At 48.1% G+C, this 72,089-nt stretch overlaps 1 pseudogene across 1 annotated transcript; it reads left to right on the top strand.

Moving 5' to 3' along the window:
• Nucleotides 1–30,204: 30,204 nt before the first annotated feature.
• Nucleotides 30,205–68,398, top strand: LOC146830596 (E3 ubiquitin-protein ligase TRIM39 pseudogene; annotated as a pseudogene). The gene is made up of 3 exons (XR_014961449.1): nt 30,205–30,308; nt 60,191–60,240; nt 67,710–68,398. The product of XR_014961449.1 is annotated as an E3 ubiquitin-protein ligase TRIM39 pseudogene (transcript).
• The last annotated feature ends 3,691 nt before the right edge of the window (nt 68,399–72,089 follow it).

Below are 72,089 nucleotides of genomic sequence, written 5' to 3'. Positions count from 1 at the left end.
TGCAGCTGATGCACTTCTGTTTCTAGAGAAAGATTCACATCCACAGGCGCCGCACTACCAAAGCAGCTGATGCACTTCTGTTTCTAGAGAAAGATTCACATCCACAGGCGCCGCACTAACAAAGCAGCTGATGCACTTCTGTTTTTAGAGAAAGCTTCACATCCACAGGTACTTCACTAGCAAAGCAGCTGATGTACTTCTGTTTCTAGAGAAAGCTTCATATCCACAGGTGCTGCTCTAACAAAGCAGCTGATGCACTTCTGTTTCTAGAGAAAGCTTCACTTCCACAGGTACTGCATTAGCAAAGCAGCTGATGTACTTCTGTTTCTAGAGAAAGCTTCACATCCACAGGCGCCGCACTAGCAATGCAGCTGATGCACTTCTGTTACCAGAAAAAGCTTCACATCCACAGGCGCCGCACTAGCAAAGCAGCTGATGCACTTCTGTTTCTAGAGAAAGCTTCACATCCACAGGCGCCGCACTAGCAAAGCAGCTGATGCACTTCTGTTTCTAGAGAAAGCTTCACATCCACAGGCGCAGCACTAGCAAAGCAGCTGATGCACTTCTGTTTCCAGAAAAAGCTTCGCATCCACAGGTGCCGCACTTGCAAAGCGGCTGATGCACTTCTGTTTTTAGAGAAAGATTCACATCCACAGGCACTGCACTAGCAAAGCAGCTGATGCACTTCTGTTTCTAGAGAAAGCTTCACATCCACAGGCGCCGCACTAGCAAAGCAGCTGATGCACTTCTGTTTCCAGAAAAAGCTTCACATCCACAGGCGCCGCACTAGCAAAGCGGCTGATGCACTTCTGTTTCTAGAGAAAGCTTCACATCCACAGGCACTGCACTAGCAAAGCAGCTGATGCACTTCTGTTTCTAGAGAAAGCTTCACATCCACAGGCGCCGCACTAGTAAAGCAGCTGATGCACTTCTGTTTCTAGAGAAAGTTTCAAATCCACAGGCGCCGCACTAGCAAAGCAGCTGATTCACTTCTGTTTCTAGAGAAAGCTTCACATCCACAGGCGCAGCACTAGAAAGCAGCTGATGCACTTCTGTTTCCAGAGAAAGCTTCACATCCACAGGCGTCGCACTAGCAAAGCAGCGGGTGCACTTCTGTTTCTAGAGAAAGCTTCACATCCACACGCGCCGCACTAACAAAGCAGCTGATGCACTTCTGTTTCTAGAGAAAGCTTCACATCCACATGTACTGCACTAGCAAAGCAGCTGATGTACTTCTGTTTCTAGAGATATCTAAACATCCACAAGCGCCGCACTAACAAAGCAGCTGATGCACTTCTGTTTCTAGAGAAAGCTTCGCATCCACAGGCGCCGCACTAACAAAGCAACTGATGCACTTCTGTTTCCAGAGAAAGCTTCACATCCACAGGCGTCGCACTAGCAAAGCAGCGGGTGCACTTCTGTTTCTAGAGAAAGGTTCACATCCACAGGCGCCGCACTAACAAAGCAGCTGATGCACTTCTGTTTCTAGAGAAAGCTTCACATCCACAGGTACTGCACTAGCAAAGCAGCTGATGTTCTTCTGTTTCTAGAGACAGCTTCACATCCACAGGCGCCGCACTAACAAAGCAGCTGATGCACTTTTTTTCTAGAGAAAGCTTCACATCCACAGGTACTGCACTAGCAAAGCAGCTGATGTACTTCTGTTTCTAGAGAAAGCTTCACATCCACAGGCGCCGCACTAGCAATGCAGCTGATGCACTTCTGTTTCCAGAAAAAGCTTCACATCCAGAGGCGCTGCACTAGCAAAGCAGCTGATGCACTTCTGTTTCTAGAAAAAGCTTCACATCCACAGGCGCCGCACTAGCAAAGCAGCTGATGCACTTCTGTTTCCAGAGAAAGCTTCGCATCCACAGGCGCCGCACTGGCAAAGCAGCGGGTGCACTTCTGTTTCTAGAGAAAGCTTCACATCCACAGGCGGCGCACTAGCAAAGCAGCGGGTGCACTTCTGTTTCTAGAGAAAGCTTCACATCCACAGGCGCCGCACTAACAAAGCAGCTGATTCAATTCTGTTTCTAAAGAAAGCTTCACATCCACAGGTACTGCACTAGCAAAGCAGCTGATGTACTTCTGTTTCTAGAGAAAGCTTCACATCCACAGGCGCCGCACTAGTAAAGCAGCTGATGCACATTCTGTTTCTAGAGAAAGTTTCAAATCCACAGGCGCCGCACTAGCAAAGCAGCTGATTCACTTCTGTTTCTAGAGAAAGCTTCACATCCACAGGCGCAGCACTAGAAAGCAGCTGATGCACTTCTGTTTCCAGAGAAAGCTTCACATCGACAGGCGTCGCACTAGCAAAGCAGCGGGTGCACTTATGTTTCTAGAGAAAGCTTCACATCCACACGCGCCGCACTAACAAAGCAGCTGATGCACTTCTGTTTCTAGAGAAAGCTTCACATCCACATGTACTGCACTAGCAAAGCAGCTGATGTACTTCTGTTTCTAGAGAAATCTAAACATCCACAAGCGCCGCACTAACAAAGCAGCTGATGCACTTCTGTTTCTAGAGAAAGCTTCGCATCCACAGGCGCCGCACTAACAAAGCAACTGATGCACTTCTGTTTCCAGAGAAAGCTTCACATCCACAGGCGTCGCACTAGCAAAGCATCGGGTGCACTTCTGATTCTAGAGAAAGGTTCACATCCACAGGCGCTGCACTAACAAAGCAGCTGATGCACTTCTGTTTCTAGAGAAAGCTTCACATCCACAGGTACTGCACTAACAAAGCAGCTGATGCACTTCTTTTTCTAGAGAAAGCTTCACATCCACAGGTACTGCACTAGTAAAGCAGCTGATGCACTTCTGTTTCTAGAGAAAGTTTCAAATCCACAGGCGCCGCACTAGCAAAGCAGCTGATTCACTTCTGTTTCTAGAGAAAGCTTCACATCCACAGGCGCAGCACTAGAAAGCAGCTGATGCACTTCTGTTTCCAGAGAAAGCTTCACATCCACAGGCGTCGCACTAGCAAAGCAGCGGGTGCACTTCTGTTTCTAGAGAAAGCTTCACATCCACACGCGCCGCACTAACAAAGCAGCTGATGCACTTCTGTTTCTAGAAAAAGCTTCACATCCACAGGCGCCGCACTAGCAAAGCAGCTGATGCACTTCTGTTTCTAGAGAAAGCTTCGCATCCACAAGCGCTGCACTGGCAAAGCAGCGGGTGCACTTCTGTTTCTAGAGAAAGCTTCACATCCACAGGCGGCGCACTAGCAAAGCAACGGGTGCATTTCTGTTTCTAGAGAAAGCTTCACATCCACAGGCGCCGCACTAACAAAGCAGCTGATTCACTTCTGTTTCTAAAGAAAGCTTCACATCCACAGGTACTGCACTAGCAAAGCAGCTGATGTACTTCTGTTTCTAGATAAAGCTTCACATCCACAGGCGCCGCACTAACAAAGCAGCTGATGCACTTCTGTTTCTAGAGAAAGCTTCACATCCACAGGCGCCGCACTAACAAAGCAGCTGATTCACTTCTGTTTCTAAAGAAAGCTTCACATCCACAGGTACTGCACTAGCAAAGCAGCTGATGTACTTCTGTTTCTAGATAAAGCTTCACATCCACAGGCGCCGCACTAACAAAGCAGCTGATGCACATTCTGTTTCTAGAGAAAGTTTCAAATCCACAGGCGCCGCACTAGCAAACCAGCTGATTCACTTCTGTTTCTAGAGAAAGCTTCACATCCACAGGCGCAGCACTAGAAAGCAGCTGATGCACTTCTGTTTCCAGAGAAAGCTTCACATCGACAGGCGTCGCACTAGCAAAGCAGCGGGTGCACTTATGTTTCTAGAGAAAGCTTCACATCCACACGCGCCGCACTAACAAAGCAGCTGATGCACTTCTGTTTCTAGAGAAAGCTTCACATCCACATGTACTGCACTAGCAAAGCAGCTGATGTACTTCTGTTTCTAGAGAAATCTAAACATCCACAAGCGCCGCACTAACAAAGCAGCTGATGCACTTCTGTTTCTAGAGAAAGCTTCGCATCCACAGGCGCCGCACTAACAAAGCAACTGATGCACTTCTGTTTCCAGAGAAAGCTTCACATCCACAGGCGTCGCACTAGCAAAGCATCGGGTGCACTTCTGTTTCTAGAGAAAGGTTCACATCCACAGGCGCTGCACTAACAAAGCAGCTGATGCACTTCTGTTTCTAGAGAAAGCTTCACATCCACAGGTACTGCACTAACAAAGCAGCTGATGCACTTCTTTTTCTAGAGAAAGCTTCACATCCACAGGTACTGCACTAGTAAAGCAGCTGATGCACTTCTGTTTCTAGAGAAAGTTTCAAATCCACAGGCGCCGCACTAGCAAAGCAGCTGATTCACTTCTGTTTCTAGAGAAAGCTTCACATCCACAGGCGGCGCACTAGCAAAGCAACGGGTGCACTTCTGTTTCTAGAGAAAGCTTCACATCCACAGGCGCCGCACTAACAAAGCAGCTGATTCACTTCTGTTTCTAAAGAAAGCTTCACATCCACAGGTACTGCACTAGCAAAGCAGCTGATGTACTTCTGTTTCTAGATAAAGCTTCACATCCACAGGCGCCGCACTAACAAAGCAGCTGATGCACTTCTGTTTCTAGAGAAAGCTTCACATCCACAGGTACTGCACTAGTAAAGCAGCTGATGTACTTCTGTTTCTAGAGAAAGCTTCACATCCACAGGCGCCGCACTAGCAATGCAGCTGATGCACTTCTGTTTCCAGAAAAAGCTTAACATCCACAGGCGCCGCACTAGCAAAGCAGCTGATGCACTTCTGTTTCTACAGAAAGCTTCCCATCCACAGGCACTGCACTAGCAAAGAGAAAGCTTCACATCCACAGGCGCCGCACTAGCAAAGCAGCTGATGTACTTCTGTTTCTAGAGAAAGCTTCACATCCACAGGCGCCGCACTAGCAAAGCAGCTGATGCACTTCTGTTTCCAGAAAAAGCTTCACATCCACAGGCGCCGCACTTGCAAAGCGGCTGATGCACTTCTGTTTCTAGAAAAAGCTTCACATCCACAGGCGCCGCACTAGCAAAGCAGCTGATGCACTTCGGTTTCTAGAGAAAGCTTCACATCCACAGGTACTGCACTAGCAAAGCAGCTGATGTACTTCTGTTTCTAGAGAAAGCTTCACATCCACAGGCGCCGCACTAGCAAAGCAGCTGATGCACTTCTGTTTCCAGAAAAAGCTTCACATCCACATGCGCCGCACTTGCAAAGCGGCTGATGCACTTCTGTTTCTATAAAAAGCTTCACATCCACAGGCGCCGCACTAACACAGCAGCTGATGCACTTCTGTTTCTAGAGAAAGATTCACATCCACAGGAACTGCACTAGCAAAGCAGCTGATGCACTTCTGTTTCTAGAGAAAGCTTCACATCCACAGGCGCCGCACTAACAAAGCAGCTGATGCACTTCTGTTTCTAGAGAAAGATTCACATCCACAGCCACTGCACTAGCAAAGCAGCTGATGCACTTCTGTTTCTAGAGAAAGCTTCACATCCACAGGCGCCGCACTAACAAAGCAGCTGATGCACTTCGGTTTCTAGAGAAAGCTTCACATCCACTGGCACCGCACTAGCAAAGCAGCTGATGCACTTCTGTTTCTAGAGAAAGCTTCACATCCACATGCGCCGCACTAACAAAGCAGCTGATGCACTTCTGTTTCTAGAGAAAGATTCACATCCACAGGCGCCGCACTAGCAATGCAGCTGATGCACTTCTGTTTCTAGAGAAAGATTCACATCCACAGGCGCCGCACTACCAAAGCAGCTGATGCACTTCTGTTTCTAGAGAAAGATTCACATCCACAGGCGCCGCACTAACAAAGCAGCTGATGCACTTCTGTTTTTAGAGAAAGCTTCACATCCACAGGTACTTCACTAGCAAAGCAGCTGATGTACTTCTGTTTCTAGAGAAAGCTTCATATCCACAGGTGCTGCTCTAACAAAGCAGCTGATGCACTTCTGTTTCTAGAGAAAGCTTCACTTCCACAGGTACTGCATTAGCAAAGCAGCTGATGTACTTCTGTTTCTAGAGAAAGCTTCACATCCACAGGCGCCGCACTAGCAATGCAGCTGATGCACTTCTGTTTCCAGAAAAAGCTTCACATCCACAGGCGCCGCACTAGCAAAGCAGCTGATGCACTTCTGTTTCTAGAGAAAGCTTCACATCCACAGGCGCCGCACTAGCAAAGCAGCTGATGCACTTCTGTTTCTAGAGAAAGCTTCACATCCACAGGCGCAGCACTAGCAAAGCAGCTGATGCACTTCTGTTTCCAGAAAAAGCTTCGCATCCACAGGTGCCGCACTTGCAAAGCGGCTGATGCACTTCTGTTTTTAGAGAAAGATTCACATCCACAGGCACTGCACTAGCAAAGCAGCTGATGCACTTCTGTTTCTAGAGAAAGCTTCGCATCCACAGGCGCCGCACTAACAAAGCAACTGATGCACTTCTGTTTCCAGAGAAAGCTTCACATCCACAGGCGTCGCACTAGCAAAGCATCGGGTGCACTTCTGTTTCTAGAGAAAGGTTCACATCCACAGGCGCTGCACTAACAAAGCAGCTGATGCACTTCTGTTTCTAGAGAAAGCTTCACATCCACAGGTACTGCACTAACAAAGCAGCTGATGCACTTCTTTTTCTAGAGAAAGCTTCACATCCACAGGTACTGCACTAGTAAAGCAGCTGATGCACTTCTGTTTCTAGAGAAAGTTTCAAATCCACAGGCGCCGCACTAGCAAAGCAGCTGATTCACTTCTGTTTCTAGAGAAAGCTTCACATCCACAGGCGCAGCACTAGAAAGCAGCTGATGCACTTCTGTTTCCAGAGAAAGCTTCACATCCACAGGCGTCGCACTAGCAAAGCAGCGGGTGCACTTCTGTTTCTAGAGAAAGCTTCACATCCACACGCGCCGCACTAACAAAGCAGCTGATGCACTTCTGTTTCTAGAAAAAGCTTCACATCCACAGGCGCCGCACTAGCAAAGCAGCTGATGCACTTCTGTTTCTAGAGAAAGCTTCGCATCCACAAGCGCTGCACTGGCAAAGCAGCGGGTGCACTTCTGTTTCTAGAGAAAGCTTCACATCCACAGGCGGCGCACTAGCAAAGCAACGGGTGCACTTCTGTTTCTAGAGAAAGCTTCACATCCACAGGCGCCGCACTAACAAAGCAGCTGATTCACTTCTGTTTCTAAAGAAAGCTTCACATCCACAGGTACTGCACTAGCAAAGCAGCTGATGTACTTCTGTTTCTAGATAAAGCTTCACATCCACAGGCGCCGCACTAACAAAGCAGCTGATGCACTTCTGTTTCTAGAGAAAGCTTCACATCCACAGGTACTGCACTAGTAAAGCAGCTGATGTACTTCTGTTTCTAGAGAAAGCTTCACATCCACAGGCGCCGCACTAGCAATGCAGCTGATGCACTTCTGTTTCCAGAAAAAGCTTAACATCCACAGGCGCCGCACTAGCAAAGCAGCTGATGCACTTCTGTTTCTACAGAAAGCTTCCCATCCACAGGCACTGCACTAGCAAAGAGAAAGCTTCACATCCACAGGCGCCGCACTAGCAAAGCAGCTGATGTACTTCTGTTTCTAGAGAAAGCTTCAAATCCACAGGCGCCGCACTAGCAAAGCAGCTGATGCACTTCTGTTTCCAGAAAAAGCTTCACATCCACAGGCGCCGCACTTGCAAAGCGGCTGATGCACTTCTGTTTCTAGAAAAAGCTTCACATCCACAGGCGCCGCACTAGCAAAGCAGCTGATGCACTTCGGTTTCTAGAGAAAGCTTCACATCCACAGGTACTGCACTAGCAAAGCAGCTGATGTACTTCTGTTTCTAGAGAAAGCTTCACATCCACAGGCGCCGCACTAGCAAAGCAGCTGATGCACTTCTGTTTCCAGAAAAAGCTTCACATCCACAGGCGCCGCACTTGCAAAGCGGCTGATGCACTTCTGTTTCTATAAAAAGCTTCACATCCACAGGCGCCGCACTAACACAGCAGCTGATGCACTTCTGTTTCTAGAGAAAGATTCACATCCACAGGAACTGCACTAGCAAAGCAGCTGATGCACTTCTGTTTCTAGAGAAAGCTTCACATCCACAGGCGCCGCACTAACAAAGCAGCTGATGCACTTCTGTTTCTAGAGAAAGATTCACATCCACAGCCACTGCACTAGCAAAGCAGCTGATGCACTTCTGTTTCTAGAGAAAGCTTCACATCCACAGGCGCCGCACTAACAAAGCAGCTGATGCACTTCGGTTTCTAGAGAAAGCTTCACATCCACTGGCACCGCACTAGCAAAGCAGCTGATGCACTTCTGTTTCTAGAGAAAGCTTCACATCCACATGCGCCGCACTAACAAAGCAGCTGATGCACTTCTGTTTCTAGAGAAAGATTCACATCCACAGGCGCCGCACTAGCAATGCAGCTGATGCACTTCTGTTTCTAGAGAAAGATTCACATCCACAGGCGCCGCACTACCAAAGCAGCTGATGCACTTCTGTTTCTAGAGAAAGATTCACATCCACAGGCGCCGCACTAACAAAGCAGCTGATGCACTTCTGTTTTTAGAGAAAGCTTCACATCCACAGGTACTTCACTAGCAAAGCAGCTGATGTACTTCTGTTTCTAGAGAAAGCTTCATATCCACAGGTGCTGCTCTAACAAAGCAGCTGATGCACTTCTGTTTCTAGAGAAAGCTTCACTTCCACAGGTACTGCATTAGCAAAGCAGCTGATGTACTTCTGTTTCTAGAGAAAGCTTCACATCCACAGGCGCCGCACTAGCAATGCAGCTGATGCACTTCTGTTACCAGAAAAAGCTTCACATCCACAGGCGCCGCACTAGCAAAGCAGCTGATGCACTTCTGTTTCTAGAGAAAGCTTCACATCCACAGGCGCCGCACTAGCAAAGCAGCTGATGCACTTCTGTTTCTAGAGAAAGCTTCACATCCACAGGCGCAGCACTAGCAAAGCAGCTGATGCACTTCTGTTTCCAGAAAAAGCTTCGCATCCACAGGTGCCGCACTTGCAAAGCGGCTGATGCACTTCTGTTTTTAGAGAAAGATTCACATCCACAGGCACTGCACTAGCAAAGCAGCTGATGCACTTCTGTTTCTAGAGAAAGCTTCACATCCACAGGCGCCGCACTAGCAAAGCAGCTGATGCACTTCTGTTTCCAGAAAAAGCTTCACATCCACAGGCGCCGCACTAGCAAAGCGGCTGATGCACTTCTGTTTCTAGAGAAAGCTTCACATCCACAGGCACTGCACTAGCAAAGCAGCTGATGCACTTCTGTTTCTAGAGAAAGCTTCACATCCACAGGCGCCGCACTAGTAAAGCAGCTGATGCACTTCTGTTTCTAGAGAAAGTTTCAAATCCACAGGCGCCGCACTAGCAAAGCAGCTGATTCACTTCTGTTTCTAGAGAAAGCTTCACATCCACAGGCGCAGCACTAGAAAGCAGCTGATGCACTTCTGTTTCCAGAGAAAGCTTCACATCCACAGGCGTCGCACTAGCAAAGCAGCGGGTGCACTTCTGTTTCTAGAGAAAGCTTCACATCCACACGCGCCGCACTAACAAAGCAGCTGATGCACTTCTGTTTCTAGAGAAAGCTTCACATCCACATGTACTGCACTAGCAAAGCAGCTGATGTACTTCTGTTTCTAGAGATATCTAAACATCCACAAGCGCCGCACTAACAAAGCAGCTGATGCACTTCTGTTTCTAGAGAAAGCTTCGCATCCACAGGCGCCGCACTAACAAAGCAACTGATGCACTTCTGTTTCCAGAGAAAGCTTCACATCCACAGGCGTCGCACTAGCAAAGCAGCGGGTGCACTTCTGTTTCTAGAGAAAGGTTCACATCCACAGGCGCCGCACTAACAAAGCAGCTGATGCACTTCTGTTTCTAGAGAAAGCTTCACATCCACAGGTACTGCACTAGCAAAGCAGCTGATGTTCTTCTGTTTCTAGAGACAGCTTCACATCCACAGGCGCCGCACTAACAAAGCAGCTGATGCACTTTTTTTCTAGAGAAAGCTTCACATCCACAGGTACTGCACTAGCAAAGCAGCTGATGTACTTCTGTTTCTAGAGAAAGCTTCACATCCACAGGCGCCGCACTAGCAATGCAGCTGATGCACTTCTGTTTCCAGAAAAAGCTTCACATCCAGAGGCGCTGCACTAGCAAAGCAGCTGATGCACTTCTGTTTCTAGAAAAAGCTTCACATCCACAGGCGCCGCACTAGCAAAGCAGCTGATGCACTTCTGTTTCCAGAGAAAGCTTCGCATCCACAGGCGCCGCACTGGCAAAGCAGCGGGTGCACTTCTGTTTCTAGAGAAAGCTTCACATCCACAGGCGGCGCACTAGCAAAGCAGCGGGTGCACTTCTGTTTCTAGAGAAAGCTTCACATCCACAGGCGCCGCACTAACAAAGCAGCTGATTCAATTCTGTTTCTAAAGAAAGCTTCACATCCACAGGTACTGCACTAGCAAACCAGCTGATGTACTTCTGTTTCTAGAGAAAGCTTCACATCCACAGGCGCCGCACTAGCAATGCAGCTGATGCACTTCTGTTTCCAGAGAAAGCTTCACATCCACAGGCGTCGCACTAGCAAAGCAGTGGGTGCACTTCTGTTTCTAGAGAAAGCTTCACATCCACAGGCGCCGCACTAACAAAGGAGCTGATGCACTTCTGTTTCTAGAGAAAGCTTCACATCCACAGGTACTGCACTAGCAAAGCAGCTGATTTACTTCTGTTTCTAGAGAAAGCTTCACATCCACAGGCGCCGCACTAACAAAGCAGCTGATGCACTTCTGTTTCTAGAGAAAGCTTCACATCCACAGGTACTGCACTAGCAAAGCAGATGATGTAATTCTGTTTCTAGAGAAAGCTTCGCATCCACAGGCGCCGCACTAGCAATGCAGCTGATGCACTTCTGTTTCCAGAAAAAGCTTCACATCCACAGGCGCCGCACTAGCAAAGCAGCTGATGCACTTCTGTTTCTAGAAAAAGCTTCACATCCACAGGCGCCGCACTAACAAAGCAGCTGATGCACTTCTGTTGCTAGAGAAAGCTTCACATCCACAGGTGCCGCACTAGCAATGTAGCTGATGCACTTCTGTTTCTAGAGAAAGATTTACATCCACATGCGCTGCACTACCAAAGCAGCTGATGCACTTCTGTTTCTAGAGAAAGATTCACATCCACAGGCGCCGCACTAACAAAGCAGCTGATGCACTTCTGTTTTTAGAGAAAGCTTCACATCCACAGGTACTTCACTAGCAAAGCAGCTGATGTACTTCTGTTTCTAGAGAAAGCTTTACATCCACAGGTGCCGCGCTAACAAAGCAGCTGATGCACTTCTGTTTCTAGAGAAAGCTTCACTTCCACAGGTACTGCACTAGCAAAGCAGCTGATGTACTTCTGTTTCTAGAGAAAGCTTCACATCCACAGGCGTCGCACTAGCATTGCAGCTGATGCACTTCTGTTTCCAGAAAAAGCTTCACATCCACAGACGCCGCACTAGCAAAGCAGCTGATGCACTTCTGTTTCCAGAAAAAGCTTCACATCCACAGGCGCCGCACTAGCAAAGCAGCTGATGCACTTCTGTTCCTAGAGAAATCTTCACATCCACAGGCGCCGCACTAGCAAAGCAGCTGATGCACTTCTGTTTCCAGAAAAAGATTCACATCCACAGGCGCCGCACTTGCAAAGCGGCTGATGCACTTCTGTTTCCAGAGAAAGCTTCACATCCACAGGCACTGCACTAGCAAAGCAGCTGATGCACTTCTGTTTCTAGAGAAAGCTTCACATCCACAGGCGCCGCACTAGTAAAGCAGCTGATGCACTTGTTTCTAGAGAAAGTTTCAAATCCACAGGCGCCACACTAGCAAAGCAGCTGATTCACTTCTGTTTCTAGAGAAAGCTTCACATCCACAGGCGCAGCACTAGCAAAGCAGCTGATGCACTTCTGTTTCTAGAGAAAGCTTCACATCCACAGGCACTGCACTAGCAAAGCAACTGATGCACTTCTGTTTCCAGATAAAGCTTCACATCCACAGGCGTCGCACTAGCAAAGCAGCGGGTGCACTTCTGTTTCTAGAGAAAGCTTCACATCCACAGGCGCCGCACTAACAAAGCAGCTGATGCACTTCTGTTTCTAGAGAAAGCTTCACACCCACATGTACTGCACTAGCAAAGCAGCTGATGTACCTCTGTTTCTAGAGAAATCTAAACATCCACAAGCGCCGCACTAACAAAGCAGCTGATGCACTTCTGTTTCTAGAGAAAGCTTTGCATCCACAGGCGCCGCACTAACAAAGCAACTGATGCACTTCTGTTTCCAGAGAAAGCTTCACATCCACAGGCGTCGCACTAGCAAAGCAGCGGGTGCACTTCTGTTTCTAGAGAAAGGTTCACATCCACAGGCGCCGCACTAACAAAGCAGCTGATGCACTTCTGTTTCTAGAGAAAGCTTCACATCCACAGGTATTGCACTAGCAAAGCAGCTGATGTTCTTCTGTTTCTAGAGAAAGCTTCACATCCACAGCCGCCGCACTAACAAAGCAGCTGATGCACTTCTGTTTCTAGAGAAAGCTTCACATCCACAGGTACTGCACTAGCAAAGCAGCTGATGTTCTTCTGTTTCTAGAGAAAGGTTCACATCCACAGGCACTGCACTAGCAAAGAGAAAGCTTCACATCCACAGGCGCCGCACTAGCAAAGCAGCTGATGCACTTCTGTTTCTAGAGAAAGCTTCACATCCACAGGCGCCGCACTAGCAAAGCAGCCGATGCACTTCTGTTTCCAGAAAAAGCTTCACATCCACAGGCGCCGCACTTGCAAAGTGGCTGATGCACTTCTGTTTCTAGAGAAAGCTTCACATCCACAGGCGCCGCACTAGCAAAGCAGCTGATGCACTTCTGTTTCTAGAGAAAGCTTCACATCCACAGGTACTGCACTAGCAAAGCAGCTGATGTACTTCTGTTTCTAGAGAAAGCTTCACATCCACAGGCGCCGCACTAATAAAGCAGCTGATGCACTTCTGTTTCCAGAGAAAGCTTCACTTCCACAGGTACTGCACTAGCAAAGCAGCTGATGTACTTCTGTTTCTAGAGAAAGCTTCACATCCACAGGCGCCGCACTAGCAAAGCAGCTGATGCACTTTTGTTTCCAGAAAAAGCTTCACATCCACAGGCGCCGCACTAGCAAAGCAGCTGATGCACTTCTGTTTCTAGAGAAAGCTTCACATCCACAGGCACCGCACTAGAAAAGCAGCTGATGCACTTCTGTTTCCAGAAAAAGCTTCACATCCACAGGCGCCGCACTAGCAAAGCAGCTGATGCACTTCTGTTTCCAGAGAAAGCTTCACATCCACAGGCGCCGCACTAGCAAAGCAGCTGATGCACTTCTGTTTCTAGAGAAAGCTTCACAGGCACCGCACTAGCAAAGCAGCAGATGCACTTCTGTTTCCAGAGAAAGCTTCACATCCACAGGCGCCGCACTAGCAAAGCAGCTGATGCACTTCTATTTCTAGAGAAAGCTTCACATCCACAGGCGCCGCACTAGCAAAGCAGCTGATGCACTTCTGTTTCCAGAGAAAGCTTCACATCCACAGGCGCTGCACTAGCAAAGCAGCTAATGCACTTCTGTTTCTAGAGAAAGCTTCAAATCCACAGACGCCACACTAGCAAAGCAGCTGATTCACTTCTGTTTCTAGAGAAAGCTTCACATCCACAGGCGTCGCACTAGCAAAGCAGCTGATGCACTGCTGTTTCTAGAGAAAGCTTCACATCCACAGGCGCCGCACTAACAAAGCAACTGATGCACTTCTGTTTCCAGAAAAAGCTTCACATCAACAGGCGCCGCACTAGCAAAGCAGCTGATGCACTTCTGTTTCTAGAGAAAGCTTCACATCCACAGGCACCGCACTAGCAAAGCAGCTGATGCACTTCTGTTTCTAGAGAAAGCTTCACATCCACAGGCGCCACACCAGCAAAGCGAAAGCTTCACATCCACAGGCGCCGCACTAGCAATGCAGTTGATGCACTTCTGTTTCTAGAGAAAGCTTCACACCCACAGGCGCCGCACTAGCAAAGCAGCTGATGCACTTCTGTTTCTAGAGAAAGCTTCACATCCACTGGCGCCGCACTTGCAAAACAGCTGATGCACTTCTGTTTCTAGAGAAAGCTTCACATCCACAGGCACCGCACTAGAAAAGCAGCTGATGCACTTCTGTTTCCAGAAAAAGCTTCACATCCACAGGCGCCGCACTAGCAAAGCAGCTGATGCACTTCTGTTTCCAGAGAAAGTTTCATATCCACAGGCGCCGCACTAGCAAAGCAGCTGATGCACTTCTGTTTCTAGAGAAAGCTTCACAGGCGCCGCACTAGCAAAGCAGCAGATGCACTTCTGTTTCCAGAGAAAGCTTCACATCCACAGGCGCCGCACTAGCAAAGCAGCTGATGCACTTCTATTTCTAGAGAAAGCTTCACATCCACAGGCGCCGCACTAGCAAAGCAGCTGATGCACTTCTGTTTCCAGAGAAAGCTTCACATCCACAGGCGCTGCACTAGCAAAGCAGCTAATGCACTTCTGTTTCTAGAGAAAGCTTCAAATCCAGAGACGCCACACTAGCAAAGCAGCTGATTCACTTCTGTTTCTAGAGAAAGCTTCACATCCACAGGCGTCGCACTAGCAAAGCAGCTGATGCACTGCTGTTTCTAGAGAAAGCTTCACATCCACAGGCGCCGCACTAACAAAGCAACTGATGCACTTCTGTTTCCAGAAAAAGCTTCACATCAACAGGCGCCGCACTAGCAAAGCAGCTGATGCACTTCTGTTTCTAGAGAAAGCTTCACATCCACAGGCACCGCACTAGCAAAGCAGCTGATGCACTTCTGTTTCTAGAGAAAGCTTCACATCCACAGGCGCCACACCAGCAAAGCGAAAGCTTCACATCCACAGGCGCCGCACTAGCAATGCAGCTGATGCACTTCTGTTTCTAGAGAAAGCTTCACACCCACAGGCGCCGCACTAGCAAACCAGCTGATGCACTTCTGTTTCTAGAGAAAGCTTCACATCCACTGGCGCCGCACTTGCAAAACAGCTGATGCACTTCTGTTTCTAGAGAAAGCTTCACATCCACAGGCGCCAAACTAGCTAAGCAGCTGATGCACTCCTGTTTCTAGGGAAAGCTTCTCATCCACAGGCGCCGCACTAGCAAAGCAGCTGATGCACCTCTGTTTCTAGAGAAAGCTTCACATCCACAGGCGCCGCACTAGCAAAGCAGCTGATGCACTTCTGTTTCTAGAGAAAGCTTCACATCCACAGGCACCTCACTAGCAAAACAACATTATTCAAGTGCTGCAGACAGAGTCACTACAGGCGAGGGATGGCAGAGGCAGTGTACGCACATCCCGCGTTGTATATCAGCCAATGGGAAGCAGCCAACATGGACTGGAAGCGCACCAGTTACTGACGGTGGGCAGTCTAACACTGCTCATGCAGGACTGACGCCACTCGCTTTGCCCCACCACTCCCCGGTGAAGCTTAGTAGCCAATGGGAGCAGTTGGTGTGTGCGAAAGCGGGCAGGAATGGATAAGAGGCCAAAAAGGTCTGAAAATAAACAAAATTGCTATGACAGAATACAAAAGTGGGGGTCAGGCTGCGAGGTACTGACAAGTTGTCGGAGAGCTACCAGTAGCTCGTAATCGACTGGTTGCAGATCCCTGCTTCAAATGTTTCTGGATTTTCTCCCCATAATTCTAGACAGTAATTTCATTGAAAAATAGCCAATGTACGACCACAGGACGCTTGCTTATTATTAAACATTTATCATCCTGAAGTCCTACTGTAATGAACCAACATACGCCTATGGGACGCATTGTTATTATTCTGAAATGTTATCATCCTGAAGTCGTACTGTATTTCCGTTTTAGTGCCGCTTAGCCTTCTTAGATCGTCTCCGAGGTAGCATGGTAACACTTAAATGATAAAGTCTACATTTTACCAATCAGAAAATGTATATTTTTGTGCCTCACTCATCTGGCTTCCCCATGTGATTTTATTTTTCACTCCTCTGTTTAGCTCTCTACACCCTTCAATTTCATGGTCTGTTTTCATGATGTTTTTTACCATATTCTGATAATTTTCTCAGGCATCTCTTATGTCTGTTTACCAGGTTAATTTGCTGTCTTGTAAAACATTTTAAGAAGACATTAATCCTGTAAAATAGTTTATTACCATATCTGTTACTTACTCGCAGCGCTTCTCACCCTTGTCTTTGCTACTCCCTGGGCTGGGCATGATGATGAGGCGGAAACAGTAGAGCGACTGAAGGAAAGGCAGCAAGGGATAGAAAATGACCCATCACTGCGTGGCTTAATAAAGGCATACTGTAATTGGCCATGTCCTTCTGTAAAGCCAAACCTGCTGCCTCGGAGACTAGGCCTACTCTTCGCCTCTTGAGCCAATCCAGAAGCTGTTTCCCATAAGGTTGAGCTGCCACTGTGTTCTTGGTACTCATTTTGCTAACTCTGAAGCCAGAGGTCACACAAGCAGTGCCAGGGGTCACAAGGGGCAAGCTTGGAGTCACAGCTGCGACCCCTGACAATCCCGAAATGATGCCCAGGCATGTGACCCTGTTGCAAACATCATACAATGTGCCAAGTGACCTCATTCAGAATATCAGAATGTGCTGTGTTTTGTGACTCCATTCAGAATGACACTGTGCTATGTCATTACCATTCCGAATATCAGTTTCTGTTATATCTTGTGACCTCATTCAAATCAGAATTTCACATTTTGTGCTTAGTCATGCGATACCCCAGAATGTGCAGTGTAATGTGATCCCAGTCACTGTTTTATAACCATAGATACTTAAGTGTTTCACTCCTAAAAATACTGCCATAACTTTAACATCTCCTCTGGAAGCTGATTTCACTGTGTTTGTTTCTCTGTTTTGCAGGATGTCAGAAGCACCCTAAGCAGGTAAGGTTGGTTTATTACCCTCCTGTCATTGTGTAAGGAGCAGGTTTCAATGCTGCTGTGTGTAAATGCCACTACTGAGCTCACACAAAGTGTTAGGAAACTTTCAGATCCTCGTAAAATCAATTTACAGTCTCAAAAAAAATCTTACGTCGTCAGAACCCTCTCCTGCGTCATCAGGAAACTCTCTTAAATTTTCATAAATCTCTGCAAGTTTTCAGCAAACTCTTTTGAGTCTTGAAATAATTGCCACAGAAATGAGCTGCTGTCCTCACAAAACATATTTGTATCTTTAAAGCCTAACTGAAGTCGTACGAAAAGTACCCTGAACATACAGAAAAAGCATGCCCATTCTGGAAAAGTTGCCCCAGGTTTTCCTCAATTCAGAGTTGTGCAAAAACTAAGTCAAAATTTCCTAACTATACAAACACAAATGGTGGCTATGCTCACAACAATTGCAGATCCAATTTTCAGCACTATTGTTAAGGATGTTGGATCATACACATATATCTTCTTGTGGGGTAGAGGTGGTACCATGGTACTGCAGACACCCTGCCACCTAGGGTGTTCACCTGCTTAGGACAATGTCCTTGGCAAGAAGTATACAAAATAATAAGTACTAGAGCACACATAGAAAGTCCATTTAATAAATAAAGTAGTCCTAATATGAAGTCCATCAAATTTTGTGTTCTTTTTTGTGAAATTATCTTATTCCATTTGTAGTTTCCACAATGTTCAGTTTATATATCAGTAGGAACGGCCAATATCTGGTCTATACGAGCATAAGCATCTGACACGTGTTTCGTCCATTGGGCTTTGTCAAGGCTGCAGAAAAAATACATACATTGGAATGGAACATCATCTCTCATGAAATCTTTTTCGTAAAATTCTTACGTGTCAACCTCATCTAGGAGTGATGAGGCGAAGGCAAATAGTGACATGAAATTATATATGCCGGTCACAACTCACTGAGGATATTGTGTAAAAATGCATTGTAGCGTCAGCTCACCCAAAGCCATAAAAAGTGTTTTGCAGCGTGAATCTTTCTGGATTCACTATGCCGTGCATTATTCCGCGATCTGGTGGTTGGGTCCGGATTCGTAGTCTTTCTTTTTTTTTTTTTTGCCCAGGTGGGCGTCGACGTCCCACCATTTGGTGCACCTCTCGTGACGTCGTCGTGCTTCCTGCGGAAGTCACACCTTTGGGGCGCCATCTTCAGATTCTTTTTTCCGCCGTTGGGTCTGGATCGTCATCGAGAAGCTCCAGAGTTTTAGACGAAGGAAGAAGGAAAATACGCGAGTTTCATCGAAGGAGAACCTTTAGAAGACTACAGAGAGAAAGGTATTACAGCCGGGACGACGAAGAAGGAGGGGATCCTCGAATTCTTCGACGCACAGAAGAAAATGCGCACTCAGAGGCTCTGAGCGCAATGGACAAGACACCATTTAAGTTCTGCCCTAACTGCCACCACAAGTTCGCAAAGAAGGACCAACACCCGGTCTGCAACCTTTGCCTGCCGTTCGACCACGAGAGCAAAGACTGCAATGCCTGTTCCGCCTTCGCGCCGAAGACTCTCCGGGTGAGAGAACGTCAGAGGAGAGCCAACTTCAGCATGGAAGGCAAGGGTAAGGCCCCGTCGCTGTACGATCTGGGCCTATCAACCGACGATGAAGACAACATCGCCGAGGGACCTGATGTCTTCACGGTCGCAGAGACCGATAAGAAAACGACTGACGAGGTAAGAGACACGTCGAGTACAAAACCACCGAAAGGGCCCCGAAAATCGGATGGTGACTCTCGAAAAAATGAGTCAAAGTCCTTGAAGGAAACACCGGCGCCGAAGATTTCGACGTCCGCCAGTGGTTCAAAGGACAAAAGGCCGAGCGGATCCTTCGAGAAGGACTCCCAGGTGCCGAAGACCGCCGAGAGGCAGAGTTCGTCGAAACAGACCCATGAAGTGGGACGTTCAGCGACGAAAGACAAGACCGCGTCGACGCAGGCTCCGTCGAAGAGACCTGCGGTCGACGCCGAGCACATCTCAAGCATGGAGAAGAAAAAGAGAAGGCTCGAGGCGGAGATGGAGAGCATCCTTCAGAGGAAGAAGGAGTTCGACGAACGAATGAAGCAATTCAAAATCCCAACGGTCCCGTCGACGGAGGTCGTGGAGATCGAGGAAGAAGGGGATTTCGACTCCGAAGAGCAGTCGAGAAGCCCTGAAGAGGAGGAGGAAGGCACCTACTATGAGGGAGAAGGTGATGATGAGGATCAGCAGTCGTTCTATGGCTCGGCGCCGTCGACGAGTCAGGAGCTGGAATGGCAGGACATCGACACCGAAAACCCCGAAGAGCCCGTGGACTCGTATCCTTCAAGGCCTTCGCCGCCTGACGACATCAGGGCGTACAACATGGTCGTCAAGAGTGCTGCAGCAGCCTTTGGTGTGAAATTGGACGAGGAGAAGCCGAAAGCAGACTTTCTACTCGAAACTCTGCTCCCCATCCAGACAAGGAGCCAGTTCCTCCCTATGCTCCAAAGCGTGATGAACCAAGGGAAGGAGGCGTTTAAGGACCCGGGAACATGCCGGTCCATCACACCCAGAACGGAAAAAAAGTAAAAGCACTCCTCGCAGGATCCTCCTTACATCAAGGGATCGGTCACGGCAGATTCCATCATTGCTTCCACGGCCAGGAAAAGAGACAATGTGCCGGCGACCTCGGGGCCACCTCCTGATTAGGAGAGCAGAAGGATGGACCTCACTGGAAGAAAGGTAGAAAGAAACGCCGCAATGCACTGGCGCATGGGTAACTCAAACGCACTACTGAACAGGCACCAGTACCAGCACTGGGATGAGATGGGGAAACTATTCAAGCATCTCCCAGAAGAGTACCGTCAAAGAGCTTCCCATCTAGTGGAGGAAGGGAAGAATATCGCCAACTCATGCATCAAGACTGCATTGGACGGGGCGGAAACTTCGAGCAGACTGATGGCCATAGGGATCACGGAAAGGAGGCAGGCTTGGCTCAGAATTTCTGGATTCAAGCAGGAAGTCCAGAATAACATACTGAACACCCCTTTCAATGGTGAAACGCTGTTCGGGGAAACTGTGGACGAGAAGCTCACCCAGCTGAAAAAGGAAAATGAGACAGCAAGATCCATGGGAGCCCTGCAATTCAGAGGAATGCGAAGAGGCACCCCAAATCGGAGACCCTATGGAAGGGGAGGAATCCAGCAGGGTACGTCGCACCAGGCATTCCAGCACGGGTAGCAGGGTGACAGTCACAGCCAGCAGGGACAACAGAAGCAGAACTGGCAGTACCAGCCTCGAGGCCAGTCCTTTTGAGGGAGAGGAAACGGACGTGGCCAAAGGAGGAGAGGGGGAGACCAACCCTCATCTAAGTGACTACACACACAAAAGGACGCTCACCCACAGCATACCCCGAAGGGTGAAGCGCACTGTAAGAACACCAAGGGGGTTACACAAAACAAGCGCCTACGAGCATGCAACGCCGGTAGGCGGAAGACTGGGCCTCTACCTTCAACAATGGCAAGAAATAACCTCAGACAAATGGGTTCTCAACGTCATACAGCACGGACACTGCATAGAGTTAGAGAAAAGGCCTCCAAACAAGAAACCAAAGAGAAGACAGCGCTCGGGTCAGGAGCTCGCTCAACTCAGGGAGGAGACACTTCAACTACTGGAAAAGAAGGCCATAGAACTAGTGCCACGCAGAGAAAGGAACAAGGGAGTGTACTCAAACTACTTCCTTGTACCAAAGGTGGACGAATCCCTAAGACCCATCCTGGACCTAAAGTTTCTAAACAAATTCATAAAGACGCAAAAATTCAAAATGACATCACTAAAAGAAGTACTACCCCAAATACGAGGCGGAGACTTCATGTCCACCGTGGACCTCAAGGACGCCTACCTACACATCCCAATGAACAGGCGACACAAAAACCTGCTAAGGTTCAGCATCAACCAGGATCATTATCAGTTTACAACCCTGGCATTCGGCCTAAAGCCAGCCCCAAGGGTCTTCACAAAATGCCTTGCAGCAGTAGCAGCGTACCTACGAAGGGAGGGGATTCATGTGTACCCTTACCTAGACGACTGGCTAGTCAAAGCAAGCACTCGCGAAAAGTGCGAGGAGCACGCAGAACGGGTGACAAGAACACTAACAAACCTGGGGTTCTCGATACACTGGGGGAAGTCATCCATAGAACCAGAGCAGGTGAAGATCTTCCTGGGGGCGAAGATCAACTCCATAGATGGAATGGTGATGCCCAGCGACAGAAGAACAATAGCCCTGCTGAACGAGACGCGTCTCTACCAGAAGGGGCGAGTTCTGACAGTGAGAACAGTGAGCAAGATCATGGGGATGATGGCGTCATGCATCCACCTAGTCCCCAATGCACGGCTTCACATGAGACCATTCCAAGAATGGCTGCAACAGCAATGGTCACAAGCAAACGGAAGTTGGGAGGATCTAGTGGTTGTTACACACGCGGTGCAAGAGGAGATAACATGGTGGAACAGGGAGAACTTAACGACAGGAAAGACCTTGAAACCACCAAACCCAACTGTGACCATTACCACGGACGCATCACAAATAGGATGAGGAGCACACATGAACAAACTCAGGGTGAGGGGTCTGTGGACTCCGGCAGATGTGGTCAGACACATCAATTACCTGGAATTGAAGACGGTCCTGCTAGCCCTGAAGGCCTTCCAGAAACAGATATACAACCAGAAGGTGTTGATACAGACGGACAATACCACTACCATGTTCTATATCAACAAGCAGGGAGGGACACAATCGTTCCCCCTTTCCACTCTGGCACAGGAGATTTGGAGATGGGCCATCCCACTCAAGATAGACCTGCTGGCCATACACCTACCAGGGAAGGACAATGTGGAGGCAGACGGGCTCAGCAGACAGACATCGGCATCCCACGAGTGGGAGCTCAATGGACAGGAAACACAGAGGGGCCGATTCACAGAACTAACTTAAGATAAAATCCTAAACTTACGACTTTTGGTATTCAGAGAAGTTAGGATTTTGTCTTAAGTTTGTCTTAAGACAAACTTAAGACACACTTAAGACAAACTTAAGACAGACTTAAGACAGACTTAAGACAAACTTAAGACAAACTTAAGACAGACTTAAGACAGACTTAAGACAGACTTAAGACAAACTTAAGACAATATCCTAACTTAAGTCTGTCTTAAGTTTGTCTTAAGTTTGTCTTAAGTCTGTCTTAAGTCTGTCTTAAGTTTGTCTTAAGTCTGTCTTAAGTCTGTCTTAAGTCTGTCTTAAGTTTGTCTTAAGTTTGTCTCAAGACAAAATCCTAACTTCTGTGAATACCAAAAGTAGTAAGTTTAGGATTTTGTCTTAAGTTAGTTCTCTGAATCGGGCCCAGAGGTTATTCCAAAGGTGGGGAACACCGACAATAGACCTGTTTGCGACACGCCTGAATGCAAAATGCCAAAACTTCGCATCCAGACAACCAGAACAGCAATCGCAAGGGAATGCCCTATGGATAAGTTGGTCAAAGACATTTGCCTACGCTTTTCCACCGATACCGCTGTTACACAGGGTGCTCGACAAGTGCAGGACCAGCAACATGACACTGATCCTAGTGGCACCACAGTGGGCAAGGCAAACTTGGTTCTCTCAAATAGTGGAAATGGCACAAGGCACTCCTCACAAATTCACAAGAAGAAAGGACCTGCTCTCCATGCAGAACGGAGAGGTCCTGCACCCAGAACCAGAGAGCCTCAGCCTGGCGGCATGGCTCCTGAAGACTTAGAGTTTGCGCACCTGAACCTACCTCAAAGCACTATGCAAGTGCTGCGTGAGGTAAGGAGACCTACAACACGAAAATGCTATGGGGAGAAATGGTAAAGGTTCACAATATGGTGCAGCAGAAATAAACTACTGAATAAAATGACAACTGAGTCAACGGTGCTTAGGTATCTCACACACCTACTAAAAAGTAATCTATGCTCATCCTCCCTAAGGGTACACCTGGCGGCAATCGTAGCTTACACACGAGGGGAGAGAGGAGGAAGTCTCTTTACATCGCAGGTAGTAAAGAGATTCCTGGAAGGGGCGAAAAGAATTGCGCCTCCAAAGAGGATGCCGCCGCCGGCATGGAACCTCAACGTGGTCCTAACCGAGCTTATGAAGGAGCCGTTTGAACCCATCCACAAGGCCACGCTGCAAATGCTGACAATGAAAACAGCCTTCCTGGTAGCGATAACCTCGCTGCGCAGAGTGAGCGAGCTGCAAGCACTGACACTGCAAGAGCCCTACATCCAGATACACAAGGACAGGGTGGTTCTAAGAACGGACCCACACTTTATGCCTAAGGTGGTGAACCATATGAACCAGACAATTCAGATACCGAGTTTCTTTCAAAACCCCACGACAAGCGCAGAAAGGGCACTGCACACTCTAGACGCTATAGGGCAGTGATGCACTACATTGAGAGGACCAAAGAGCACAGGAAGACCAAGCAGCTCTTTGTCTCCTGTGCAACTAGTTTTCTGGGTAGACCCGTGACAAAAGCCACCATTGCACGATGGATTGCACTGACAATACAATTCTGGCACAAACAAGCAGGGCAGGAGCTATCGGAGGGGCCTCGAGCCCACTCAACAAGGAAGAAGGGAGCAACTATTGCCTTTCAGGCAAATACGCCCATTCAGGACATATGCCTGGCGGCAACATGGGCTTCAGTGCACACGTTCATTAAGCACCATTGCGTGGACGTTCAGATGAACAAGGAAGCACAAGTAGGACAGAAGGTTCTTCAGCACATATTCAACAGCCAACACTCATCTACCACCCAGCCGCCGCAAAGATAGCAAACCGCTACAAAGTCTATGCACAGCATAGTGAATCCAGAAAGATTCACGCTGCAAAACGAATAGTTTCTTACCTGTCGGTGTAGTTTTGCAGCTTGAAGATCTTTCTGGATTCACTAGCGAACCAACCCACCTCCGCCAGGAAGATGAGGATGGAGGAAGAGGTGGAAGGACATGGAAGAACAGAATAATTGGAATACTAAAAGAAATTGGAAAAGGAAAGTTCAGAGAACGCCTAGGGTTAAAACAAAAAAAAAAAAAAAGAAGAAGGGGAAAAAAGAACCCGAAGATGGCGCCCCAAAGGTGGGAATTCCGCAGGAAGCACGACGACGTCACGAGAGGTGCACCAAATGGTGGGACGTCGACGCCCACCTGGGCTACAAAAAAAAAAAGAAAAAGACTACGAATCCGGACCCAACCACCAGATCGCAGAATAATGCACAGCATAGTGAATCCAGAAAGATCTTCAAGCTGCAATACTACACCGACAGGTAAGAAACTATTCGTTACCCATGATAGGCGATGTTGACCGAAAGATGAGAACCCAAGGAAGGGGGCACAGGGAATGCCTGTATATATTATAATACTACTGAAAAACTACGTTTTGCATGCATTTTGCTCTCTAACATACGAAGAAATATGCATGTTTAGTGTTCCATTTTGCATGCAAGGAAAGAATAAACATTAGTAGTGAGATTTAATAAGAATCAATCAATCAATCAAGATATTTGTATAGCGCGCTACTCACCCGGAGGGTCTCAAGGCACTTGGGGGCGGGGGGTCCGCTACTGCTCGAACAGCCAGGTCTTGAGTTGCTTCCTGAAGGAGAGGTGGTCTTGGGTCAGACGGAGGTGGATGGGGAGGGAGTTCCACGTCTTGGCTGCCAGGTAGGAGAAGGATCTTCCTCCCATGGTGGCTCTTCGAATGCGTAGAACGGCGGCGAGGGCGTGGCTGGTCGATCGTAGCTGGCGGGTGGGAGTGTAGAAGGTCAGGCGGTTGTTGAGGTACCTGGGGCCCAGGTCATGGAGGGCCTTGTGTCCGTGGGTGAGGAGTCGGGACGTGATTCTCTTGCTGACGGGGAGCCAGTACAGGTCTCTCAGGTGTCCGGAGATGTGGCTGTGTCGGGGGATGTCCAGGATGAGTCGTGCGGAGGCGTTCTGGATGCGTTGGAGTCTTTTCTGTAGTTTGGCTGTGGTTCCGGTGTAGAGGGTGTTTCCGTAGTCCAGTCGGCTGGTGACGAGTGCCTGGGTGACCGTCTTCCTGATTTCGGTGGGGATCCATCGGAAGATCTTACGGAGCATGCGTAGGATGTTGAAACATGATGATGAGACGGCGTTGACTTGTCTGGTCATCGAGAGGGAGGAGTCCAGGATGAAGCCCAGGTTGCGTGCGTGGTCCGTTGGTTTGGGTGCGCTGCCCAGGGCAGAGGGCCACCAGGAGTCGTCCCAGGCGGAGGGTGATGATCCAAGGATGAGGACTTCCGTCTTGTCTGAGATCAGTTTCAGGCGGCTGTTCATCATCCACTCGGCTACGTCTTTCATCCATTCGTGGAGGTTGGTTCTGGCGGTGGCTGGGTCGTTGGTGAGGGAGATGATCAGCTGGGTGTCGTCGGCGTAGGAGATGAAGTTGAGGTTGTGTTGGCGTGCGATGGCTGCGAGGGGGCTCATGTAGACGTTGAAGAGGGTGGGGCTGAGTGATGATCCTTGTGGTACGCCGCAGATGACTTTGGTGGCCTCGGATCTGAACGGGGGGAGGCGGACTCTCTGGGTTCTTCCGGAAAGGAACGAGATGATCCACTCTAGTGCCTTCTCTTGGATTTCGATGTTGCTGAGGCGCTGCACTAGGGTGCGGTGGCAAACAGTATCGAACGCTGTGGAGAGGTCCAGGAGGATGAGGGCCGCTGTTTCCCCGTTGTCGAGCAGAGCTCGGATGTCGTCAGTGGCTGCGATGAGGGCGGTCTCGGTGCTGTGGTTGGCTCTGAAGCCAGACTGCGAGTGGTTGAGGGATCCGTTCATCTCGAGGAAGGCAGCAAGCTGTCTGTTGACGGTCTTCTCGATGACTTTGGCAGGAAAAGGGAGGAGCGAGATGAAGCGGTAGTTCTTGAGGTCGGTGGGGTCTGCTGATGGTTTCTTCAGGAGAGCGCTGAGTTCGGCATGCTTCCAGCTCTCCGGGAAGGTGGCGGTGTTGAAGGAGCAGTTGATGATGTCCCGGAGTTGGGGTGCGATGACGGAGTCGGCCTTGTTGAAGACGTGGTGGGGGCATGGGTCGGTTGGTGATCCGGAGTGGATGGTGTTCATCGTGTGGATGGTGTCTTCGGTGCTGACCGGGGTCCAGGCGTGGAGGGTGGTAGTGGGGGGCGTCGGTTCGGTGATTGGGTGCGTGGTCTGTGCGCTGAAGCTGTTGTGTATGTCGGCGATCTTGCTGTGGAAGAACGAGGCGAGTGAGTCGCAGAGGTCTTGTGAGGCAGTGATGTCATTGTTTCCGGCGCTGGGGTTGGAGAGCTCTTTGACGATGCTGAAGAGTTTCTTGCTGTTGTGTGCGTTGTTGTCTAGTCGTTCCTTGAATGCTGTCTTCTTGGTGGTGTGGATCAGCTGGTGGTGTCTGCGGGTGGCGTGCTTGAGGGCGGTCATGTTGTCTGTAGTCGGGTTTTTTCGCCAGACTTTCTCGAGGGTACGGCAGTTCTTCTTGGAGTTCTTGAGGTCGTCGTTGAACCAGGAGGCTTTCTTGCTGCTGGGCCTGCTGGGATGGTTTTTCAGAGGTGCGAGGTCGTCAGCGCAGTTGGTGATCCACTGTGTATATAGAATACCTGAGCACCCTGTAGTAAGGACAATGTCCAAAGGTAGTCCGAGAGATGCAGAGAAGATCTTGTCAGAATCTATTTAAAATATATATTAAATTGTATGTATATGCGACCATGCTGAGGGAAAAATAGTAGTGGGCGGAAAAGTAAATATTAGTACACAGCAAGGAGAGCGAAGTCTCCTGAGTGGTAGAAAGAGAAGTGCAAATAACAACATATAAAAGTAGACAAGTTCACAATGGAAACTGATCACCCAGGTGAAACGAGGGAAGTGATTCCTTGTGTAGTGCAATACAATTAAAAGGGCCAATGTATGAATATTTGTCTTGTGAATTTCCTAGTGGAGTGGGAAATAAGCAAGAAGCATTTTATGACTGACTGGTGGTGATCGGTCAGTATAATACCAAAAGCGGCCATCTAGGGAAACCAACCAAACCCACATATTTCTGAAAACTAGAGACCCGGGAGAGTCCAGGGAGATATGGCTTGTGTGGATCCCCCAACGTTTCCCTAGCCATCCTCAAATTTTGCTGAAAAAATCAAAATTTTCTCAAATGTCTGTGTGAGAAAGTTGTAGGATCACCGGACTGACTCTCTGTGGAGAGGTGTGGCTCACTAGTTAGAGGCGGCAGACCCGTAAGCAGAGAATCGGCCAGGGACCAGGGTTCAATTCCCGACGCGGCAGGGTCGTGGACCAGGGTCAAAACGGACTCGATAATTCTTGCCTCGGTACCTACTCTAACCAGGAACACACTCGGCAACTTTGGGCATTAAGCTTGCCTCATCTCTACAACGGCCCCCCACATACGCCGGGGATGCCTGGTTTCACCTTGGAGATACCCAGAAAGGGACCATCTCACAGGGATAGCCAGGACGGATTCCCCAGCGGTCTACAGCGCCGGGACGCCCTGTTGCTGGGGCAGCTGTGCGCTTTACAAGTCTACAACATTTACATTTACACAAATTTCCTGACACTCAGCGCTCCCCCAGCTCTCCCGATAAAACTGATACCTCACTCGTGTGGGTGGGTCAGGTACCCATGACAGGCAAGGGCCCAAAACATATTGTGGAGACTTCAAAATTACCCATCATAAAACGACCTGGTTTTGCAGGAAGGGGGCATCGGGTTTTTTTTGCACCTGGGATCGAGGCCATCTAGGGGAATGTAGGAGAGTAGGATCTGCACTTATGTTGCCCCCACTTTTTTTCTGATGTTAACACTGGTTTCTGGCTATAGTCTGGCTGGGAACCTGCTAATCAGGGCCCCAGCCTCTCTGTTCTCTCTAAACAACTTGGAGTGCATATTAGATGCACTAGTGATTGGATACTGTGGTGCCTTATGAGCCCCTAATATATGATACCTTAGGTACCAAGGGCATAGGTACTTCACAGGCCTACCAGGGGTCTAAGCATGTATTATGCCACCCCTGGGAAGCAGACTAAATCTGACACCACAGGCCTGCTACTGCAGCCTGGGTGAGGTAGTGTTAGCACTCCTCACTGAGATATAGGTTCCATATATCTCACCTTACACACACATATAAACCTATCAGTCACCCCAAAGGCAGGCCCTATCAATCCTGAGGGCTGGGTGCTTGGTTTCCATGTGAGGGGGTGCCTCTGCCTGAGCAGGGCCCCTCTGCAGCTCTCAGAGTCTATTCTCTGTAGCTGTTTGTGGATGCGGTTAAACCATATACTCTTAAGTGCATTATAAACCTCGCAGTAAATGCTAACTCTGGGATGGCTGCATCAAAACATGTCGTGTTTGGTGTCAAATGCTTTGGAATCATACCCCCACACCAGTAACTGGTGGGTGCACTCTTGGAGTGCTTTGAAGTCCTGCACTGGGGGAGCAGTAGGCTCCTCTGTGCATATTCCAGCTCAAACCGGTTCAGAGGCTACCTGCCCCTGCTCTGGCACGAAACTGGACAAAGGGCTAGTCCGTCCCTTCCTTTTAGTATAAGTTAGGGAACCCTTACCATTGCAAACTAGATATCCCTGGACGACACTCTGAAGAAGAATCCTGGACCTTCGACGTTCCACTACCTTTGGAAGACTGAAGAATCTCCCTTGGAGTCACGGAGTGACTCCCCTGCTTGGCAGGCACCAAAACTTTGAATCAACAGTCGCAAACTTTCCCGCTCCAACCGGAGTCCGAAGTCCCTGCAGCCCCGGAAGTAGATTTCCTGACTTTTCCAACGCCATTGGAAGTCCCCAGTGAAGCTGAGGCAAGTGGACCCCACGAGTGACGAAGAACAGCAATACCCGGGTACCGTGCACTATTTTCAAGTGCAATCCCTTCACGACGTTCTACGAACTTATGCATTGGACCACGTGTGGTTCAAGCCTCCAGCAGGATTTCCATTGCAGATCAGAGGCCTACCACGTCCCGAGAGACCGTGGGCTCCTGTGAAGTGAATCTTCCCGAGGCGTCTTCGTGATCCTTGCCAGCTGGCTTGTGAGTCCCCTGAAGACTTTTCTACAGACCCAAAGGGCTCCCCTGGTTGCTCCAGGCCTGCCCTGACTTAGCCTCGCTGGGTGAGTCCCTCAGACCTTGCTGGTCTGCACCGCTGACTTCCTTCACTTTCCACAAGACTTGCTGTTGCCAAGGCTTGTTGGCTCCAATCCGGTTGCCGACACCTCAGTAAGCTGCAGACTTTGTGGGACACGCCGAATCCAGCTCCTGGTTGTCGTCGACGTCTCCTGGACCTTGTGGCTGAAGAGTCAAGACACCCGTGATCACCTGAAATCACCCGATGACTGTGGGCATCCATCTTCCTGTGCCCGGGTCACTGGCAAGTGACTTTCAACACTGTCTCCTCTGCTTTCAGGTCTTCTTTCTTCTGAATCCATCATTGGATTCCCCTGGACGCTTCTCCTGTCTTCACAAGCAGCAAGTCTGATTTGGCTCCCATTGAAAACGGCGCCGCGACCCGACACCAAAAGACACTTATGCACCCGGCTTCCCTGGCTGAGGTAACTCCAGCACTACGGTGCTCCTGTGTGTGTTTACTCTAGAACTACTTACCCTGTAAGTGACTTCCTTGTAGACTCTCCCGAAGTATCCTATTCCGTTCAGGGCATCAACCGAGGCGAAGAAAGAGCGCGTATCCAATTGTTTTAAACCCAGCAAGTGGCTCCATGAGTATGTCTAAAGCAATTAACATCCGGGTCAGAAAGGATCAAGGGAAACGTAGTTCTTCTACACGGAGCAAAATACGCTATGAGGGGACCTTAGAAAATAGCGTTCTCACCCTCATGTGCTCCATATACGTCCACGTATATAGGTAGACACTACCAATATTAGAAACAATGTTGCCACAGTGTGTTGAAATCTCCGGGTCTAAATAGATAAATAGACAGGAGAAGTACACAACCAGATCACTCGTATAAAACACAAGAATATTGCATTAAGAAACAAAAAGGGTACAAACATTCATCGCCCAAGCCCAAATCATGTCCCAGCCAACAGGCTTCGTTGCACATTGAATATACAGTACAGAACATCTGACCCGGATGTTAATTGCTTTACTTCCGGGTCAGACATACTCATGGAGCCACTGGCTGGGTTTAAAACACTTGGATACGCGCTCTTTCTTCCCCTCGGTTGATGCCCTGAACGGAAAGACACAGGTTCACAAAAGGTATTTGGGTTGAGAGTGGCTGCCGCCTTTTATGTGCACTCTTGATGACATGCCGAGTATACTCTACACGATATGGCAAAGGTCTTCACACTCTTTTGCCAATACTTTACATTATACGCTGCACAATTCTAGTGCCAGACACCGGGATTCAGGGACTGCCACTCGCTTTTTAGGATGGGTGAGATACACAGTCACCATCCCGAACTAAGTTGGGCAGGGTCTAATGTCGTCATATTTTCTTTGTTTTTTCCCCGTTTTTTTGCTTTTTATTGATCTGTTCCCTTCCGACAATGTTAGTTTAGGTGCTAGACAGATCACTTGTGTCCTATATGAATACTGATTACCTAGCATATTTATGGAAGCGCTAGGCTTTTATTATACCTGTTTAACTCTGTGCAACTTGGAAAAGCCAGTCTGAGTTGTTTCTTTTCTGTTTATTTGTTTTTTATGTATTTTCTCTCAGTAATCTGTGATCTGAGGCATCATTCCTTGAAAGGTAGAGGCAAATTAATATTACCTTATAGGTGAGCTATTTGATACTTACCTAAACATTTGTTTGTTCTTTTTAATCACGTGTGTAGCACAAAATCATGTGTGAGGTGTTTGTGTTGGTGTGTCGGGAGTCCATGATATTTTTTGAAATGATAATGAAATTGCTGACTTTCTTCATTCTTTATAGATACTGGACCGGACTGCAGCTGGTTCTGTTGTCAAAAACCACCATAATATTGAGTATGGTTTTTATTTCATTTTTTGTTCTTTAAGCAGAGTGATAATATTGAGAGGTCCTGATGAATGCCGCGAACTCGTAGTCATCTGGCAGAAACATGTCGACCACTAGTAATTAGGATATTATTTCAATCCTATATCACCTCGTTTTAACCCTAGCAGATGGGGACTAACAGTAAATTGAATTTTGTCACCCAGTAGCTAGTTTTACATATACACCCCTTTATTCCGATTTACACTCTGCCCCTTACTCCCCCTGCCTAAGTTGGCATCCTCACAAAACACCTCACGCTCCTCTCGTATTTTTGAGATTTGTAGCCCACACTGTATAACTTGCGGTTGCAGTGTGCAAGAGGGGACCCAATGATGAAGCATGTCACCCTTGGGTGAGTGAGGGTTCTCATCTTTAAAAGTAAAGATTCCCGGTCTACACACACCCTCTTTCCCTTTTGTCTATAGTAGCATCTCATCATTCTTTGTGAGGAACATTCGTTAGGAGTTAGTGATGCTTGATGCTTTGATTTACTCCAACCATTTGAACCCTTTAGTGTGATATATAAACAAATAATATGGACAGCACAATGAAAAAGGCATGAGAACTAATTAAAAAATGTTTTAAAGATAGCACTGTATGGTCTGTAATTTAACAATGGGAAAATGTTACACAAAAAATAGTTGCACCATACGAAATCTCTCCTCATGTTAAAAAAAATCACATGGTCCAAAGGAAAAAAACCGATACTTTTATCAATTTCCCATATACAGTTAAAAAGATCAGACGGACCCATAATATACTTAGGAAACAGTTAAATAGGTACCCAAATGATGAAGATATACAAATAAAATTAAAAAATGTCAACAATAAATTGAGAAAATTAATTTGGAATGAAAAAGATAAATTTAATCAGGAATTGTGGGCAAAAATCTTCTATGCCAGTAACCAAGCAAACTCAAGGGAGTTTTGGAAAGTGATTAATGGATTAACCAGGCCAAATAAATCTGTAGTCACATCCTCCTTAAGTGAAGATGAATGGTCCATATGTCTTATAAAAATCCTACACCCTAATATAGAAGTGAATATTGAGGAACATAAATCGATTATTAAAGAAAACAAACACTTAATGATAGATGAGATTAATGTAGAATGTGACGCAGAACTTTATATTACAGAAACCCAAGTCGCAAAATTAATAAAGAACCAAAAAAAATGGAGCACCGGAACCCAATGGCATCCCGTTTTCTCTTTACAAAGAAGAACCAGATTACTGGGCTATATATTTGACAAAGGTATTTAATGAAGTCATACAAACGGGGCTGGTTCCAAAATCATGGAGAGGTTCGTTGATATCTCCAATTTAAAAAAAAAGAAATTGGCAACAACTGGAGAATTACCGCCTGATTACCCTTCAAGACACTGATGCAAAATTGTTCGCAGGGCTTTTATTATCCAGTTTGACAGACTGGGTAAAGGAAAAAAGGATACTACCACCGAACCAAACTGGGTTTATCAAAGGTTTAGGAACCTCAACAAATATACTGATTTTATCTGTATTAATGGATAAGGCACTCTTAGTTAAACAGCCTTTGTATTTTTGTTTCGTCGACTTCAAATCGGCCTTTGATTGTGTGAACAGGCATCATTTGTGGAAAAAACTTAAAGAGCAAGGCATTCCAAACTTATTATTGAGAATGATACAACTACTGTATACTGATACCTGGATTAGGGTAAGAATTGGTGACGGGCAAACATTAACCAACAAGATACTTACGACGGGAGGTCTAAAACAAGGGTAAGTTCTTGCACCACTGCTATTTAATCTTTTTTTAGCGGATCTTTCAACTACATTGAATAAGGTAAATGCACATCCGCCTAGATTAGCCGATAAACAAATATCTAATCTCCTGTACGCGGATGATGTTATTCTTATAAGTCACACCAAAGTTGGGTTGCAAAGGTTAATAGATTGTATATCAGCGTATGCAAAACAAAATGATATGGTGATAAATGAAACAAAGACCAAAGTAATGGTAGTTACGGAAAATGTAAGGCTTAAAAATAAATATAATTGGAAGCTGGAGGGAACGAAATTAGAACAAGTTGATTCCTACCGGTATCTCGGAGTTATATTCAACGATAGTGGAAATTTTCTCCCGCAAAAAAGAGAAATTACATGAAAAGCCAATACTATGATTGCTGCATTTAGGAAAATTCGGAATTCAATAACTGACTTGTCTTATTGCCCCTTACTAAAGATCATCTCAGCAAAGCTATTACCCACACTGACATATGGTTCTGAGGTATTAAATGGGAAAGACGCAGTGATTATTAACAATGCAATTTCAAACACGTATAAAATTTTATTTTGCCTGCCAAAAAATGCTCGCTAGCACAGGTGAGGCTGGAATTTGGGATAAATAACCAGCTTCTTGCAAGAAAAGGACAAGCTCTTAAAGTTTGGAATCGAATAAAAAACGACCAAGAAAATCAAATGTCCCAGCTATTATGGCAAGAAGTCAAACATAATAAGAAGTTACAGGCTTGGTCCTACCTAAATAAAGCAAAAGAAGAATTTGGTGTAATATCGATCTGGGAGAATACGATTATCCAAGAAAGTAAAAAAAAAACAATTAACAAACTTACCAATCATTTGTCTCTGATAAAAGACAAGGACATACTTGTGAAAAGAAAATATGCATGGCCAATCAAAAATGGATTTATCAAAAAACAAGTTCAAGAATATTTAGAAATACCATGGTCATTGAAAAACAAGAAAATCTTTATCAGAGCACGCTTTGGGTTACTGTCGGGGCTATGTCATGTACCCATATGGAAAAAGACAGAAGACAATACTGATTGTAGATTATGCAAATGTGGGCACGAGAACATTATACATCTACTATGTCTTTGCTCTGGGTTAGAAACGGAAAGGAAAGCCATTTTAAAGAGACTATTTAACTAACGCGGACTAAGGTTATGTAGGCAAGCAGTGATGGCATGCCTAAATTCTAAAGATATATTCAAGATTTCTGCATTTGTAAAATTTTTGAGCGCTGTTGGTAAAAAATTAGGGGAGTAATAATTTATTCTACATTTTTACATGTATATTGTATTTGAGACATGTTAGCAATTGTGATTATAGCGTTTTAATCCTTTTGTATTTGAGGCTATTTTAATCATTTTTTGTAAGATTTTAATTAATCAAACAAATAAAATAAACTTGAAACTGAGGAAGGACCACCACAGCCCCTGTGGTGGCAAGAGCCCTCGTTGTATTTTTCTCCAGAGTGGGTTTTCCAAAGGAGGTCATATCTGACAGAGGTACCAACTTCATGTCAGGATATCTAAAAGCAATGTGGAAGGAGTGTGGTGTAACTTATAAATTCACTACTCCCTATCACCCACAATGCAATGGGTTAGTTGAACGCTTCAACAAAACCCTAAAGGGAGTGATTAAAGGCCTCCCAGGAATGCTTAGGTGAAAATGGGACCTTTTTCTTCCCTGTCTTTTGTTTGCTTACAGAGAGGTTCCACAGAAGGGGGTTGGTTACAGCCCATTTGAACTTCTGTTTGGGCATCCTGTAAGAGGCCCATTATGTTTGGTGAAGGAGGGCTGGGAGTTACCTCTCAAACCTCCCAAACAGGATGTGATGGACTATGTACTTGGTCTCCGCTCCAGGATGGCCGAATACATGAAGAAGGCAACTAAAAACCTGGAGTCCAGCCAAGAACTACAGAAAACTTAGCATGACCAAAAGGCTATGCTGACTGTGTACCAGCCAGGACAGAAAGTGTGGGTGTTGGATCCTGTGGCCCCAGCAGCTCTCCAAGACAAGTGGAGTGGCCCCCATACAATTTTTGAGCAAAAGGGAGAAGTCACCTATCTGGTGAATCTTGGAACTCCCAGGAGCCCCCATAGGGTGTTCCATGTCAACAGATTGAAACCATATGTTGACAGGGCTGACATGGGCTTGCTCATCTCAACTGATGAGGAACAGGAGGAGGAGAGTGACCCTCTCCCTGACCTGCTCTCACAGAACCCTGACGATGGGTCAGTAGATGGTGTTGCTTTGGCAAACAGCCTCACTGACCATCAGCAAACTGAATGCAGACAAGTTCTGCAGCAGTTTAGACATATGTTTAGCCTGACCCCAAGTCAGACTTCCTGGTGCACCCATGAGGTGGACACTGGAGACAGTCTGCCTGTCAAGAGTAAAATCTGCAGGCAACCTGACCATGTCAGGGACTTTATCAGGACTGAAGTCCAGAAAGTTTTGGAACTAGGTGCAATTGAGCCTTCAGATAGCCCTTGGGCTAGTCCAGTAGTCCTGGTCCCCAAGCCTCATACCCAGGGTGGTAAGAAAGAAATGAGGTTTTGTGTTGACTACAGAGGCTTCAATGCAGTCACCAGGACTGATGCCTATCCAATTCCCAGGGCAGATGAACTGATTGATACTTTGGCCTCAGCCAAGTATCTGAGTACATTTAACCTAACAGCTGGCTATTGGCAGATCAAGTTAGCTGAGGATGCCAAGGCCAAAACAGCATTTTCGACCCCTGGTGGGCACTACCACTTTGTGGTGATGCCCTTTGGTTTGAAGAATGCACCTGCCACTTTTCAGAGGTTGGTGAACAAAGTCCTGACAGGAATGGAAACTTATTGCTCAGCTTATCTAGATGATATTGCTGTCTTTAGTTCCTCCTGGCAGGATCACCTGGTCCACCTCAGAAATGTTTTGGAGACTCTGCAGAATGCAGGCCTCACTATCAAGGCCACTAAGTGCCAGATAGGGCAGTCAGGTTGTGTACCTGGGCCACCTTGTAGGTGGAGGCCAGGTTCAGCCTTTACAGAGCAAAATCCAAACCATCATGGAATGGGTTGCTCCAACCACCCAGACACAGGTGAGAGCCTTTTTAGGCCTGACTGGGTACTATAGGAGGTTTGTTAAGAGATATGGATCTAGAGTGACCCCCTTAAATGATCTTACCTTAAAGAAAATGCCAAAAAAGGTTCAGTGGAGAGCTAGTTGTCAGAAGGCATTTGAAGACCTAAAGCAGGCCATGTGCACTGCCCCCATCTTACAGAGTCCAGACTACACCAAAAAGTTAATTGTCCAAACAGATGCTTCTGAGCTGGGTGTGGGAGCTGACTGTCTCAACTGAATGATGAAGGTCAAGACCAGCCAGTAGCTTTTATAAGCAGAAGGCTGACCCCTAGAGAGAAACGTTGGTCAGCTATAGAGAGGGAGGCCTTTGCTGTGGTGTGGGCCCTGAAGAAGCTGAGGCCATACTTGTTTGGCACTCACTTCATAGTTCAGATTGACCACAAGCCCCTCCTATGGCTCAAACAGATGAAAGGTGAAAACCCAAAACATTTAAGGTGGTCCATTTCCCTACAGGGGATGGACTATACAGTGGAACATAGACCTGGGACCCAACATGCCAATGTAGATGGACTCTCAAGGTATTTCCACTTAGAACACGAAGACTCAACTGGTCAAGGTTAGTTTAGTGTCCCTGCGTTTGGGGGGGGGGGTTGTGTAGTAGAGTAAGATTTGCACTTATGTTGCCCCCACTTTTTTTCTGATGTTAACACTGGTTTCTGGCTATAGTCTGGCTGGGACCCTGCTAATCAGGGCCCCAGCCTCTCTGTTCTCTCTAAACAACTTGGAGTGCATATTAGGTGCACTAGTGATTGGATACTGTGGTACCTTATGAGCCCCTAGTATATGGTACCTTAGGTATCAAGTGCATAGGTACTTAGGCCTACCAGGGGTTGAAGCATGTATTATGCCACCCCTGGGAAGCAGACTAAATCTGACACCACAGGCCTGCTACTGCAGCCTGGGTGAGGTAGTGTTAGCACTCCTCACTGAGATATAGGTTCCCTATATCTCACCTTACACACACATATAAACCTATCAGTCACTCCTAAGGCAGGCCCTATCAATCCTGAGGGCAGGGTGCTTGGTTTCCATGTGAGGGGGTGCCTCTGCCTGAGTAGGGCCCCTCTGCAGCTCTCAGAGTCTATTCTCTGTAGCTGTTTGTGGATGCGGTTAAACCATACACTCTTAAGTGCATTATAACCTCGCGGTAAATGCTAACTCTGGGATGGCTGCATCAAAACCCGTCATGTTTGGTGTCAAACGCTTTGGAATCATACCCCCACACCCGTAACGGGTGTGGGAGTATGATCCCACCCTTCTAGAGGGATAGACATGTACCTACTGTGGAAACACGGTAGAATCCTGAAGAGCCCTGGCATCACAAAATGGATGCCACCAGCACAGACACTGGGCTTCCCTCCTGCTGCTGACCGAAACTCACAGTGGAGGAGGCCCAACAATAAGCATCCTGTCACAGGGAGGTGTCACCACCTTCCAGACAGGATTTAGTGTATTAGAGCTGGGTGGGTGCACTCCTAGAGTGCTTTGAAGTCCTGCACTGGGGGAGCAGTAGGCTCCTCTGTGCATATGCCAGCTCAAACCGGTTCAGGGGCTACCTGCCCCTGCTCTGGCATGAAACTGGACAAAGGGAAGTGGGTGTAGCCACCCACTCCCCTGACCCTCCCATAGGAGTGGTCATAGAGCTAGTCCCTCCCTTCCTTTTAGTATAAGTTAGGGAACCCTTACCATTGCAAACTAGATATCCCTGGATGACGCTCTGAAGAAGAATCCTGGACCTTCGACGTTCCACTACCTTTGGAAGACTGAAGAATCTCCCTTGGAGTCAAGGAGTGACTCCCCTGCTTGGCAGGCACCAAACTTTTGCATCAACAGTCGCAAACATTCCTGCTCCCGCCGGAGTCCGAAGTCCCTGCAGCCCCGGAAGTAGATTTCCTGACTTCTCCAAGGCCATCGTGAGACCCCAGTGAAGCTGAGGCAAGTGGACCCCACAAGTGACGAGGAACAGCAATACCCGGGTACCGTGCACTATTTTCGAGTGCAATCCCTTCACGACGTTCTACAAACTTGTGCATTGGACCACGTGTGGTCCAAGCCTCCAGCAGGATTTCCTTTGAAGATCAGAGGCCTACCTCGTTCCGAGAGACCGTGGGGTCCTGTGAAGTGAATCATCCCGAGGCATCTTCGTGATCCCTTGCCAGCTGGCTTGTGGGTCCCCTGAAGAATTTTCTACAGAACCAAAGGGCTCCCCTGGTTGCTTTAGGCCTTCCCTGACTTACCCTCACTGGGTGAGTCCCTCAGACCTTGCTGGTCTGCACCGCTGACTTTCTTCACTTTCCATGAGAGTTGCTGTTGCCAAGGCTTGTTGGCTCCAATCCGGTTGCCGACACCTCAGTAAGCTGCAGACTTCGTGGGACACGCCAGATCCAGCTCCTGGTTGTCGTTGACACCTCCTGGACCTCGTGGCTGAAGAGTCAAGACACCCGTGATCACCTGAAATCACCCAACTACTGTGGGCATCCATCTTCCTGGTCCCGGGTCACTGGCAAGTGACTTTGAACACTGTCTCCTCTGCTTTCAGGTCTTCTTTCTTCTGAATCCATCCTTGGATTCCACCGGACACTTCTCCTGTCTTCACAAGCAGCAAGTCTTCTTTGGCTCCCATTGAAAACGACGCCGCGACCCGACACCAAAAGACACCTATGCACCCGGCTTCCCTGGGTGAGGTAACTCCAGCACTACGGTGCTCCTGTGTGTGTTAGCTCTAGATCTACTTACCCTGTAAGTGACTTGCTTGTAGACTCTCTAGAAGTATCCTAAAACTTTAAAATTCCAACCGTTTCTTGCTCCATTGAAGTCTATTGGAATCCGTGGCTGTGTTCTCACACTGCATGCGTCTCCCGTGGGTCCTTTACTTACCTGCCTTGGGTGGATTAGTGAGGCCCCAGCGCTTCTACAGGCCCTAGGCCTTGTCCCCTCGCAAGTCGATCTTCTTATACCTCTTTTTAGGTCTCGCTGAGACAGCGAAAGCTGTCTCTTTGAGACATTTTGTAAGTGGGCTTTCAAAAGTGCTACCCACATGGTTTTGCTGGCCTAGGGCTTGAGTGCACCCAGCCCTTTGATGCTCTGCTCGATTACTTTCACCGCTTTGACCCTTGCATTCCCCCTTCCCTTCTCACCCAGCCCTTTGATGCTCTGCTCGATTACTTTCACTTTCGCCGCTTTGACCCTTGCATTCCCCCCTCCCTTCTCACCCAGCCCCTTGATGCTCTGCTCGATTCCTTTTCACTGTCCTTAAATCCCTTTGTAAGTCCATCTTGTTTGGGTCACCTTTGCTTCATTAGACCCATCTTTCCCGACTAGGAACCGGTTATTTTTGTCCACTCCCTTTAATTTACTTTAATAATAAACTCTCGCCTTAAGTGAAGCAATTGACTTTTAAATGTCGTCGTAATCTTACAGCCTTGTTCTCAAACAAGAAAACTCCTCTCCTTCCACACGTTTCCCTTTCGTCCATCTTTTCTTCTGCAGTAGTTGATAACATTGTGGCCATGTTTTAACCAAAGCATCAGGTTTCTGCAATTTTGTAACGACGTGGTGATGCACATACTTTCTGTATGTTGTACATTCCGCTGCCCCTAATGTGTCCGAGGTTTGTGAGCTGTGATGCATGCTAGCACAATCCCACGCCATGCGCCTCTTCAGCCCTCCTAAAATATACCATCCTCACTCTCCAGGTTAGAATTCGACACTTCAAAAACAAACGTGTAGCAACGATCTTCTATTAATAATGCTATGATGGCAGCGCTTCTATGCATTCCATCGTAAATGTTCTGTGGAAAGTATTTTTATTTTATCATTTTGCAGTGGTTCCGGTAGGTCGGCAGTCATTGATTCCTTGTTTGTGTACCTTTGCCCAGGGGCGTTTCTTCAATTGGTGCAGCAAGTGCAGTGGCACCAGGGCCCAGGAACGCTGATAATTCGTGTATTTAATATAACTGTAGCATATTGAGGAGGTTGGGGGGTCATTTACTTACTTGCCCTGGGGTCCATGACACTAAATAGGCTGGTGTTTCGCCACGTAATTTCATTGGTCAGTGTTTAGCATTCGAGGTTGTACTCCTGAGTGACGTGACATAGAATGTAAGATTGATTGTGCCAGGGCATGAAAAGGAAATGCTGCTCAGGGTGCCAATTGTGTAAGGCGTTTAGACCTCACATATGTTCTTCCCTCTATGTTTTTCTCTCTGGTCTCACATGTGCTATTCCCTCTGTATTTTCACTCTTCCCTCACATGTACTCTTCCCTCTGCATTTTTTCTCTATGCTCTCACATGTGCTCTTCGCTCTGTATTTTTTTCTCTGCCCTCGCATGTGTTCTTCTCTCTATATTTTTCTCTCTGCTCTCACATGCTCTCTTCCCTCTTTGTTTTTATCTCCGGCCTAACATGCGCCCTACCCTCTGTATTTTTTTCGCTCCACATGGGTCTCTACTCACCCTCCACACGTGTCTCTCCTCACCCTCCACACGTGTCTCTCCTCACCCTCCACTTGTCTCTCCCCACCCTCCACGTGTCTGTCCTCACCCTCCACGTGTCTCTGCTGCACGCCTCACACTGCTGCACGCCTCACACTGCTGCACGCCTCACACTGCTGCACACCTCACACTGCTGCATGCCGCTGCACGCCACACACTGCTGCACACCTCACACTGCTGCACGCCACACACTGCCACACACTGCTGCACGCCGCACACTGCTGCACGCCGCAGACTGCTGCACGCCACACACTGCTGCACGCCACACACTGCTGCACGCCACACACTGCCACACGAAACATTGCTGCACGCCACACACTGCTGCACGGCACACACTGATGCAACCGGCACACTGCTGCACGCCACACACTGCTGCACACTGCTGCATTACTCACTGCTGCATGCTGCACGACACTGCTGCACGCAGCACACTGCTGCACGCAGCACACTGCTGCACACCGCTGCATGTCACAGTGCTGCATGCCTCACACTGCTACACGAAACACTGCTGCACGCCGCATACTGCTGCACACCGCACACTGCTGCACGCCGCACACTGCTGCATGCCGCACACTGCTGCACACCTCACACTGCTGCACGCCGCACACTGCTGCACTCCACACACTGCTTTTATGCGAGTTTATGCTACTGACATTGTAAATGACAATCTGGCACATGCATCAAGCAAAAATCCAGTCGGTAAAATACCGAATCGCTAAAATCACCCGTTAGCGAGTGTCAAAAACCGATTCCCAATGCATCAACCCAAATTGTGAGCAAATAAAGAATCGCAAAATAAATACCCAAAAAATAACTAATCGCAATTAACCAATCCTCAAAAATACCGATTCGCTAAATACCGAAGTCGCAATTACCGAAATCACAAATAGCTCCCGGCAAGTGCCAATGGCTAATAACCAATCTCTACCCAATGCAACACCACTTGCAAATACCGAAAATCCCCAAAATCGCTATTTAGCGTGAGCAAAATAAGGGGAATCAGAACCTGGAGGTAAAGTAAAAAAAAAATATTTTTGAAAGAGAATTTTTTTTATACACATGTGCAACTGATTGTGCTAATCAGCAAACCCTTAAATGTGGCCCAGGAGACCCTGTTGGCTAGTACAAAATGGCAGCCCTCTACGTGCTTGCAAGGAGGATGCGAATCAATGCCGCAGGACAGCGCAGGAGAAGGGTCCAGGAGAGAGTATTCAGACTGCGCATCACCTTGCTCGGACAGAATGAGGACGAGGTGTACGAGAAGTATCGACTGAATCGTGCCATGATCATGCGCCTCATTGCAGACCTGGAACCACTACTGCAGCACCAGACACATCGAACCAATGCAATCCCTGCGCACGTCCAGGTCCTATGCAGCCTGCACCTACTGGCCTCAGGAAGTTTCCAGGGGGTAATCGCCGTAGCCGGAGGCGTATCGCAAAGCGCACTCTCACGCTTCTTCCAGAAATTCATAGATGCCATGCTGACAATGAGACACACCCACATCAGCTTCCCCACAACCCCACAGCAGTTGGACCGCAACAAACAGGCATTCTACCAGGTGGCACAATTCCCCCATGTAATTGGATGCATCGACTGTACGCATATCCCCATCTGTCCACCCTCTGCAAATGAGTACATATTCCGTAACCGCAAGTCATACCACTCAATCAACGTGCAGGTTGTGTGCGATGCCAAGCACATCATCACGGACCTAGTGGCACAATTCCCGGGGAGCACACACGACTCCTACATATTCCGACACAGTGGCATCCACAGGCGTCTACTCATCAGAGAATTTGGAGAGGGACTCCTGCTTGGTACGTACACATACCTCTTCCACACATGAGCACCACACATGTCTGAACATCACCATTGCTAAGTCTTTGCTTCTATCTTCTAGGCGACAGTGCATACGCCCTGCGTGAATATATACTCACCTCCTACATCAATCCAGCAACACCACAGGAGCAACGATACAACGCCGCCCACATAAGCACAAGGAATGTCATAGAGAAGACCTTTGGGATTCTGAAGAGTCGCTTTAGAATTCTACATAAGGCTGGCGGCGCCTTGCTATACAAACCTGATACCTGCTGCAGGATTGTAGCAGTATGTGCTATGCTGCACAACATTGCGACCAGAAGGGGGATACCCATAGAGGTTGACAGGAATGACGACCACCGGGATGACCAACCACCCGCCGAACACCGACAGGCACACGTCCCTAACACAGCAGAGGGCCATAGGAGGCGGACATACATCATGCAACATCATTTCTGAAGCAGGTAAGAATGAAACATTACAATTTCATTGGTGGTGCAACTGTTTAATGCACAGGAGCACTGAGGTATGTGCGACCAAACAAGCTATGAAATGAATGCTCCCCAGGAAAAATGTAACAACAAATGGCCGTTTTAGTCACGGCTGTGCAGCGTCAGGAAGGGGAGGACCATGGTTGCCCCACCACGGTCAAGTATGACTGTCATTCAGTCTAGTGGCGCTTGCCACGTACACCAAGCCTCCTCTCAGGTGTCTCCGACGCCTCACCACGGCCTGTCCCCGTGGAGCACCGCGAACTGCGGCGCCTGGTGCTGGCCTCTGCCACAGACACACTGCTCACACTCGAGGCAGCCTCACTGCCGTCTTCCCCTCCCAAAGCTCCAGCACTGAATGTGCCACTCTGCAGGTGTTCTACTGCAGCAGTGACCTGCCCTAGAGCCTTGGCAACATCCCCGCAAAAGTGTCCAAGGTCCACCTGCAGTGACACCGAGCGGCGTGCCAACACTGCGGTGCTATTGCTCATCCTTGTGATGGCCTTTGTAGAGGCCGCGGACCTCACCAAGTTCTGACGGTGCCTCCTCCTCTCGCTCTCATGGCCTTCCCTCATGGCACGGGTGAGCTCATGGATGTCCTCCCTCAGGTACCCTTTGCCCTCTGCCACCACAGTGGTCATGTCCCTCACCGCCGCTGTCATGGCACGCATTTCCTTTGCAAGGCGCGCTATGTTGGAGCTGATTGTCGCCATGTGTCTTCCCTGCAGGCGCTGGACACGCAGCATCCTTTCCTCTATGTCAGCATTTGGGGTGATAGCAACGTCGCCTAAGGAGAGTGAACTGCGCAGAGACCTGCGGCGCTGTGGGTGTCTGACACATGCAGGTGGTGCAGCAGGCGGTGTGATGCTGCGCAGACTTTGACCCGATGGTGTTGCGGGTGTTTCCATCACCTGCATGGGCGGAACTTGGGACCTGCGTCTCGGCGCTTTAGTAGAAGTTGGAGCAGGAGCAGGTGTAGCTGGTGCTGGTGCTGGTGGTGGTGGTGGTGTTGTTGTTGCAGGTGGAGGTGGTGAGTGCGTATCCTGCGCTGTATCCATGTCGGAATCGGCAGGAGTCTCGGAAATAATCAGCCGGGCGCTGTCGTCCGAATCCCCAGGAGATGCATCTGTGTGTGAAACAGTGCATGGTTAGTGGGATAGTTACACCTACGTAGTATTGTAAACATACATGTCCCTCTGTGATCCACTAAATAAACAGTTTATATCCAGGTTCAACTGATGTGGTGATTTGTAATTATATTTTATCCTGTACATGCACACCGGGCTGACTAGACTACAACTCCCATGATGCACTAGTGTTAAGAGTAAAGTTGTGTGGGCCAATGCTGCATGCACACTCTGATCCTGCTGAGGGCATGGGAATGGATTTACGCTATGCTGGGTATGGGCACAGGCATGCATCTTACCTTGGGCACTTGTGGCTGCGCCGGAGGTATCCATCTGGGTTACTCCCACGACGGCCTCAGGTTCGATCGTCCCTTCCACCAGCTCCTCCAGGGCAGTGTTGGCTTGCACTGTAGAAGGTCCGCCTCCCGTTCTGGATGCCTCCCGGAGCCTCTCCGCAATCCTCTCCTTTGCCCACTTCCTCAGGTCATACCATCTTTTTTTGATGTCGTCAATGCTGCGGGGCGTCACTCCAACTGCATTTACCCTCTCACGGATGCGCAGCCATATGCGCCGCTTCTCAGCCTCTGGCACCTTTAGGGACAGCTTACCAAACAGGCGATCGTGCTTGCTGCTCACTCCCTCTATCAGGTGCTCCAGCTCCCGGTCAGAAAACTTGCGTTTCCGCTTGCGTGCACCCTCTGCCCTGGATGGTGCTTCCTTATCCATCCTGGTTGTTTTGGAGGGTAGATCAGTTAGTGTGGCTTCAATGTGCTCAGCCAGTCTCCAGTCCCAGCTCCTCTCCTGTTTACTCCTCTGGCGAGGCAATGAGGATGGGGCTGCAGTATTTCCTGGTTGGTGATGTCATAAACATGTTCCCGGAGCGACCCGGTCTTTTCCGTAATCGCTAATAGCGATTTCGCTATTACCGAAATCGCTATTAGCTAATTCGGTAATACCGATGTCGCATTTTGCTCCTGGGTCTTTGCCTTCCTCGCTATTGGATATTCGGTAAAATATAGCGATTTTTAAGGAATCGCTATTGTTTACCGAATCTGTTGATGCATTCACAAAAGCGATTCCTTAATACCGATTCCTCATTTCTCGCTATTAAGGAATCGCTTTTGGTTTTGTTGATGCATGTGCACCAATGCCTTTTATTTGTTTTAAAACCAAAACATAAATAAAAGGCATTGTAATTTTACAATGCCAATAGCTCAAACTCTTATAAATGCGAGACCTATTGCATTGCAAATGCTTGTTTAGTATATGGTCTGGTACGCCCCTAGGGCCCCAGCCATATAAGTGCTTAACTTGTTGTGAACTGTTGATTTTTGCATATGTTCTTGACTTCTAATCTCATAAAGAGATTAGTAGAGTGTGTTAGAAATAAATACATATATATTTTATATATATACCTGTGTGGTGTCCTTTCATTTGGTAATTCAAGAGATTATAAGATAAAACAAGCTGCTTTACATTCCTCCAGAGACTTAGCCTGAAGGCTGCTCTCCACAGCTACCACTAGGATAGCTTTCTTTAAAAGGTTGTCTTAAACCTATCTACCATAAGAGTCGAATTGGACTGGTGCAAGGTGGCCACTTTAACTAGTGACCAGCATATGCCAGACCAACTTCTCACAGGGAACCTACCAAACCCACACATTTCTGAAAACTAGACAACTCGGGGAGTCCAGTGAGGTATGGCTTGCGTGGATCCCTCAACGTTTTCTTACCCAGAATCCCCTGCAAACCTCAAATGTATGTAAAAAAATCATTTTCTCCGTACTTTTTTGCGTGGGATCACTGTGCCGGCACAAATGTCCTACCACCCAACGTTCTCCTTGTTCTCCTGAGCAAAAAGATACCCCACCTAGGTGCCGGCAGAGCTAGCGTTCAAAATCTACAGGTAGGCACTTTGCATAAAAAATGTGCTGTGTTCATATTGCGTTTTGCACCGTTTCCTGTCACGTGGCCTATGCCTACCCACACAAGTGAGGTAACATTTTTATCGGAAGACATTGGGGAATGCAGGGTGGGTGGTATTTTGTGGATCCATGCAGTTTCCAGAACTTTCCATCACAGAAAAATGAGGAAAATGTTTTTTTTTTTTTTTACAAAGTTTGAGGTTTGCAAGGGATTCTGGGAAGAGAACCTGGTGGAAGCCACACAAGTCACCCCATCCTGGATTCCCCTGGATGTCTAGTTTTCAAAATTTTATAGGTTTGCTAGGTTTACATCGGTGCCAGCAGAGCTAGAGTTCAAAGTCTACAGCTAGGCACTTTGCAAAAAAAGGGTCGGTTTTCACTGTAAAAATGTGGTGGATCCATGTTCTGTTTTGCGCCATTTCAGGGCACCAGGCCTACTCACACAAGTGAGGTATCTTTTTTATCGGAAGACTTTGGGTAATGCAGGGTGGGTGGAATTTTGTGGAGCCACGCAGATTCCAGAACTTTCCATCACAGAAATGTGAAGAAAATGTGTTTTTTTTAAAATAAAGTTTGAGGTTGGCAAGGAATTCTGGGTAAGAGAACCTGGTAAAAGCCACACTAGTCACCCCATCCTGGATTCCACTGGGTGTCTAGTTTTCAAAAATGTATAGGTTTGCTAGGTTTCCCTAGATGCCGGCAGAGCTAGGGTTCAGAATCTACAGCTAGGCACTTCACAAAGAAAGGGTCAGTTTTCACTGTAAAAGTATGGTGTGTTCATGTTGCGTTTCGGGCCGTTTCCTGTCGCTGGCACTAGACCTACCCACACAAATGAGGTACCATTTTTGCTGGGAGACTTCGGGAAACATAGAATAGTAAAAGACGTGTTTTTGCCAATTGACTTTCTATGCATTTATCCCTTCCAAATGTAGGACAGTGTGTAAAAAAGTATAATTTTCAAAAAAGCCCTCTAATTCACATGCTGGTATAGGTACCCACATATATGGATTTGTGCAAATAACCACAACTTCTAAACTCCATATGTTGTTCCCATTTTAGAAATACATAGTTTTCCTCGATATCTATTTTTCACTCTTTATATTTTACCAAGTGAATTGCTGTACACCCGGTACACAATGAAAAACCATAGCAAGGCACAGCTCAGTTATTGGCTCTGGGCACATCGGATTCTTGGTGAATGTTAGAGACGGGGATCTCTGATTGGCGCAGGGATGTCCTTGTGTCAAGCAGTGACCCTCTCCTCCACGTCAGGGCAAAGGATAACCCCTTGGTAATGACCCTTGCTCACCCTCTAGGTGCGTGGCGTGAGCAGCCAAGGCGATTCTCCAGGCGTTGTTGGTTAAGCAATTATAATCACACACACAGTAAATACATTAATCCCCCCAGAAACGGACACCAGGCTTAGGTATGTGAAAATACGGTTCTTTATATAAAAATAGTTATCTTAATATGCAGATTTATCACAAGACCAGTAACGTTGTTTCTATGCCACCAGATTATCAAGCAGGTAAACGGTTCTTTAAGCGGATGCTTCTTAAGTCTCTTTTCAATGTCACTTGGGAGATTCCAGTCTTTGACTTACGTTCCGGCCTACCGCGGCTCACACATCGGTCGTGGGCGCGCTCGCGCCGTGCACAGCTCCTCCCGGTGGCTCCCGGGCAGCGGCGGCGAGACGGGCGTGCGGTGAGGATTAACGGGGAAGTAAGGCGGTGCGGGCCCCGAGCCCGATACTGGAATTCCTGTAGCACTGTTGCGAGGAGAGAGTTGCCCAGATCGGAGCGACTCTCGGCTTCGGGGTAGTGTCTTTGGATCCTCAATCAGCGGGTGTGTGCAGCAGGCAGGCGCGGTCAGCGACCCTTAGCACGGCGGTGCAGGGGGGTCTCCACAGCGGGGGCGGCGCGGCCTGAGATGTCCGGGGATAGCGAAGCACGGTCACAGGGCACGGTCAGTGCAGCTGGGTGACCCGGCGTAGATCACAGTCGTCGGACGGATTCCGGCGGGAGGGGTGACAGCGCGTTCAGCGCACTCCAGTGGCAGGCGATGACAGGGGTGCAGGCAACCTAGCCCGGGGACAGAGAGCGGCTCCGGACGGAGCGGGGCTCTCACGGGGTAGAGGCAGGCAAGCTCCTGAGTGTCACGGCCCTAGGAGGGGGCGATGAGGGGCGCAGTCTCTTTCCAGCGGGATGCACACACGGCTCGAATTGGAGGACGAGCAAAAGCACAGAGAACCCACTAGTCCTGGGGTTCAGTTCAGGGGGCAAGCTCAGATCAAGCCCTTGGAGAATGTTCAAGCACAAAGTAGCAAAGTCTTTTCAGCAAGTCTTTTTCCTCTCCTTTCTCAGCAAGGCAAGCAGCAGGCCAGTCCTTCCAGCGTCTTCTTCTCCTTCTAGTCGGGCAGAGGTCCTTTGTGGTAAACAGGATTCTGATTTCTTAGGAGCCAGGCTCCTACTTTTATACAGTGATTCTTTTGTTCTTTAGCGCCAGGGGGCCTGGGCCTGGCTCAGTCTGGTTTTGGAGCACTTTGTTATGGTGACTCTGCTCTTTCCTTTCAGCAGCAGGGCAGAGACATCAGCCGCTCCGCAGGGGGCGGCGCCGGCTTTGTGGTGGCAGAGCACAGGTCTATTCAAGAGTCAAGGTGTACTCCTCCCACCCATCCTGGTGTAATCTCTCTACCCACCACCTGGCACCCAACCTGTCTCTGGGGATTCCCCAACCCTGCTCCTTACTGTTGCTAGGCAGAACACACACACACAGCAGAGGCGGACTGAAATGGCCAGGTCAGTAAATACTAACTTTCTAAAAGTAGTATTTACAAACCCAGGATATTAAAATGAACTTGACTACAAGAAGTATTTTATTATTCTGAGTTCAGGCATACTAAACTTGACATTCTACCATGCTCTCTGAGTCCACTGGTGTCACAGCGTGTAGTGACTCCAGCAGCCCATTCTGGCCTATGGAGAGCAGGTAGCCTTCAATAGTGAAAAACGAAAATGGCTGTTAATTCACTACTAAGACATGCCACACACATCAGGGCATATCCTACTTTATGCCTACAATGCACCCTGCCCTTGGGCATACCAGAGGGGTGGCTAATATGTAGGTAAGGGAAGGTTTAGGGACTGGCAAGTGGGGGCACTTGTGCAGTCAGCGCGACAGTCCCAGACTGCACGCAGGGTCTGCGGTGGCAGACCCTAGACACATTTTACAAGGCCGCTTTCTGTGGGTGGCGCAACCAGCGCTGCAAGCCCACCAGCAGCATAGGCATTCACAAGCCCTGGCACCCCTGGTGCACTTTACTGGGGTCTGACAGTAAATCCAATAAACCAATCATGAGCATCAATTACAGGTACACTTTACCTAGGGAGCACTTGCACTGCGGTACGGATTAGCCGTGGCGCAGTGCCCTGAGCGGACAACACCAGCAAAACATCGAGGCACACCATCAAAAAAGTGGAAGGGAAACTCACGCCAAGGTGCCAGGTCTAACACGTGTCCCCTCCAGCTGAAATGTGGGGAGAACTACCCTTGCTCAGGGGGTTCCTCGTCACTAAGGCGGAAATACCTGGACAGACCATCAGCGTTGGCGTGATCTGTGCCAGGACGGTGTTCCACCGTAAAGTCCATACCCTGTAGGGAGATGGACCACCTCAACAGCTTTGGGTTCTCACCCCTCATTTGCATCAACCATCTGAGGGGCCTGTGGTCCGTCTGAACCCGGAAGTGAGACCCAAACAAGTAGGGTCTTAGCTTCTTCAGCGCCCAGACCACAGCAAATGCTTCTCGCTCAATTGCACTCCACCTACTTTCCCGTGGAAGTAACCTCCTACTGATGAAGGCTACGGGTTGGTCCCAGCCCTCCTCAGTCATCTGTGAGAGAACAGCCCCTACACCATGCTCTGAAGCGTCTGTCTGTACTAGGAATTCCTTGGAGAAGTCAGGGGCCAAGAGCACGGGCACCGTGCACATGGCAGTCTTCAGGGTGTCGAAAGCTTTCTGACAGGTGTCAGTCCAGATCACGTTCCTGGGCTGCTTCTTGGAAGTCAGCTCTGTCAAGGGGGCAACAATCGTTCCATAGCCCTTGACAAACCTCCTGTAGTACCCAGTGAGCCCCAGGAAGGCCCTCACTGCGGTCTGCGTCTTGGGGGGCTCCCAAGCCAGGATGGTCTCAATTTTGGGTTGCAAGGGTGCCACCTTGCCACTCCCCACTTGGTGTCCCAAGTACACCACGGAAGCCTGCCCGATCTGGCACTTGCTCGCCTTGATCGTGAGGCCTGCTCGGCGCAGAGCCATCAACACTTCCCAGAGGTGGCGCAGGTGTTCGGGCCAGGTGGCACTGAACACTGCGATGTCATCCAGGTAGGCGGCACTGAACTCATCCAGCCCAACCAGTACCTGGTTGACCAACCTCTGAAAGGTGGCAGGGGCATTCTTCATTCCAAATGGCATGACTCGGAACTGGAAGTGCCCATCTGGTGTAGAGAATGCTGACCTCTCTTTGGCCCCATCGGTCAAGGCGATCTGCCAGTACCCAGACGTTAAATCAAACGTGCTGAGGAACCGGGCAGCCCCCAGCCGATCAATGAGCTCATCAGCTCTGGGGATGGGGTGCGCGTCAGTCTTAGTTACTGAATTGAGTCCTCTGTAGTCCACACAGAACCGGAGTTCAGGTGTGGCTCCCGGCGCAGCACCTTTGGGGACCACGACCACGGGGCTGGACCAAGGACTGCTGGAGGACTCAACCACCCCTAGCGCAAGCATTTTGGAGACCTCCTCCTTGATGCAAGCTCTGACCCTGTCAGTTACCCTGTAAGCCTTGTGCTTCACAGGTAAGCTGTCTCCTGTGTCCACATCATGGACGCACCAATCTGTGACACCAGGAACCAGGGAGAATCTATCTGGAAACTGCCCCAGCAAGTGGCGGCAATCTTCCTGTTGTTTAGGCGTCAGGGTGGGTGAGAGGATAACTCCATCCACTGACCCATCTTTCTCAGAGGCTACTAAGAGGTCAGGAAGAGGCTCGGTCTCCTCTTCCATTCCATCATCAGTGGCCAGCAGCATGCCCACTTCGGTCCTCTCTAAGTGGGGCTTAAGGCGGTTAACATGTAGGACCCTCAAAGGGTTCCTGGGAGACTGCATGTCCACCAAGTAGGTGATAGGACTTTTGCGCTCCACAACCTCAAATGGACCTGTCCACTTATCCTGAAGTGCACAAGGCTCCACTGGGGCCAAGACCCACACCTTTTGTCCAGGTTGAAGCTCTACCAGAGTGGCATTCCGGTCGAACCACCGCTTCATCTCCTCCTGGCTGGCTTCCAGATTTGCCTCAGCAAGTTGCCTGAAACGCCTAGTCTGGTTTCGGAAGGCCAGCATGTAACTGTATACATTCTGGGGAGGTTTCCTGGGAGATTGCTCCCAGCCTTCCTTTACCAAACTCAGAGGTCCTCTTACCGGGTGACCATACAGAAGCTCAAAGGGGCTGAACCCTAGAGACTTCTGTGGCACCTCTCGGTAAGTGAAGAGCAGGCATGGCAAGAGGACGTCCCACTTACGCCTCATTGGACCGTCTAGGCCCATGATCATGCCTTTGAGGGTTCGGTTGAATCTCTCAACCAACCCATTTCCTTGGGGGTGGTAAGGAGTGGTGAACTTGTAAGTTACCCCACACTCCTTCCACAGGGATTTCATATATGTGGATATGAAATTGGTCCCCCTGTCGCTCACCACCTCTAGAGGGTATCCCACTCGGGAGAAAATTCCCATCAGTGCTCGTCCCACCACGGGGGCCGTCACTGTCCTCAGAGGGATGGCTTCAGGGTACCGGGTGGCATGGTCCACCAAGACCAGGATGAACCTGTTGCCCAGGGCTGTCTTGGGGTCCAGAGGCCCCACAATATCAATACCCACTCGCTGGAATGGCGTACCGACCACGGGGAAGGGCTGCAGAGGAGCCTTGTGCTTCCCTCCGCTCTTACCACTTGCCTGGCAAGTCTGACAGGTTCGGCAGTAGGAATCTGAATTCTTGTGCATTTGGGGCCAGTAAAAGTGGGTGACAAGCCTGTCATAGGTCTTGTCCATCCCCAAATGTCCTGCTAAAGGCACATCATGAGCCAGCCCCAGTAGGAAGGTTCTGAACTTCTGGGGTACCACCAGCACACGGGCTGACCCAGGTTCAGCAGCCTTAGGCTCTGAATAAAGGAGGTCACTCTCCCAGTACACGTAGTGTGTCTTGGCCTGAACACCATTGGCCTGGTCTGCAGCCTGCTGCCGCATACCCACGAGAGAAGGGCATTCTTTCTGCTCCCTGCAGAATTCCTCCCTGGAGGGACCTCCTTCTTGCTGCCAATGGGTCAGCTCAGGCAGGTCTCCCAGTTCGGCAATCTGTTCCCCGGTAGGCTCCAGAGCATCCCCCTCAGGGTCTGCTTCCCCCTGGGCCGTGGGAACTTCGGGGGCCGGTTTCCCGCGCCTCCTGCGCCTTCTCCCTAAGGCCGGCTCCTGGACCTCTCCCTCAGGCTCCAGGACCCTCTAAACACCCCTACTGGCTGCCATGGACCGGGTGGTCACGCACGCCCAGTCGGGTAGACCCACCATCCTCAGATGCGTGGTCTTCTCCACCTTTTCCCAAGGGGAGCTCTCCAGGTCGTTCCCTAGCAGACAGTCTACAGGCATGTCAGTTCTCACAGTGACTTGTAGAGTACCAGAGACGTCCCCCCACTCAAAGGGAACTTGAGCCATTGGACAACGACTCTCTATGTTGTCAGCATTGACAACCCTACAGTAGGCATTGGGTACAATCTGCTCTTGAGACACCAGGTGTTGCCTCACCGAGGTCACGCTGGCTCCTGTATCTCTAAGAGCCTCAACCTTCTTTCCATTGATGGTCACTACTTGCCCATATTTCTTAGTGTTAGAGGGTAAGTAGGTTTCAGGGACCATCTCACTGTCTCCTAGCGAGACTAGGGTCATATGCGCGGGACTCCCACCCCCCTGGACTGCTACCTCCTCCCCAAAATTAACATTAGCTACTTGCCAGGGTGGAGCACCAGTGGGTGCTGTCTTACCAAACAGGCGACACTTAGGATCAGAGGCAATGTGACCCGGGTCACCACACCTGTAACAATTGAAGGGCCCCTTTGGAACAGGCCTACCTGTCGGGGCCCCGTTCTGCTGCGGGGGTGGGGGAGGCTGAGAACCCTTCTGCTGGTTCCCTTGGGGATTACTTTGGGGGCCTTTTTGGAACCCTTTCTGTTTACCCTTGTCCCCCCCACTCTTCTGCTGGGGACCCTGCCCACCTTTGGCGGAGTCTCCCACTTGACCCTTGTGGACCCTGGTGCTGAGCCAGCGGTCCGCCTCCTCAGCAAGCTTCCTCGGGTTGGACAGCTTGCTATCAATCAGGTGCTGGCATAGCTCAGGAAAACATTGACTGGACAAGTGCTCCCATGCAATTAAATCAAGCAACCCTTGATAATCACTCACCTTGCTACCCTTCACCCAACCATCCAGTGCTCTGCAGAAAAAAGTTACATACTCCACATACGTACTCTCAGGGATCTTCTTAGTCTCCCTGAACCTCTGTCTATATAGCTCAGGAGTTAACCCATACCTGGTCATTAAAGCTTCCTTCATATGGGGGTATGAGGCTTGGAGATCTAAGGGTAAATCTAACAGTGTGTCACGCCCTTCCGCAAGGAACCTTCCCCACAACCCCGCTCCCCAGTCTTTCTTAGGGACCCGGTGTGAAGACATGGCCACCTCATAGGCTCTAAACAACTGCCCTATGTCATCCTTTCTAAAATACTCCTTTACTACATCTTTGGGGATGTACACCTTGGACTCTACCTGCACCGGGGGAGTGCTGCCACCAGAAGGAGCGGTGTCCAAACTTTTCGCCTTCAGCTCCAACTCCTTCACTTTCAGATCATGATCCATTTGGCGTTGTTGTGCCTCCAAGGCCAACTTCTGCTTCTCCATTTCCATTTGTCCTGCCAACTTTGCCATCTCCATTGCATGCGCCCTGTCTGCTGCCCTGTCCGCCAGCTCTTCTGGGGACAGGCCTCTGGTGGGCTCCACAAAGTGGTCGGGCGGAACGATGTCCCCCGCATTCTGTGGGTCTCTTGACTCTTTCCAGGCTCTCAACGCCTTGAGGTACTGGTTCTTCTTCCTGAATCCAGTATGGGTAACTCTGAATTTCACACTGTAGCCTTTCAATTGCTCCACGGTGCAGTCCTCCAGTTTCTCCCAATCCACCTCATCCCTTCCAGAAATCACAGAGAGTGCTCTTCCAGCAGGAAGTGAGCCAGGCATGGCTGCAGTAATGGCAGATGTCTCAACGGTTCTCAAATGAAAAAAAAACCTGTGGCTGCGTTACTTGGTCTGCTCTCACTATCTGGTGATTAATAATTCACTGTATGCAAATTACAAATGCAAATCCGAAATCCCAGCCGCTGCCAACAATGTTAGAGACGGGGATCTCTGATTGGCGCAGGGATGTCCTTGCGTCAAGCAGTGACCCTCTCCTCCACGTCAGGGCAAAGGATAACCCCTTGGGAATGACCCTTGCTCACCCTCTAGGTGCGTGGCCTGAGCAGCCAAGGCGATTCTCCAGGCGTTGTTGGTTAAGCAATTATAATCACACACACAGTAAATACATTAATCCCCCCAGAAACGGACACCAGGCTTAGGTATGTGAAAATACGGTTCTTTATATAAAAATAGTTATCTTAATATGCAGATTTATCACAAGACCAGTAACGTTGTTTCTATGCCACCAGATTATCAAGCAGGTAAACGGTTCTTTAAGCGGATGCTTCTTAAGTCTCTTTTCAATGTCACTTGGGAGATTCCAGTCTTTGACTTACGTTCCGGCCTACCGCGGCTCACACATCGGTCGTGGGCGCGCTCGCGCCGTGCACAGCTCCTCCCGGTGGCTCCCGGGCAGCGGCGGTGAGACGGGCGTGCGGTGAGGATTAACGGGGAAGTAAGGCGGTGCGGGCCCCGAGCCCGATACTGGAATTCCTGTAGCACTGTTGCGAGGAGAGAGTTGCCCAGATCGGAGCGACTCTCGGCTTCGGGGTAGTGTCTTTGGATCCTCAATCAGCGGGTGTGTGCAGCAGGCAGGCGCGGCCAGCGACCCTTAGCACGGCGGTGCAGGGGGGTCTCCACAGCGGGGGCGGCGCGGCCTGAGATGTCCGGGGATTGCGAAGGCGGGTCACAGGGCACGGTCAGTGCAGCTGGGTGACCCGGCGTAGATCACAGTCGTCGGACGGATTCCGGCGGGAGGGGTGACAGCGCGTTCAGCGCACTCCAGTGGCAGGCGATGACAGGGGTGCAGGCAACCTAGCCCGGGGACAGAGAGCGGCTCCGGACGGAGCGGGGCTCTCACGGGGTAGAGGCAGGCAAGCTCCTGAGTGTCACGGCCCTAGGAGGGGGCGATGAGGGGCGCAGTCTCTTTCCAGCGGGATGCACACACGGCTCGAATTGGAGGACGAGCAAAAGCCCTTGGAGAATGTTCAAGCACAAAGTAGCAAAGTCTTTTCAGCAAGTCTTTTTCCTCTCCTTTCTCAGCAAGGCAAGCAGCAGGCCAGTCCTTCCAGCGTCTTCTTCTCCTTCTAGTCGGGCAGAGGTCCTTTGTGGTAAACAGGATTCTGATTTCTTAGGAGCCAGGCTCCTACTTTTATACAGTGATTCTTTTGTTCTTTAGCGCCAGGGGGCCTGGGCCTGGCTCAGTCTGGTTTTGGAGCACTTTGTTATGGTGACTCTGCTCTTTCCTTTCAGCAGCAGGGCAGAGACATCAGCCGCTCCGCAGGGGGCGGCGCCGGCTTTGTGGTGGCAGAGCACAGGTCTATTCAAGAGTCAAGGTGTACTCCTCCCACCCATCCTGGTGTAATCTCTCTACCCACCACCTGGCAGCCAACCGGTCTCTGGGGATTCCCCAACCCTGCTCCTTACTGTTGCTAGGCAGAACACACACACACAGCAGAGGCGGACTGAAATGGCCAGGTCAGTAAATACTAACTTTCTAAAAGTAGTATTTACAAACCCAGGATAATAAAATAAACTTGACTACAAGAAGTATTTTATTATTCTGAGTTCAGGCATACTAAACTTGACATTCTACCATGCTCTCTGAGTCCACTGGGGTCACAGCGTGTAGTGACTCCAGCAGCCCATTCTGGCCTATGGAGAGCAGGTAGCCTTCAATAGTGAAAAACGAAAATGGCTGTTAATTCACTACTAAGACATGCCACACACATCAGGGCATGTCCTACCTTATGCCTACAACGCACCCTGCCCTTGGGCCTACCAGAGGGGTGGCTAACATGTAGGTAAGGGAAGGTTTAGGGACTGGCAAGTGGGGGCACTTGCGCAGTCAGCGCGACAGTCCCAGACTGCAGGCAGGGTCTGCGGTGGCAGACCCTAGACACATTTTACAAGGCCGCTTTCTGTGGGTGGCGCAACCAGCGCTGCAAGCCCACCAGCAGCATTGGCATTCACAAGCCCTGGCACCCCTGGTGCACTTTACTGGGGACTGACAGTAAATCCAATAAACCAATCATGAGCATCAATTACAGGTACACTTTACCTAGGGAGCACTTGCACTGCGGTACGGATTAGCCATGGCGCAGTGCCCTGAGCGGACAACACCAGCAAAACATCGAGGCACACCATCAAAAAAGTGGAAGGGAAACTCACACCAAGGTGCCAGGTCTAACAGTGAACCTACAAGTCCTATATATCCCCACAACCAGAAGGGTCCTGTGGATGTAACGGTATATTGCTTTAAAAAATCTGTCATACTTAAAAGACGTTACAGGTGACAAAGTTGGCACAAATGGCTGAATTTTCAACTCATTTTCAATTTTCCCTATTTTTAACTGTTAGGTTCTATAAGAAAACCTTGACGAATCTACACAAATGGCCCCTTACTGAACTCAGAGTTTTGTCTACTTTTCAGAAATGTATAGCTTTCCAGGATCATTATTGCTTTCATACCCATTTGTACCAATAACTGAAAGGAGGTTTAAAGCACAAAAAATAGCAAAAATGGGCAAAGTCCCAGTAAAATGCCAAAACTTTGTAAATAAATTTGGTTTTCTGACAAACGTCTGTCAGTCCCTGAAAGCTGGGAAGATGGTGATATCAGCACCACAAACCATTTGTTGATACCATTTGCAGGGAAAAAACTGACGCTTTCAAATTCCAGCACGTTTTTCCTATTTTTCCCCCAAAATTCCAAATTTAGCTGTATTTTGGCTAATTTCTGGGTCCCCTCCAGGGGAATACACAAACCTTGGGTACCTTTAGAATCCTCAGGATGTTGTAAGAAAAAGACTCAAATTTGATATGGATACTTTATATGGACACAAAGTTACTCATATCACCTTCCAGCTAAGTAAGCTGTGAGCCAAGACACCTCTACCTGGAGTGTCTAACGTATGTGTTTGCTGAATATTTCTTATAGATTTGCCCTTTTGAAGGATGGAGAACGACCCATTTCTTAGCAAAATAGAGGTTTAGTAATAGGATGCTACAATTTTCTTTGTCATATCACAAAGGGACGCCATCTTTGATCTTCTGATATAAAGCTGTCAACACTCTCTTGCTTCAGTCTCCTCTGGGGCTTCTTTCATGAGATCCGGGCTCCCCTGGATGCCCATATAAAGCTGCCGACCTTCCCTTGCTTCAGTCTCCTTTGGAGCTCCTTTCATGAGATCCTGTCTCCCTTGGATGCCCATATAAAGCTGCTGACCCTCCCTTGCTTCAGTCTCATCTGGGGCTTCTTTCGTGAGATCCTGGCTCCCCTGGACGCCCATATAAAGATGCTGACCCCCCCTTGCTTCAATCTCCTGCGGAGCTACTTTCATGAGATCCTGGCTCCCCTGCATGCCCATATAAAGCTGCCGACCCTCCCTTGCTTCAGTCTCCTCCTTCTTTCATGAGATCCGGGCTCTCCTGGATGCCCATATGAAGATGCCGGCCCTCCCTTGCTTCAGTGTCCTCCGGGGCTCTTTCATGAGATCCTGGCTCCCCTGGATGCCCATATAAAGCTGCCGACCCTCCCTTGCTTCAGTCTCCTCCAGACCTTCTCTCATGAGATCCTGGCTCCCCTAGATGCCCATATAAAGCTGCTGACCCCCCCTTACTTCAGTCGCCTCCTTCTTTCATGAGATCCTGGCTCCCCTGGATGCCCATATAAAGCTGCCGACCCTCCCTTGCTTGAGTTTCCTCCGGCGCTTCTTTCATGAGATCCCGGCTCCCCTGGATGCCGATATAAAGCTGCTGACCCTCCCTTTCTTCCGTCTCCTCCGGAGCTTCTTTCTTGAGATCCTGGCTCCTTTGGACGCCCGTATAAAGCTGCCGACCCTCCCTTGCTTCAGTCTCCTCCAGACCTTCTCTCATGAGATCTTGACTCCCCTGGATGCCCATATAAAGCTGCCAACCCTCCCTTGCTTCAGTCTCCTCCGGAGCTTCTTTCATGAGATCCTGGCTCCCCTGGATGCCCATATGAAGCTGCCGGCCCTCCCTTGCTTCAGTGTCCTCCGGGGCTTCTTTCATGAGATCCTGGCTCCCCTGGATGCCCATATAAAGCTGCCGACCCTCCCTTGCTTCAGTCTCCTCCTTCTTTCATGAGATCCTAGCTCCCCTGGATGCCCATATAAAGCTGCCGACCCTCCCTTGCTTGAGTTTCCTCCGGCGCTTCTTTCATGAGATCCCGGCTCCCCTGGATGCCGATATAAAGCTGCTGACCCTCCCTTTCTTCCGTCTCCTCCGGAGCTTCTCTCATGAGATCTTGGCCACCCTGGATGCCCATATAAAGCTGCCAACCCTCCCTTGCTTCAGTCTCCTCCGGAGCTTCTTTCATGAGATCCTGACTCCCCTGGATACCCATATAAAGCTGCTGACCCTCGCTTGCTTCAGTCGCCTCCTTCTTTCATGAGATCCTGGCTCCCCTGGATGCCCATATAAAGCTGCAGACCCCCCTTACTTCAGTCTCCTCCGGAGCTTCTTTCATGAGATCTGGTTACTCTGGATGCCATTACAGGTAACGATGCCCAAATCTGGCCCGAATTGTTGCCAAATTGTTTCCCCAGCCGGCGGAGCAGCGCTAGTGCGTGGCCATCTTGTCGTGGACTCAAACCACTCCCCCAATTCTTGCGATTATTAACAGGAGATTAAAGGCCTTGGCCATACCATTTGCACCGATAAGTCATTGGGTAATTCATACGGCTTCCTTCCAGTCACAAACCACTTTTGAACGAAATGGATCAACTTTTGAAGGACATCTGACACGCTCTTAGCCAAGATTCCTGTAATCATTTTGTAATCACAGTTCAACTAAGATATAGGTCTATAGGACTCTGCTAACCTGGCATCTTTACCCGGCGTAAGGATCATAACTACAGTTGCCTCATATTAGGAAGGTGGAATGTAACAGCCTTCCAGAGAGATCGAATTAAAATAAGATACCCAGAAAGAGACCAAAGAGTTTATCAATTTTTATAGCGTTCAGATGGGATCTCGCCTGAGCCTGCTGCTTTCCCTTTATGGTGCCCCCTAACCTGTTACCTTATCTCTCCCTCTGTGATCCCGTCTGGGCCTGCTGCTTTCCCTTTACTGAGCCTCTTAACCTGTTCCCTTATCTCTCCCTCTGTGATCCCATCTGCGCCTGCTGCTTTCCCTTTACTGAGCCTCCTAACCTGTTCCCTTATCTCTCCCTCTGTGATCCTTTCCCTACGGCCTAAAATCTGCTGTTCCGTAAGACGTGGGAGTTTTTGTTTTGCAACCGGTTTTTCATTACTATGCGGTCTGTGTTCAAATCACTCGTATATATCCCACTAAAGCTACCCAACATCTTGGTTGTAGAAGATGGTGACAAGGTTTACACTGGCAGGGATTGGATGTGACAATGTTGTGTTGTGGGTGCTGGCAGGAATACATGTGGACCTCAGGTAAGAAGGTATTTATTAAGTATATACATGATACTCCACCAGGAGCAGATGTAACCTGTCTCTGCCCCCCCTCACTCAGACAACGGCCGCTCCTACAAGACCCACGCTGTGGCACTCAGTGGCATCACATGAAGCGCACTTGTCTCACTGAGCTATCTGTTTAAACACACACATCCTGTCATAAGATGTTAACGGTACTTTTGGATATCGTTAGAGCTTTGACTGTTGTGTATGAACAGTAACTCACACTGAGCACTAGTCCGCAGGCGCTGCTCTTAATACTGAATCTTATTTCAACTACAGGTCATATGTGATGTTCATCCTTTGTTCCTGTAGCTGTCATTGCTCTTTAATACAAAGATGATGTGTGTTATTACAGGTGTAATAATGTGAAGATTCGGAGCCCAGAGGTGGGGAAGAGTTATAAAGGTAATTACCATTGTGATGATTAGCTCTGAATATTACTGTTCATGAATATGATATGGTATGGTATGGTATGGTGTGGTGTGCTATGGTATGGTGTGGCGTGGTGTAGTATGGTGTGATGGGCTATTGTGTGGTATGGTTTGGTGTGCTATAGAATGGTGTGGTGTGGTGTGGTGTGATATGCTATGGTGTGGTGTAGTGTGGTGTGCTACGGAATGGTATGGTATGTATGGTATGGTATGGTATGGGACGTTATGGTGGGATGGATTGGATTGGATGTGATGGTGTGGACTGGTATGGTATGGAATGTTACGATGTTATGGTGTGGTGTACTATAGGGTGAGATCATGGTATAATATGGTATAGTGGTATGGTATGGTTTGGTATGGTGGTAATGGATGGAATGGGATGGCGATATGTATGGTATGATGTGGTGTGGTATGGTATTGTGTGGCATTTAGTGGTAACGTGCACTCACGTCAGGGTACAGTTTCTTGATTTGTGTCTCTAAACTTTGTTTTTTCCAGATGTTTCTAGATTTCTACTTATCTCTATTCTGCCACATTTCCTTTTTTTAAATATTTTTCCCCTTGGATATTCATGCTAAATTTATCAGAAATTCAGATGCGGTAATTTCACAACCCACATTAATGATACTGCTAGACTTGACAACTGCGAGCAACTTAGTTCCTGCAGGTTTCTGGGACTATTGAATGGGAAATTACCTCCGAATTCGGTATTTACCACATAACACATTCTATTTTCCAGAGTTTTAGCACCAACAGGGACCTAGCGCATGCATCGACACGGACCCAACGCATGCATCTAAACTGACCTGGCACATGCACCCAGTCTAACCTAGCGCAAGCATCTACACGGACCCAACGCATGCATCTAAACTGACCTGGCACATGCACCCAGTCTAACCTAGCGCAAGCATCTACACGGACCCAGCTCATGCAACTAAACTGACCTAACCGATGCATCTACACTGAGCTAGTGCCTGCACCTGCACCTACTTAATGCATGCATTCACACTAACCTAGCGCAAGCATCTACTCTGACCTAGTGCATAAACCTACTCTGACCATGTGCATACACCTACACTGACCTAGCACATGCATCTACACTGACCTAATGCATGCCCCTACACTGACCTAGTGCCTGTACCTACATTGACCTAGCGCATGGACGTACACTGACCTAGCGCATGCACCTACACTGACCTAGCACATGCACCTACACTGACCTAGAGCATGCACCTACACTGACCTAGCGCATGCACCTACACTGACCTGGAGCATGCACCTACACTGACCTAGCGAATAAATCAACACTGACCTAGAGTATGCACCTACACTGACCTAGTGCATAAACCTACACTGACCTAGTGCCTGCACCTACACTGACCTAGCGCATGCACCTACACTGACCTAGAGCATGCACCTACACTGACCTAGTGCCTGCACCTACACTGACCTAGTGCCTGCACCTACACTGACCGAAAGCATGCACCTACACTGACCTAGAGCATGCACCTACACTGACTTTGCGCATGCGTCTACACTGACCTAGTGCATGCACCTACACTGACCTAGAGCATGCACCTACACTGACCTAGCGCATGCACCTACGCTGACCGAGAGCATGCACCTACACTGACCGAGAGCATGCACCTACACTGACCTAGAGCATGCGTCTACACTGGCCTAGCACATGCATCGACACTGGCCTAGCGTATGCACCCACACTGACCTAGCGCATGCACCTACACTGACCTAGCGCATGCACCCACACTGACCTAGCACATGCATCGACACTGGCCTAGCGCATGCACCTACACTGGCCTATTGCACACACACACACACAGTTTATAAGATCTTCCCTCACAGTCTACACTCACACCATGCACTCGCAGTTAGGCCCGTCGCATCACGCACATATGCACTCATGCCATGAACGCACACAACACCAGACAACAGTAGAGACTGCTGCACTGATTTCTGCAGATAATTCATGAATGCTATTTGTCGTTTTCCTGCTACAATTTCTGTAATTTCTGCTAAAGTGGAATGTGTCCCCAGTAATATCTGGTTGAGTGGAATCGCATGTGGTAATACTGCATGTGGTTATGCTGCACATGGCAATACTGCATGTGGTAATACTGCATGTGGTAATACTGCATGTAGTAATACTGCATGTGGTAATCCTGCATGTGGTAATCCTGCATGTGGTCATGCTGCATGTGGTTATGCTGCACATGGCTATCCTCTATGTGGTTATACTGCATGTGGTAATCCTGTATGTGGTACTACTGCATGTGGTAAGACTGCATATGGTTATGCTGCACATGGCTAAACTGCATGTGGTAATACTGCATGTGGTTATGCTGCACATGGCTATACTGCATGTGGTAATACTGTCACCTGGAATACCAGTTGGGCAGAAACTTCATTTTTTGGTCAAATTAGTGTTGACACAAAACTGGAAATACGAATCTTTGGACTGTGGCTTCTGACAGGCTGTTGGAGTTCAGTGCGATATTCTGGCTCAGCCCCTGCAGTGTTTCTACAAGATACCTTAGTCTCAAATATGTCTGTAAATAATCAGACACCCAAATTGTAATCTTGCTGTGTTCCCACTGTAACTTTCTAACCCACAAATGATGTGCGGTGGTTTATTTCCCTAAATACTTGGAGTTTTAAATACATTTATTGGGAAAACGTGAAAACCCTCCCACACAACCCTGTAGTCTCGACTTCACTAGAGCTTAGCTCAGGCCTGGGACCTGCCCCTGCTGGAAATTAATCAGATTAAAAATGATCCTCTCTCTGGCTGCACTGACCTGAGGTAGAAATGTTTATTCCCTCTCAGACATTCCTAAGGCTAGACAGGGGCCCTTGGACCATGGACCTGAGATTGGACATCCCAAGAGATGGACCTCGGCTTTCCGGCCTTTACGTCACAACCAAATGTCTTTCGTCCACAGCACTTCTGATCAGAAACTTAACTGTGACCCCCAAATCCTGGCTGAGCTCTAGTAGGAATAGGGAGGCGGCGTCTGTGGACAGCTAAAGCCAAAGGCAGTGTCTGCAAAGTCTGTGGGAATCTAAAATACACAGCAAGATGTGCAGAGTGGTATCTGTGCATGAGTTTACCTGCTGTGGCCTTACACCTGGAATAATAGCTGTATCTACACTCACTAATTCTACTAATGCCAACCAATCGAAGCATCCCTAAAGGGTGGTGTCTACCTGGTCCACTAAACTAGTACAGTATACCTTCTAGTAGCTCTGTCATTCTGTACCATCTGATACTGTGTGCTCACTAGTACAGTATACATTGTAGTAGCTAATTTACTCTGTACCATCCAATGCTGTGTACTGACTAGTACAGTATACCTTCCAAAAGTGTTGTCACTCAGTGCCATCTAATGCAGTGGACTGACTAGTACAGTATACCTTCTAGTAGCACTCTTACTCTGTACCATCTAATACAGGGTACTGACTATTACAGAATGCCTTGGAGTAGCTCTGTCACTGTGACATCTAATGCAGGTGACATCTAATGCAGTGTACTGATTAGTACAGTATACCTTCTAGTAGCTCTCCTACTCTGTACTATCTAATTTAGAGTACTGACTAGTACAGAATACCTTGGGGTAGCCATCTTACTATGTACCATTGAATGCAGTCCATTGACTAGTACAGTATTCCTTCTAGTAGCTGTGGTACTCTGTTCTATCTAATACAGTGTACTGACTAGTACAGTATAACTTGGTGTAGCTCTGTCACTCTGTGCCATCGAATGCCGTTTACTGACTAGTACAGTATACTTTCTTGTAGCTCTGTCACTCTTTATCATATATTGCAGTGTACTGACTAGAACTTTATACCTTCTAGTACCTCTCTTGCTCTGTATCATCCAATATAGAGTACTGACTAGTAGGAATAGGGAGGCGGCGTCTGTGGACAGCTAAAGCCAAAGGCAGTGTCTGCAAAGTCTGTGGGAATCTAAAAGACACGGGGACCACCAGCAAGATGTGCAGAGTGGTATCTGTGCATGAGTTTACCTGATGTGGCCTTACACCTGGAATAATAGCTGTATCTACACACACTAATTCTACTAATGCCAACCAATCGAAGCATCCCTAAAGGGTGGTGTCTACCTGGTCCACTAAACTAGTACAGTATACCTTCTAGTAGCTCTGTAATTCTGTACCATCTGATACTGTGTGCTCACTAGTACAGTATACATTGTAGTAGCTAATTTACTCTGTACCATCCAATGCTGTGTACTGACTAGTACAGTATACCTTCCAAAAGTGTTGTCACTCAGTGCCATCTAATGCAGTGGACTGACTAGTACAGTATACCTTCTAGTAGCAGTCTTACTCTGTACCATCTAATACAGGGTACTGACTATTACAGAATGCCTTGGAGTAGCTCTGTCACTGTGACATCTAATGCAGTGTACTGATTAGTATAGTATACCTTCTCGTAGCTCTCCTACTCTGTACTATCTAATTTAGAGTACTGACTAGTACAGAATACCTTGGGGTAGCCATCTTACTATGTACCATTGAATGCAGTCCATTGACTAGTACAGTATTCCTTCTAGTAGCTGTGGTACTCTGTTCTATCTAATACAGTGTACTGACTAGTACAGTATAACTTGGTGTAGCTCTGTCACTCTGTGCCATCGAATGCAGTTTACTGACTAGTACAGTATACTTTCTTGTAGCTCTGTCACTCTTTATCATATAATGCAGTGTACTGACTAGAACTTTATACCTTCTAGTACCTCTCTTGCTCTGTATCATCCAATATAGAGTACTGACTAGTAGGAATAGGGAGGCGGCGTCTGTGGACAGCTAAAGCCAAAGGCAGTGTCTGCAAAGTCTGTGGGAATCTAAAAGACACGGGGACCTCCAGCAAGATGTGCAGAGTGGTATCTGTGCATGAGTTTACCTGCTGTGGCCTTACACCTGGAATAACAACTGTATCTACACTCAATAATTCTACTAATAACAACCAATCGAAGCATCCCTAGAGGGTGGTGTCTACCTGGGCCACTAAACTAGTACAGTATACCTTCTAGTAGCTCTGTCATTCTGTACCATCTGATACTGTGTGCTCACTAGTACAGTATAAATTGTAGTAGCTAATTTACTCTGTACCTTCTAATGTTGTGTACTGACTAGTACAGTAGACCTTCAAGTAGCTCTGACACTCCGTACCATCTAATGCCGTGTACTGATTAGGACAGTATACCTCCAAGCAGCTCTGACACTCTGTTCCCTCTAATGCAGTGTTCTGACTTTTACAGTATACCCTGGACTAGCTCTGCCACTCTGTACCATCTAAAGCAGTGTATTGATTAGTACAGTACACCTTCTAGAAGCTCTGTTACCCTGTGCCATCTAATACAGTGTACTGACAAGTACAGAATACCTTCTAGTACCTCTGTAATTCTATGCCAGTCTACTGACTACTACAGTATGCCTTTCAGTAGCTCTGTCACTCTGTACCATCTAATACATACAGTGTACTGACTAGTACAGTATATGTTCTTGTAGCTCTGTTGCTCGATTACATCCAATGCAGTCTACTGACTAGTACAGTATACCTTCTAGTAGCTCTGTCATTGTGTGCCATCTGATACCGTGTGCTCACTAGTACTGTATACCTTCTAGTAGCTCTCTTACTCTGCGCCATCCAATACAGGGTTCTGCCTAGTACTGCATACCTTGGAGTAGCTCTGTGCCTCTCTGTCATATAACACAATGTACTGACTAGTACAATATACCTTGGGATACGTCTGTCACTCTGTACAATCTAATGGATTAGAACAGTACACTTCTACTACCTCTCTCACTCTGTGACATGTAATGCAGTGCACTGACCAGTACTGTATAGCGTCTAGTAGCTCGTATCACTCCGTTCGATTGAATGCAGTGTACTGACTAGTACAGTACACTTCTAGTACCTCTGTTACTCTGTGGCATCTAATGCAGAGTACTGACTAGTACTATATAACTTCTAGTAACTCTCTCACTGTGTAAATCTAATACAGTGTACTGACTAGTACTGTTTACCTTCTAGTAGCTCTCCTAGTCTGTAAATCCAATGCATTGTACTGCCTAGTTCTGTACACCTTGGATTAGCTATGTTGCTCTCTATCATATAACACAGTGTAGTGACTAGTACAGTATACCTTGGAGTAACTCTGTACCAACTAATGTGGTGTACTGTCTAGTACAATACACCTTGGAATAGGTCTGTCACTGTACCATCTAATGGAGTGTTGACTAGTACTGCACACTTCTAGTACCTCTGTCGCGCTGTGACATGTATTGCAGTGTACTGAGTAGTACTATATACCTTCTGGTAGTTCTCTTACTCTGTATCATCTAATGCCGTGGACTGACTAGTACAGTATATGTTCCAGTAGCTCTGTCACTCTGTGCCATCTAATGCTCTGTACTGACTAGTACTGTATACCTTCTAGTAGCTCTGTTACTCTGTACTATTCATTAGAGAGTACTGATTAGTACAGTAAACCTTGGAGTAGCTATCACTCCGTACCATCTAATCAAGTTGCTGTTACTCTCTGCTATTGTAGTGTGCGTCATGTGTGGTAAAGCAATGTAGTATGCTGCGTGGTGCAGTGTAGTGTGAAGTAGAATGTCCTGTGTAGTGCAGTGTGCTCTTCGGTGTAGTGTGTGCTCTGGATGAATGCGTGCTTTAGTGTAGTGAGCAGTCTAGTGCCGCGCGCTTTAGTGTAGTGAGCAGTCTAGTGCCGCGTGCTTTAGTGTAGTGAGCAGTCTAGTGCTGCGCGCTTTAGTGAAGTGAGCAGTCTAGTGCCGCGTGCTTTAGTGTAGTGAGCAGTCTAGTGCTGCGCGCTTTAGTGAAGTGAGCAGTCTAGTGCTGTGCGCTTTAATGTATTGAGCACTCTAGTGCCGCACACTTTAATGTAGTGAGCAGTCTAGTACCGCACGCTTTAGTGTAGTGAGTAGTCTAGTGCCGCTTGCTTTAGTGTAGTGAGCACTCTAGTGCCGCACACTTTAGTGTAGTGATCAGTCTAGTGCCGCACGCTTTAGTGTAGTGAGCAGTCTAGTGCCGCACGCTTTAGTGTAGTGAGCAGTCTAGTGCCGCACGCTTTGGTGTAGTGAGCAGTCTAGTGCCGCACGCTTTTAGTGTAGTGAGCAGTCTAGTGCTGTGCGCTTTAGTGTAGTGAGCAGTCTAGTGCTGTGTGCTTTAGTGTAGTGAGCAGTCTAGTACCGCTCGCTTTAGTGTAGTGATCAGTCTAGTGCTGCTCGCTTTAGAGCAGTGAGCAGTCTAGTGCCACGCTCTCTAGCGCTGCGTGCTCCTTCCAGGTGTGGTGTAAATTAATCACATGTAAAACAGAAGCAATAATTACAGCCTTTCTTTGTGTCGTTAAATCTCTAATTGTGAATCTCTTCTCTGCAGTGATGGTGACTCTGGATCCTGACACGGCTCATCCACAGCTCCTCCTGTCTGAGGGGGGGCGACATGTGAGAGAGACGGGCACAGCACAGACCCTGCCGGACACCCGAAAGAGATTCACCTACTACTTCTGTGTGCTGGGGAGCGAGGGGTTCACCTCCGGCAGACATTACTGGGAGGTGCAGCTGCTGCAGGAAGGGGCGCTGTGGCAAGTGGGGGTCGCAGCAGAGTCTGTGAGCAGGAAGGGAGGGTTCACATGATCACCTGAGGGGGGAGTCTGGGCTGTGGAGGGGTGTGAGGGTCAGTACTCGGCTCTCACCTCCCCTGCGTCCCCTCTGTCCCCTCGTGAGAAGCCCCTGAAGCTGGGGGTGTATCTGGACTACGAGGGGGGCGGCTGTCCCTGTACAATGCTGACTCCATTGAGCTTCTCTACTCCTTCCCGGGGGCGCCCTTCACGCAGAGGCTCTTCCCCATCTTTGCTCTCAGTGCTCTCAGTATAATTGATTGTTTCTTCGATCTCTGGGGAAGAGCGGAGCTCAGGCTGGTGTGAGCCCCCCCCCCCTCAACTGTCATCCATGGTTTAAACACCAACATTCCAAAGGACCTTCTTCACAATGACCCTCTCACCTGTTGCCATGACAACCAGAAGCCTCACGTGAAACTATGTATCTCTTTCCCTTTTACATTTTTAAAACAAGGGCAAACAATGTTTGCCGTGTGAATCATCCCCCAAACCGCATGTAACATGATAAAGTCTCTGCAGAATTAAACAAGCATTGGGATAGCCAACAGGTCTCGCCTTTGGAACCTTGTAAGTGTTTAGGTAAGTTGTAGAGCAGTGTGGCTGCTGTGCTCCGTGCTGCAAACTTGGTGTCTAGTGCAGTGACGTGGGGCAGTGGCATGGTGTGGTATGTTGTTATAAGGTGTGTGTTGGTGGGATGCATGTGGGTAGTTGCTGGGGTGCATGTGGGTAGCATATGCATCTTTACAACAAAAATCACCAATTGTAATTAAATTAATAATGCTTGTCTACAAACTATTGAAAGGGCAATAAGAGTAAATGTAATATGCATGGCCCCATGGATCAATCTAACATGTTTATAATAGTAAAATATCAATTGAAAACAACAAAACTACCGGCCTGTCGTTAACTCTTACTTTACTGTTTGTGTTTCCAAATTGTTAAATCCCTAACCACATCGATTGGCGGCAATTTCCCAGAACACACAGTCACTCATTGCAATGATCTAGCAATTTATTTTTTTAAATCTCCGAAATTTACTGTTCCCTATAAAGTACAATAAATACACCAAATTCTACCCCAAAGAGAAAGACTCTGGACTCACCCACCGTTTGCCTCACAAACGCCCAAATACCAGATAAGCTCTTCCAACACTTTTTAGTAAAGTGAAATCTAGTTCCGCTGTAGACCCCACACCTCCCCACATACTCCTTCAAGGATACAGCCACTAGATACAACGTCCTTCTCTCTCCCGCAGGAACATTAATCGCCAAAGTTCCGTTAACATTTTTATTGTCGCCTGAAAACGCATGAACACACAAGGACATGTTCTTTGCAGCAGGCACCTTAATCCTCTGTGCTACTTTAACATGAGTGGAAACAGCCACTAGATAAAACTTCAAATCTCTCTCCCACAGAAACATTAATCGCCAAAGTTACCTTTACATTTTTATTGTTGCCTGAAAACCTTTGAACACACAAGAACATTTTCTTTGCAGCAGGCATGCATCTTAATCCTTTGAGCTACTTTAGCATCACTGGAAACAGCCACTAAATTAAACTCTTATCTCGCTCCAGCATGAACATTAATCGCCAAACTTACCTTTACATTTGTATTGTTGCCTGAGAACCTCTAAACACACAAGGACATGTTCTTTGCAGCAGGCATCTTAATCCTCTGCGCTACTATAGCATGAGTGGAAACAGCCACTAGATAAAATGTCCGATCTCTCTCCCACAGAAACATTAATTGCCGAGGTTACCTTTACATCTTTATTGTCGCCTGACAACCTCTCGATACACAAGGACATGTTCTTTGCAGTAGGCATCTGAATCCTCTGTGATCCTTTAGCATCAGTGGAAACAGACACGAGATTAAACTTCCTTTTCTGTCCTTCAGGAACCTTAATCGCCAATGTTACCTTTACATTTTTACTGTTGCCTGAAAACCTCTGAAAACACAAGAGCATGTTCTTTGCAGCAGGCATCTTAATCCTCTGCGCTACTTCAGCATGAGTGGAAACAGCCACTAGATAAAACTTCCATCTCTTCTCCAACAGGAATTTTAATCGCCATAGTTACCTTTACATTTTTATTGTTGCCTGAAAACCTCTGAACACACAAGGACATGTTCTTTGCAGCAGGCATGCATCTTAATCCTCTGCGCTACTTTAGCATCACTGGAAACAGACACTAAATTAAACTCCTATCTCTCTCCAGCAGGAACATTAATCGCCAAAGTTCCCTTTACATTTGTATTGTCGCCTGAAAGTATGAACACACAAGGACATATTCTTTGCAGCACGCATCTTAATCCTCTGCGCTACTTTAGCATGAGTGGAAACAGCCACTAGATAAAACTTCCATCTCTCTCCAGCAGGAACATTAATCGCCAAAGTTACCTTTACGTTTTTATTGTTGCATAAAAACTTACAGACACACAAGGTTCTTTGCAGCAGGCATCCTAATCCTCTGCGGTACTTCAGCATGAGTGGAAACAGCCACTAGATAAAATTTCCCTCTCTTTCCCCCAGGAACTTTAATCGCCAAAGTTACCTTTACATTTTTATTGTTGCCTGAAATCCCCTGAATACACAAGGACATGTTATTTGCAGCAGACATGCATCTTAATCCTCTGAGCTACTTTAGCATCACAGGAAACAGCCACTAAATTAAACTCCCATCTCTCTCCAGCATGAACATTAATTGCCAAAGTTACCTTTACATTTTTATTGTTGCCTGAAAACATATGAACACACAAGGACATGTTCTTTGCAGCAGACATCTTAATCCTCTGCACTACTTTAGCATGAGTGGAAACAGCCACTAGAAAAAACTCTGCTCTCTCCCTCAGACACGTTATTTGCCAAAGGTTAACTTTACATTTTTATTGTTGCCCAAAAACTTACAGACACACAAGGACATGTTCTTTGCAGCAGGCACCCTAATCCTCTGCTCTACTTCAGCATGAGTGGAAACAGCCACTAGATAAAACTTCCATCTATCTCCAACAGAAACTTTAATCGCCAAAGTTACCTTTACATTTTTATTGTTGCCTGAAAACGTCTGAACACACAAGGACACGTTCTTTACAGCAGGCATCTTAATCCTCTGCGCTACTTTAGCATGATTTGGAAAGAGGCAACTAGATAACACTTCCGATCTCTCTCCCACAGAAACATTAATTGCCGAGGTTACCTTTATATTTTTATACTCACCTGGAAACCTCTCGATACAAAAGGACATGCTCTTTGCAGTAGGCATCTGAATCCTCTGTAATCCTTTAGCATCATTGGAAACAGCCACTACATGAAATTTCCATTTCCGTCCTGCAGGAACCTTAATCGCCAAAGTTACTTTTACATTTTTATTGTTGCCTGAAAACCTCTGAACAGACAAGAGCATTTTCTTTGCAGCAGGCATCTTAATACTCTGCGCTACTTCAGAATGAGTGGAAACAGCCAACAGATAAAACTTCCATCTCTTTCCCGCAGGAACTTTAATCGCCAAAGTTACATTTACATTTTTATTGTTGCCTGAAAACCTCTTAACACACAAGGACATGCTCTTTGCAGCAGGCATCTTAATCCTCTGTGCTGCTTCAGCATGAGTGGAAACAGGCTGTAGATAAAACTCCCATCTCTCTCCAGCAAAAACATTAATCGCCAAAGTTACCTTTACATTTTTATTGTTGCCTGAAAACCTCTGAACACACAAGGACATGTTCTTTGCAGCAGACATGCATCTTAATCCTCTGCGCTACTTTAGCATCACTGGAAACAGCTACTAAATTAAACTCCCATCTCTCTCCAGCAGGAACATTAATTGCCAAAGTTCCCTTTACATTTTTATTGTCGCCTGAAAACCTCTGAACACACAAGGAAATGTTCTTTGCAGCAGGCATTTTAATCCTCTCCGAAACTTTAGCATCACTGGAAACAGCTACTAAATTAAACTCCCATCTCTCTCCAGCAGGAACATTAATTGCCAAAGTTCCCTTTACATTTTTATTGTCGCCTGAAAACCTCTGAACACAAAAGGAAATGTTTTTTCCAGCAGGCATCTTAATCCTCTGCGAAACTTTAGCATCACTGGAAACAGCTACTAAATTAAACTCCCATCTCTCTCCAGCAGGAACATTA

Source organism: Triturus cristatus, chromosome 5_1 (genome assembly GCF_964204655.1).
Source record: "Triturus cristatus chromosome 5_1, aTriCri1.1, whole genome shotgun sequence".
NCBI lineage: Eukaryota > Metazoa > Chordata > Amphibia > Caudata > Salamandridae > Triturus > Triturus cristatus.
Note: the sequence above shows the minus strand (reverse complement) of the source record. Positions and strands in the feature narration are given on the sequence as shown.